Below are 72089 nucleotides of genomic sequence, written 5' to 3' on the forward strand. Positions count from 1 at the left end.
TTGAGCTTTTCAACTTCATGATTTTTGGTTTGTAGCCGCTGAGAAAAAGTAACAATAGAGGAAGAGTAGCAAGTCCCAAGACTCACCAAGTCATAAATAGCGTCAGAATCTGACTTATTAGTCAGATTATTATTTTCTTGCTGCAACATGGCACCAATGGCAGCTGCAGAAAGGACAGGAGGTTGAGATGCAGAATGCCTCATGGATGGATCTAGAGAAATGTTAGAAGAATGAGCCATTGAGAAAAGAATAGAAGGCTTAAAACGAGAATATTGAAGGAATGCAGATGAGTTATAGAGATGAGATGAAAACTTGATGCGGATTGGATGAACTTCAGGATTGATTTTATAGAGATAGCATAAAGAATAAGACAAACTATTGTCTCTTCAAATCTTATTTAGTCAAAAGAAATACAAGATATGCTGGACACACATTGTCAAAAGTTTTCTTACTAAGCTAGCGAGATTAACAGTAGATTGTCCCTATTTTTCTAGTAAACGATGAACCTCTGCTGTTATCTGCCGATGTTGACCTTGTATCTTAACCCTTTCTCGTTCCAGCTCCTCTATTCGTGGTTGCAGATCATGAGCATACCAATCTGTAAATTTTTTCAACTCTTGGTTTTCTTGCTTTAGCCTTTTATTCTCATTATCCTTATTAGCAAGCTTCTGTTGTAACTCAAATATTTGCATGTTAAGATGATCAATCTCACTCACCCTCGCCATTAACCTCCGAGACATGATCATAACAGAGGCAGCATATTGACTACTGAACATTCTTGATTCTGTAATAATCTCAGAATCAGCCTTACTAGAAAAACGGTTCTCTGCTCCTATCATGGTATTGACGGCTTCAGGAGAGAAGATTGATGATTGATGCGTCAAGGGTTCCTGATTTAAGTCTGGAATATTAGTGGAAGAGAATTGCTCAGTCATTCTATCGTTGTGGAAAAACAGAACTCAGGTCAAGAAGCGATTATTTTTTTGGCATCCGATAGATGAAAATGATCATTTTTTTATAGCAACTCAAAGCCTTCAATCACGTTTGTCAACAATATCAGGCGATTGTTTAAATCTCCAGCCTCACTAAATTCATAGAGTTAGGCCTCGAGACTTTGCAGAATTTGTCGGGTCACAGACGGCTCCTTTTTCAACTATCTACAGTGACTATTAAACGCATCGTTTTCTTCAGTCCATTTACTTGCTGCCGATCCTTTTTAATGATGCCAAAAGGGGGAGACGTTTTAAACTAGAACATTAACATTGTTTAAATTGCTAAATTTGTTATATATGCTTGGAATTATATTTATACTTTTGCTTGAAAAACTAACGCATATTTTCAGGGGGAGCTTAAGTATTAATACAGGTTTCAAATTCTATCAAGTATTTGTCATCATCAAAAAGGGGGAGATTGTTGAACCCAAGGTTTCAAGTTTCATGTGATTATAAATCTACACATGGATTTTGATGATAACAAATGAATTCAAAGAATAAAGGAGTTTCAAGCTCAAGTTGTTCACACAATGGAATCAAGCACATCAAAAAACCAAGCATGAGCAAAAAGGAAACAAGTTCACATTAAAGTCATAGAGTAATGTTGTAAATCTCTTAAAATTCGAAATTAGGATTAATGCTCAAAATTAATATTTTATCATAAAGCATTAAAATACATTTTCCACATGTGCATGAATATTTTTGAAAATTAAATTTGAAAATTTTGAAAGATGATTGATTGTCATCTGTTGCATGTGCATGCCTTGATTAAAGGGTTGAACTTTGAAAATATTAAAGATGATTGATTGTCATCTTTCACATGTGCATGTTTTATTTGAATATTTTCAAAAGTGATTGATACTTTTTTAGACTTATACAAAAGGTAGATGATTTTGTTTGAAAAATTTGAAAAGTAAAGTGTGCTCATTTTGTCATATGCCAAAAGTAAAAGATTAGGTTTGATTTTTTTGAAAAAGTGAATGATGTTGTCTTTGACAATTGAAAAAGAAGAACCTTTTATTTGAATTTTTTGAAAAAGTGAATGATGTTGTCTTTGACATGTGAATATTTTTAAATTTAAATATGAAGTCTCATATGCCTATAAATAGATCATTTGAGAGCTTCACATTCACAACATCAAGAGCATACAACATTCATTCAAAGCTTTCATTCTCTCTTCTCTAAGCATTGAGCCTTAATCCTTGTTCATTTTGAGAGATATAGTTTGCGCTGTATTATTCTTATTTCACTCATTGAGGAGTGTTTTCTGATAACTTACCCACTATCAGTTTTTATATCAGAAAAATTATGTGTATAACCCTTGTGCGTGTAGAAAGTATTCTACATGGGGAATAGTTGAATCACCACGTGTAAGGTGATTGCAAGTGTAGAGGGTGTTCTACACGGATCCTTTGTAGCGGTGTTGTTCAAAGGTGTAATAGGTTTCTATCTTCACCTGAAGGAGGTTGAATAGTGAATTTGGAAATCCTCAAGGGGTAGCTTGAGGCGAGGACATAGGCAGTGGGGCCGAACCTCGTTAACATACTGAGTTTGCTTCTCTCTTACCCTTACTCTTTATATTTATTGTTATTTCATATTTTGTTTAGATTTTATATTATATATTTAATTTATAATTGTTATTTTTTTAATACAACTCAATTCACCCTCCCTCTTGTGTTAGTCATCTGGGCAACACTTAAAATATAAACTCTGATGAGATCATAAGCTTGTAGTTGTAGACATCTTTATCAAGATTAGATCATTAAGATTAGTGTTGGGAAATGAGAATATAAATCCTAAAAGAAAAATAAGAAAGAAAATTAGAATTATGAGTAATATATACATATGTAAGAAACTATAAATAATTAAGAGACAAAGTTAACAAACCAATGACCATGGTGGATCAAAGTTATTTGCAGTCAATGTAGATTGACATGTAGCTTCATTTATCAAAGTTGTCCCTACAACAATTGAATTTAAAATTAAGTGTGGTCAAATAAATATAATACAATAGAGCCTTTTTACTCATCATCCATATACCACACACCACGCTTGATTTTTTATTTTTATTTTATTTTTTGTTTAATTCTTGCTAAACTAAAGGAGTTTTTCTACTTATCATCGATACACCATACATTTAGTAAGGGGAAAAAAAATTATGTGTGGTGTGTAGTAGGGATGATGAGTAAAATTTTTCAACACAATATATTATAAGTAAAAACAAAATAATGAATTAAAAGGCTGGGATTATCAGATCTAGTCAGATCACCACCCTCATTTGCCTCCTTAAATTCTACTACATACGAAATATGGATCGGTTTCCCTTTGACCCAATTGTGAGTGCAAATCAAAGGCTCTATAGAGTAGGAGATAATGAACTTCGGAATGTGTTCAATATATGCTCATTGGTGCTAAAGTCAGACTTTGAGACTACATTAATAATAGAGATAGTCAAAATACTACAATCTATCGCTCCAAGGGTGGGATACTTGACGACATAGACTTTTCCACCAAGTATCTATCCAACTCCGATTGGCTATATGAAGTCTTTTGAAACTTGGAAATGTCCTCATACCTCATAGCTCACCTATACTTTTTTGTTATCCTAACTTCAAGAGGAAGCGATATGGTAGGTGTAGGTGCCGGATATTACCACACCTGAACACGACAAATTCATCAAACAATTGTATTGAGGGTTTCCTAAACTCTTGCCACAATATGAACTGCCAATGTGCACTTCTAACTCTTGCATCAGAATCATGAAGATTTTTCAAACCGCTGGTCACAATAAGATTTAGGACATGTGCAACTCATCGAACATGTAAACAACACTCACCACTCATGATTGATTTATTGTCATCTCTAAACTTATTCTTAAGATACTAAGTGCGGTATCGTTAAACCAGGTATTATCAACCATTATTGTCACAACTCGCTCCAACGCCCAACTCCTTTATTGTGGTCTTGAAAGTATTTCCAATGGTCTAACCTTTGTAATTGGCAATTAAACAAAAAAACAATTAAACAAAACTTAAGAAGTTTTTTGTTTAATTGCCAATCACAATTTACAAAATGGATAGTTAAAGACGTATAGTTCAAATTTTTGACTGATGCCCATGTATTAGTGATGAGGCAAACTCTTTGACCCCTTAATTGGTTTCCAAATAAATCTTTTTATACACCGTATAATTAAATAACATCATTCACTACTGTGTGGCAAAAAAGAATGTCAGATCTAGGTTTTAAGAACTTAAAATATGCTTGGAACCTTCACCTTTTCAAACTGAAATGGTTTCTCGTCTATTATGACCATACGACCTAGGTAACTCCTATATCCATCAAAATCATACTTAGAATACCCCTTTAACGTTCCCCCACTACTCCAATCTGCCATTTTTTAAATCCAATTTTTAATGTAACTTTTCTTGTAAAGAACGTCTAATTAGACTCTTCTTGCATTGTTCTTTTAAGTGGACAATCAATTGGGATGCACCATGTCTTTTGTAGTGACATCTATATACCTTACCACAATGGTTACACTTGGCTTGTGGGTCATTGGGGTCATCACCCTCTAACTTGGTGAAGTGATTCCACACAACTGAAGCAAGTTTTTTCTTTAGTGGGCCCATGGGTGTAGAGTTAGGATCGGGGTAGTGGTATGGATAGTGGTAGGGGTAATGGAGCTAGCACTAATGCTAGGGGTGCTACCCGCACCGTATGGTGCGGGGTAGAACCACCCCCCCCCCCCCCCCCCCCCCGGCGCGCCCCTCACCCCCGCATGGGGGCGAATGGGGAAATGCTTCCCTGTCCCTCGCCCCTGGTGTGCGGGGGCGGGGTACCCTGTCCCGCATGACGGGTTACGGTGTGGGGGTGCAATCCGTCCGCCCCCCCGCACCCCCAGGCTCAGAAGCATTTTCTGGGCCGAAAATGACCAGAAGTAATTTCTGGGCCATTTTGGGCCCAGAAATCTCAGCAATGGGCCAAAAATGGCCCACAAGGTTGTATTTTTGGCCTAAAAAAAATATTGTAGGCCATTTTCATTTTTCAACCCATAAATTTATAAGTAAAAAAGAAAAAAAAATTTAAAAACCAGATTAAAAAAAAAAGTGTTATGAATGGTAATTGATTTTATGGCTAATAAAAGTTACTAGTCTAAGAGTTTAATACGTAACAAACTAATAATAATAATTAAGCTATTACAAAATTGAAAGGTTAAACAATTACAAAATTACAAACATAAAAGTGTCAAAGGGATATTGTATCAACATTACAAATCATTGAATACAAAATTTAAACAAATACTTAAAAATTGAATTTCTAAAGAGGCTTGTTAGCTGTGGCTTGTCTTTGAGTCAAGGGGTGTGACAGTTGGGGCGGTCCGGGCTTGAGCACATTTTTATGTTGCAGAGGTGCTAGACGTCTCATGTGTTATTACAAAAAATAATATTAAAATTAATAACAATGAAATGGAAATGAATATAATTAAATTAAAATAATAAAATAAAAAACAATTACCAGGTGGTCTAGATTCAGACTGATCACCACCCTCATCGATCTCCTTAAAATCTAAAATATCCAGAACATGAATATCATTTACTATCGTCAAATTCTGTGTACATATCAATGCCTCTACAATTGGAGACAATGAACTACGGAAAGGATCCAATATACGACCTCCGGTACTAAAGCCTGACTCTGAGGCAACGGTGCTAATAGGGATGACCAAAATACAGAGGGCAATCTCAGAAATGATGGGATATTTCTTTGAGGCATTCTTCCACCATCCTAATATATCGAAATTATCATCATCATCTTAGACCATATCCGTTGACAAATAGTTGTCTAACTCAGAAATGACCTCCGTAGATTGATGGACTAGTGTGAGATTCTGTGCGAGGGTCTTAGTCTATGACATTTTGCGCTTCTTTGTAGGAGGCCCGGTCACGGTGTCTGTAGAAGGCGTTGAGGTCGGTGTATGTGTCTTCGATGTAGCACTACCCTTAATTACATTAAACTCATCATACAATTTTTTCAGGGTATCTCGGGCCAATTCACCAATAAGTTTAGTCCATACTTGATCGTGAACAAGTTCCAACCCATATAACAAGCCTGGAACTTTCAGAAGGGGATCAAAAATAACAGCCACATATAAGAAAATATTCATTCTAGTCAAATCTCCCCAATACTTGTCATATTTTAGCATCATGGTCACTGCCATCCTCCTCATCCTTTCATTGGAACCCCTACGCATATCTTCTAATCATTCTTTTACCTTACATATTTGTTGACAAAACCCATGGGATGTAGGGTCCAAAGAACTAGATATATTCAATGTGACATCATAAAATAATCCAAGAAAATCAACAAAAGTAGAAACTACCACCCAATCATCATCATTAGGCTTTCGTGATCCCCCGTGTTCATCAAAATATTTGACATATTGGATGTCTTCATCACCCAATAATTGAAAGGCTGCCTTATATTTTTGGGCCGCCTCCAACATCAAGAAGGTTGAGTTCCATCTGGTAGAAATATCAGTACAAAGACCCTTATTCGATGTTATGCTCGCAGCCTTTGCAGCAACTTTGAATTTCTCCAATCTAGAAGGAGAAGACCTCACCCATTTCACAACCATTCTAACTCATGCAACCAAGTCATCAACATCTTTCAACCCCTCAGTCATAATTAAATTCAAAATATGTGCAGCACATCTAACATGCAAGTATTCACCACCCAAGAATGTCTTATTTGCATCTTTAAGATAATTTTTTAGATATCCCAAGGAGACATCATTAGACGACGCATTATCAACTGACACAGACAAAACCTTTTCCAACTCTCACTCCTTTATTGCGGCCTCCAAGGCCTTCCCAATCGTCTCACCGTTATGATCAGTTATTTGACAAAAATTTAATAATCTTTTTGTGCATAACCCAATCAGTATCAACAAAATGCACAGTCAACGACATGTAATTCATATTTTGGATAGAGGTCCAAGTATCGGTAGTGAGGCAAACTACCAAACCCGCTAATTGGCCCCTCAAAACATCTTTATCACGAATGTACATTTTCTTAATATCCTTTGCCACAGTGTGACGAGAAGGAAGTACAAATCTCGGTTCCAACTCTTGGATAAATTCTTGGAACCCTTTACCTTCCACAAACTGAAAAGGCAGCTCGTCCATGACAATCATACGAGTTAATTTCCTTCTACACTCATCGGGATTATACTTCGTATACCCCTTCAATGTTGGCCCCTCGGCCCCACTACTACCATCAGCCATTTTAAAATCTAGTCTAGATTGACCCTTCTCTACTAAGGATTTTAAAATTAGACTCTTCTTGCATTGTTCCTCTAGATGGACCTTCAGTTGGGATGTACCATGTTTCCTATAGTGACATCCATACATTTTTCCACAATGATTACATTTAACTTGTGAGTTGTTGGGGTCACCACCCTCTAGTTTGGTAAAATGTTGCCAAACTATGGATACAGGTTTCTTGCCTTGTGTCGGCTTCGGGGTAGGGCAAGGTGTACTCGTTATAGGGGTAGCAGTAGGGTTAGGTTCTGAGGTAGGGGTGTTGGTTAGGGAAGGCGAGCTATCACTGAAATCTGAAGACATTCCTGATTCTCCAACACAAAAAAAAAAAAAAAAAAAAAAAAAATTTCAAAGTGCAATCCAACACAATCATCAAAAACTGCATACATAAAAAAATAATTGGGTTTCGGATTGGAATCCCAATTTGGGATTCCAATTCCGAAACCTTAAATCAATTTAGGGGTTTCATTGATTGAAACCCCTAATTGATTGAAACCCCTAAAAAAAAAAATATTTTGGGTTCCAATCTGAAACCTTAAATTGAATTAGGGGTTTCATTGATTGAAACCCCTAATTCAATTTGGGGTTTCAATCAATGAAACCCCAATTTAATTTGGGGTTTCAATCCGAAACCCTAAATTGAATTAGGGGTTTCAATCAATGAAACCTCCAATTGAATTTGGGGGTTTCAATCAATGAAACCCCTAAAAAAAAATTAGGGTTTCGGATTGGGACCCTAATTTAATTTAGGGTCCCAATCTGAAACCCTAACCCCTAAATTGATTTCGGAGTTTCATGATTGAAACCCCGAAATCCAATGAATCCAAAAAAATTGAAATCCGAAACAAATCAACAATCACACAAGTCACGAATCCATAGCACACAATTCACAAATCCCATCCTCCATCTCCGATTCAACCCATCCTTCCTCCAATCTCCGATCAAAACTCAAAAAAATAAAAAAATAAAAAAATAAAAATGAACGAAGAAAATGAAAAGAGGAGGAGAACACGCTAACTTACCGTGTACCGTGCGGCGTGCGTCCGGCGTCGTGCGAGATAGAGGGAGGAGGGAACACGGCGTGCGGTGGACCGACTGGTTGCGAGAGGGAGGATGGAACACGGGGGCGACGGGAGGGAGAGAGAGCTTTTGAAAAGATTGGGTTTTGGCTGTGGGGAGAGGACGACGCGGGGGGGGGGGGGGACTGGGGACTTAGGGTTAACCCACTTAATGAAACGGTGCCGTTTTGTGATGGACAAAACGGTACCATTTCATTTAGTGGGTTAATAATAAACCCCCTAGATGAAAAGGCGTTGTTTTGTCAAGTACAAAACGACGTCGTTTCATATAAGCAGACTTATTAATATATATATATAATATAATATATATTATATATATAATAACCGGGGGAGGGCAGGGGAAAAATGGACCGGGCGGAGGCCATTTCCTTCCCCCGCCTCTGCTGGGATCCACCATACGGGCTGGGGGGCCCCGCCCCCGGCCCTAACGGTGTGGATGCCCCGCCCCCGCATAGACGGGGGCGGGGCGGGGCAGCGGGTTCCAGGGCCTCGCTACCCACCCCTAACTAATGCTAGTATTCATGCTTGACCCATTATCCATGTAGTTGACTCACAGATACACAAATACCTGACAAGATGCAAAAATTACGTAACAATTAAAATTATAGAATTATACAAATCACAATTAATTGGGGTTTTAGTTTTGAAATCTTAAAATTACTTGGAGTTTCAGTTTTAAAATCTTAAAATTACTTGAATCCCGAAATTATTTTCTAAACTAAAACCCAATTTGGGGTTTCAAAATATCATATTAAGTTAGAGGTTTCAGTATAAGCCCCTAACCTAATTTAGGGTTTCAATCCTAAATTAGTCCCAAATTGACAAATTACAATCAATCATTCAAATCAATACATATAATCCAATCTTCCACAATACACAAAACATAATCTTATCCTCAAAATTCATTGATCAATCCCATCCTCCATAGTTCGATCCATTGAATATATATATATTGAGAGAGGTTTTGGAATACTTATAGAGATGGAGAAATAATGAGGTTCAGTGCTCGAAGACTGCACCTTGTTTCATTATAAGTACATATAAACTCTTGCTAGGCTCACAGATACGAGCAGATACCTTGCTGCCCGCTGATGGATGGGGATAGGGGTGTACAGAAAATCGAGCAATCGACCGGAACCGACCTCAGGACGCGGGAACCGGCGAAGAACCGGTCGGTGGTTGGGAGAAAATTGTATGAACCAATATCGGTCGGTTCGGCGTACGGTTTGGCTCTTTAGAAACTGAAAAACCGGCCGATCGAACCTAATACATTTTTTTTCCTTTTTATATAAATAAAACGACGCCGTTTCACTTAAGTAAGTGAAACAACGTCGTTCTTTGATCTATATGTTTCAAATTCATAAAGTAAACGGCGCCGTTTGGCCTAATGCCAAACGGTGCTGTTTTGTATTAGGGCAAAACTGCCCCTTTGCCCTCTTGGCTCTCAGAATTTCAGTCCTCTCCTTCCCACGCCGTCTGACCTCTAGCCTCTCGGTCCTCTCCCTCTCTCCCGATTCTCTCCTTTGGACCTCTCGGCTCTCGGTTCTCCAACAGTCCAGCGGCCGTCTTCCCCCGCTGACCTCTCCCTCTCTCTCGATTCTCTCCTCTTGACTCTCTCCTGATTCTCTCCTCTCTAGGGTTTCGTCTACCAGAGTTTCGTCGCAAACGTTGCTCCTCCGTCCCAGACGACGCCGACGGCGAATCGAAGACCACGCCGACTCTAGTCGAGACCGATGGAATCGGTTCTCTCCCCCCTAGTCAATAGGTTTCGGCTGGTTGCAAACACCATTTTCCCACGTCGGTGGGGTTTCGGTTTGACGCCAAAACCGACGCCGACGCATCGGTTTACACCCCTAGATGGGGACCCCTCCCCTCCTACGCACGGGCCGGACAGTGGAGGGCAGGCCGATGGGGTGCACAGCTGCTCCCAGTGCCCACCCTGGTTGTGGGCTTGCATGCCCACTTCAACTTTATTCTTTACGACGGAATCATGATACTAATGAGTAATGAGACCCACATGCTATCGTGTACCTAGGCAAGCACATGGTGCCATACGCTGTTACGCAACAGTCGGTTTGTTGTAAAACACTTTTATGTCAACTCCAATAATCTCCAACGTCAGAGACTATTAGTAATACACCGTCAACATAGATTGCATGAGCTTCGGCACAACCATGTATGCGTGGTCCTTGCCTTCCAATCCAATCTTAGTTTTAGTTCACATATTTTTCTTTTATTTTTCACGCAGGAGATTAAGGTAAATTTCTCAAATTGATGTATTAATAATTGTTGTCTGTAATGAGGTCTCGTCTCCATTCCTGTGTGATCTCTCTTTTAAGATAATACGATATCTGTACTTGCTGAAAATAAAATAGAACTATATACTTGAATACCCCGAACGAAGATCAAGAAAAGAAGAACGGCCATCTTAGGAGTCTTTGAGTTGTTGACAATGGGGTCCTGGTTTAGTACTCTAGCTAGCTAGCAGGGTCATGATTTAGTGCTCTTGATTGTCTCTATGTATTGGTAGAATTCGGTATATATAGTTAAATTTATTAAAATAACATTATATGTAATTAAATATATATGCTTGAAGCCATTATAAAATAAATAATTTTTTTAAGAAGTGTCAATATTAAAACCTTAATTTCCAAAGTTTAATTGGGCATATTGATCTTTTCTCCTATTTGCTTTTATTCTAGCGATAACAAAATCTCACAAACTTTACTTAAGTGGAGAAAGAGACCAAGTGCTCTTTATATGATATGCCAACTTAGCTCTGCCCATCAATAATAATAACTTGCAGACTTCTTTAACTTCCTAAGAACTTAATATATTCATAAATTCTTTAATTACGAAAATCAATAAAATTAATAATAACTTCCTAAAAAACTTCTATGAATTATTTGGTATCTGGCGTTTGAAGATTCATCAGTTAATTGATTTTCCGTTTCATCGCATTGCCTTATAAATTTAGAGATTAATATAATTAACTCTCAATCATTACAATTTCAGGTTCAGATGCTATTCAGGATCAGTCACGTGATTTGAGTTGGCGTTATATAGAATATTGATCATCAAACTCTGTATCACTAGATTTTCATGTCAACTGTCATTTTTTCTTGCACCATTGCTCCAGACAATTAATTCAGAAATTCAATGAAAGCCCTTAGTACGTAAAGGACGCAATATTGAAAGAGGCATGCAGCAGCCAGCCAAGTTCAATATTTTTGCTGTAGTGTTTACCCAATCATGACTATGGAGGTGAATGCATGAGATCACTTTCAGGAAAGTCATAAGTTAGACTGAGATTAGATTCCTTTGCCCATCTCGTTCCTGTCCATCTGTATTTCCACTTTCCCCTCCATAACCAGACACATCAATTGCCACCACCTCAGGATTAAAATTTTCCTTTCCATTGCTATCTGCATTTATGATGATTTTCTTTTCTGGTGCTGTTTGCTCTTTGATGGATGGGGTAGAGGATAACTTGTAATCTTTGCTTTTACCCCACACTACAAGATATAAGCCTACCACTATGATAATGGCACCAAGTACCCTGCACAATTGATTAAAAAAAATGGTTAGTCCTTGATCTCTTTTCCCTATTGTTTGGTTGGCTGTGGTGATGGTGGAGTAAATTAAGCTCGATGGATACCTTCCAAGATACATTTGCTCTGCCAGAACGAAGGAGCCCATAAAAGCAACAATAACCATGCATAGGGGACTAAAAGCTGTAACAAAAACAGGACCTCTGTCTTTCATTATCACTCCTTGAATGTAATAAGCCAACGCCGAACAGATTACACCCTGCAGGAATGCATTCTCTGGTTAAAAAGAATATATAGTTATGCTACTCATAATCTACGTACCATTACGTGGGATCCATTATGTACCATTATTAAAAAAAAAAAAATAATTACTATTTTTTTTAATGTCAATTGACCTGAAAGGCTTCTATATCGATAATGTGTCTTGAGGGTATTTTGTTGATCCATATATATGACCAAAAAATGACCTCGAGGAAGTCATGCATTAAGGCAATGCCAATTTTTAAATTAATATATAAATTCTCATGGTCTTCTGTAGTCTTACGCTGTAGAGAGCTGCCAGTAATTTAACATCCCAATTTATAGACCAGACGGCAGTGTTTCCTTTCTCCATTACTAGTGCCACTACGGTGCCTTCGAGAGTCCCTAATAGGCACATCCAAGCTGTAAGAGAGAGCTCTGCAGGGTATGTTTCTAGTGTGATTGCCTGGACATCAAACAAACCATTAGGTTATTTATATTATATATATATATATATAAATAAATAAAATATAAATGTCGTAGATTATAAGATGAAACAGTAGTTTACTTGCAGAATCATGAAACAAGCACAGCTGAAGCATGCAATTGTGATCATTATGGAACCTTTGATTGAATGTTGAAGATTTGCTCCACCGCTTTGCTGTTGGTGGCCACTTCTTCCTTTTGTCCACATCAACTCGATAATGGGGCCTTTCACCAGTGTTATGACTATGGCTCCTGCAACTGTTGCTATGGTCCCTACTACCTTAGCTTGGCTACGGATACTTTAGAATTTTAGCACCTCAAGTCTAGGAAGAGTTGCAATTCAAAATAAAATAAGATTTTCATATTTACAAAGAAAGGCGTTCATGTCATCTTTGGGGAAAGTCAGCTTGTAAAGTTTATACTTGAACACAGCTACTTTACAACTTAATCTACCTTTTTACACAACTTCAATCGAAGAGTAGTACTTGTGTAAAAGTTACAGAATAATTGTGTCATTTATGCAGTAATCATGGAGATAAGTTTTTCCTTTACGGTTTTGATTACCTAAGGATGCAGGCCATTACAAAAGTAAGGGCAGGAAGAATATCGGCCATAGCAGCTGCAAAAGTTGCAGTTGTGTACTTCATCCCCAAAAAATACAAGGGGTCAATTGCTGGCCTGTCAATGGAAATTAGAAGATATAAGATATAATGCCATATCAGATAATATGAGATTATTAGAAGTAGTACTTGTTTATAAGTATAGTAGAAAATTTACCCCAGTAAGCTGAGCACTATTAGTTTGGTGAAGATTGGAAGTGTCATCTTTGGTCTTACTTTCCTGTAAACAAGTAGATCAGCAGAACACTCAATCCTTTACCCTTGTACACATATAATCTGAGCAATGGAGAGAGAGAGAGAGAGAGAGCTTGTCTAGAAACACTGCAAAAGGGGCAATGACAGCAAAGGCAACGACATGGCGGTAGACAACGAGTACATAATTGCTCATCCCCTGGTTCAGGGCAGCCTTAGAGAGAACATCCATCCCTGCAAAACTAAACTGCAAGAATATAACAGCAAGGAATGGTTTAATTCTCTCAAACGTGCTATGTGCTTGGATATTCATGATCCTTTAGGATCGATCGAGGGCTGGCTCCCACTCAATATATAATATGGACAACTGATGTAATTATTATTGCTTGACGGATTGTTTGTTCTGAAGCTAGGGAATCAAAATTTCCACGCGCGTCTTAATTGTTGATCAGGTCAAGGTAACTTTAGTCTTTACTCTACAGTCTTTACGTTCTAGTTCTGAATCTTCTGATCACTTGTCAATGAGCTTTCGTTCCAAGCTAGCAAGTAGAAAGACTTCCTGATTGACCTGTGAAAGACTCGATGAACATGGAGACTTTTCTCACCCAACCCTACGTTTGGGGCGAATGAGAAAGAGGCCAAAATTTATCACCCAACCCTACGATGGACGTGCGGAGACTTTCAGCCTTTTCCTCACTATTTTATTTATTTTTCTGTCTAAACAAGCAAGCATTTCCTCTATGAAAAGGAAAGTCAGTTGTATTAGGAGGGAGTAGTGTTAAGATAGTAAATAAAAGAAAATAACAAGGTTGAGGAGATCCTATCTGCTTCTTCGGAGACGATCTTATGAGCCGAGGAATCACTCTTATTTTATTGGATGATTGGGGAATGAAATGAGTTAAGAAATTGGTAAATAATAGTGAATTAATTTATGAATAGTAGTAAAATGGTTTGAATTACGATCTTTTATGGAATTTTAAAAAATGAGAGAGAAAAAATTAAATAAAAATATTATAAAATTAAAATATTGTTAGAATAAATTTTTTTAATATTATATTAGATTTAGGATTTGAAAAAGTTAATTTTTTTTAATATATAATTTTTTAAAATTTAAAAAAATTATAATAATTAATTTAAAAGTATTTGTGTTTGAGTAATATTTAGAAAAAAAATGAGATGAGATGAGATAGAAAACATTACCGAAGATCCCCCAAGTCATTCTCACATAAGGAGCCAACTATTAATGTATAAAGTTATACAATAGGCCAGAATGGGAGTAAAGAGCTATCTTGGCCCACGATGGTAGTTTGAGGCCTTGATGGTGCAATAAAAAAGTCCACGATGGTGGTTTGGGTGTCGATAAAGCGTTAAACGTTCATCCATGGGAAATAGATAGTAGCTAAATATATAAAATGTAATAAAAAGAAAAAGAAGAAGAAGAGAGAGAGAGATAGGAATTTATGTGGTTCGACATAAAGGCTTACGCCTACGGATTGTTTTGAAAGTGAAATCTACTAAACTTGATATTTATAGAATCTCTCATGACCTCGCATATCTCTTAATATAATAGATAAAATTAGAATTTCTAAAAGTTGAAGAAGATGTCATCCTCTTAAAAAGAGAAGATTTTAGGAATCTCTATGCATAGTTCAGTCTCTCTCAAATATGAGAAGCTGACATCTCTTTATAGATGCCTCTTTCCTTTTTTAGAGTAATTGAGATATATTTGCCATATCAAACACTTTCCTTTTAGTGATAGACTCCCAATGGGCTGGACCCAACTCATTTTATATCCAACACATAGCTTTGTCAATGTGTGGGACCATGCGCAATGGCTATTGGGGTGGGTTGGGTTAGATAAGAAGATATCGAGTTTTCTGGTACCGCACGTTTAGGTATGAGAGGTGTAGTTGTGCAGCAGTGTGATGTCCACACACGGACTAGGCCTCTCTTGAGGCACTTGCATTGGGTGTTTTGTAGCGACTCCTTTATCTTTAAGCAAATCATTTGTTGGGGAGAAGCATGGGGTAGCACGTATAAGACTTTGCTCACCAAAAGTTAGCAATTTAGAACGGACCAAAGCAATAGTGAAGAAAACAAAACCACTAAACAACCTATAAACATGAGGAGTGGAAGAAGAAAAGAAACCGGTAAGAGCACTTACATTGAATTTGACAAATGCTGGCATTTGCAAATTATATTTGCATTATTTATCTAAAAATTATCTGCATTAGATTAGCCTAATGCATAATTTTATGATTTTAAGCTATAGCGATCTCCTCCCATTGGTCATATTTGGCCTAATACTGTTCATAAACTAAATGAATATTTTATTCAAAAAAATACAATCCAACTGCCTCTCTCCTCTTTCCCTCGTATTGCCCGAGCCTCCCTCTTCTCTGTATCATTGTAGTCCACCATTTCTTTCCCTCTTCTATTTGATTTTCTCTCTATTTCTCTGTCTAAAAAACCCTATGTTTTCTCTCTAGCATCCCATAAAAATAGATTTAGGAGTTTTGGACAGAAAATTTTGAGGATTGAGAATGAAAAGAATGAAAGTTATTTTCATCCTGCTTAACATTCAGATTATCTAAGTCCTAAGAGATTGAAGCATTCATCCTCAATTTAGGGTTCTTGAACTACTAAATTCGAGAGGGTCGCAAGATGTCAATTCACTCTAGGAATACAACTGGTAAAATCTCTAATAATTTTAAAACATGGGTTTTTTTACTCCAACCTTCAATAGCTAAATTGTCTCACATCAAACGTATGGATCTTAATTGCCGTGTTTTGTGTGGTTTTTTTTTATTTTTTGAAAATATACTTCATTGCATTCATTCAGTAAACGAAGTTACAACTGTGACTTATAAATCAGGAAAACCAGACTATAAATCAACTAACGCAACTGTTCAGGAGCTTCTTCGCACACAAAGTGACGGACATTGTCTTAAACTTCTACAACTCTCAAAAGAGAGAGTAAACGCTCTGTATAACCAGAGATTGGATGACCCCTCCAACCTCCAAGGAGGCAGAATGCGGAGACAATTATTATGAACAAATAGTCTAATAGCATATACATATACTAAGATTATAAACAGACAACCAACAGAACAAAAATCAACAAAAACAAGCCAACCACGAGCACGACATAAGCTTCGATGGCACACCCTCCATAGGCAATTGGCATGATGAGCCCCAACGGCATGAGTACCCAGTTTGCATATGGACCACGGCAACCTCCATAGCGAAGGCTGGTTGTAGCATCGCCCGTCGCTCTCAACTTTTTGCCTCAGATTGCGACCGCTTAACAGCTCATCACCTCACTGTGGACTTCATATGAAACGAACAAAACACCAAAACAAACAAAAACCACGGCAACAGAGGTCGTGAAAATATAAATTAAGAACAAACACCAAAGCATCAACGAAATAGAGGGACGGAAGACAAAAAAATAGAGGCTGTGGTGCAAGAGTAGCTGGAGGAGAGCCGATGGTCAGATTATGCTTTCCCGGAGTCTGGCGTTCTAGAAAAGTCAAGTTTTAAATCGTCCGGTGGCTCCCCAGTGGCGCGTGGCAGCCACGCTCTAAAGCGTCTAAAATTTTGTCACGCGCGTGCAGCTTACGCGCCATTCCATTTGGCACTGCGTTCGGTGGTTCTTGGCAAACACTCCAAGAAAGATTTTTTCATATGAAAGCTAGAAAACTCCTTTCCTCTCATCGCGTACTCAAAATCAGGTCTCAATCTCTAATAGATGGCAACCCGTTTTGTGCGTCTTGAATGGTCCCTGAGTAAGATCAAACACTTTTTTAATTTTAAAATCACAATCATGAAAATCTGCAGATAGGCTGTCATTACTAGTTGCTGAAAGGTACAACTTCTACTTTAAAATTCCAAATAATGTGGTCTTCGTCCAATATTCAAATTCTAAAATCTTCAAATTTTCAGGGTTCATCCAATATTCTAATTTATATTCCTATAAAAAAAAATTCTAATTCATATGGTCAAATAGCACATTTGTGGATATATTTAATTTCTTATCAAATTTTACCCATATCCTTATAGATAAATCTTATATATTTTTCCAAATATCAACCAAACTCAAATAACAAACATAACTCATTTTGAAACCAAATTTAGCTAACACTAAAAACCCTAACAATATGAAATTATGGTCGGTAATATATGGCACAACCCGTGAATTTGACAAAACCACTACACAAAATAAACGTGTTTGATTTTGGTATAAATGGGTTTGAGTCAATACATGATGACTCAATAAGATATAATTAATAAACATGTTAATTGCAGGTCAACCCATGATACCCACAATCAATCCATGTAACACAAATAAATTCTATTTCAAAATTTATATATGTTTAGTCTTATAAAGTCTTTTTGTTGTTATTGAGAATATTTAATATTAATATTAGTATTTGACTGCATAATATCTCAAACTATAAAACTTCTTTTGTTAATATGTACTTTTATTTTATGAAAATGTTAATTTTCTTATATATTATTGCTTTTCATATTGATAATAAATTATTTTACCATAAATTCATTTATAATTGTGAATGATTTATATAGTTATCTTTGTATTTTTTTTTGAAACAGCAAAAGACTTCTTCTCATTCATTTATGAAAATGAACATTGCTCATCAATACAAGGTTTTTCTTTTTCTACCATAGGCATTATTACACATGCCCCTTCTTCAATCCAGTATGTTTCCCCATCCATTTGTAGTGCCTTATTTGCTAACTCGTGCCATACTATTCCCTTCTCTGTAGAGTTATCTTTGTATTTTATGAAATTAAATTACTTGGGTAAAAAAGTAAATAAAAAGGTTAATTGAGAACCCATTTATATGAAACGAGTTAAAAATGGTTAAATGGGTTGTCATCTTCAGTTTAACCTAATAAAACTTAATTACTAAATGGATTAAGCGGATGATATTGTGTCACCCATTATTTATATGAGTCGTGTTAGGATTTTAGGGTCTAATCCGTTTAAGTAACAAGTCGTGTTTAGTTTGACCTATATTGTACTCTAATACTCATGACTTAATACGACACAAACATGATCCGTAAACACGAATTATTGCCACCTCTAATAATGAAACTTCCTCTCGGCACAGTTTCTTCCTGTATGTTTTGGGATAGCATTTTGCAGGTAAATGATAAATTAAAGATGATATGCATGCATCAAGTAAACAACTGGTGGATTTGGAAAATCGTGAAAAAGATTACTTCCCAATTTTCCGAGCTAATAAAAAATGAACCTCTGCCTCAAGAATTGCAGTTCGTTAAAAAATGGTATGGAAAACAATGCAACTAAAAACGATATGGTTAATTTCTTCTCAAGCTCAAAAAGATTGTTCTCTTCATTTCTTCTCTCCAAAATTGTTTAATTCCACTTAAGTGGACGGAAATGGAATCATTTGGAAGAGAGTGAGATATGCAATTCGATCGGAAATTAATATATGTGAAATATTTGGTTAAGTTCGCGCGCATGGCCTCAGATAAAGAAACTTTGATATCTGAAACTTTTGCTGAACTTGATTCTAGAAGAAGTGGAATTCCATCTTCCTAATTAAGTAGTGCTTTCATGAAAATACTTGATTTGTCTGTATCAGAACTAGGTACGTACGTAGTAGGATATTTTCGGTAAATATACAAAGAGACAGGAAAAAATTAAGCGCACAAGCAAACTTTTTTGATGGTATACCTCTTTTGTCGTAACGAATTTTTATGACGGATTATTTTCGATCAACTTTTACAAATTTGAATAAGAAAAAATATAATTACAAGTATAATTATATATTAATTTGTATATTAATACGATGTAATTAGTTAAAAAATAAATTTTATTAAAAACAGTATTAATTTAAATTTTAAATATAAATAAATTAATATTGATATACAGATTAATATGTGACTGTACTTATATATAATAAAACTCTTTTAATAATAATGCGGGTATAACCAAATCTATTTAATTATATAAAAGTCAAGTTTTGACTTCCTGACTGGCATCCGTACCATGTTATTCCGTCAAAAATGTGCCCACATCGCATACCGCTTCACACATAAGCACCTTATTAGTTGCCCCCCAGCTTCACACGTAACGCTTTGACGTCTTTTCCTTCCTTCAGAGTCTCAGACTTTCTCATTAGTCTATAAGGTATTTAACACGTGGAAGGGATGCCACGATTCCCAAAGCAGCAGTTCGGTCCCAGGCTCTCGAAACCAAACTGCTTCTACGTCTAAAATGTTTCAGTATCTTACGCGAATGTTGGAGTAATTGTTGGAGAAAGGAGGGTTCGAGGTTCCCATGACAGATTTTATACCTTCCTTAAGTTTTCAGGTCTCTTCTTCTTCTTCTTCTTCTTCTTCTTCTTCTTCTCTCTCTCTCTCTCTCTCTCTCTCTCTCTCGATTAAACCTTCCGAAAGCTTTTCTTTCTCTCTTTCCAAGTTCCATTTTTTTCCTTGCGTCACGCCTCTCTACGCACCCACTTGGTTTTACAGAATCGTGTCTTTCTTTAGCATGTCGTTTCACTTTCAGTGATCTCTGGGTGCTGCGATTTTGGAAGCTTTCAGATTTTAGTTTTGTCTTCCACTCCACTCGCTAGTAATCTCTTTCTAGTCTCTTCTCTCTCTCGCCCTCTCTTTTATTCTCTGGTTGTTAATTTCACATTTGTGTTGTGTTGGGTTAGATTGGAATTAACCCTAGGTTTCACCATTACAGCGGATTGCGCCGTGCATTATAAGTTTGCATCGCGACATCGCTACTGCTACAAGTGAAACCACTCACAAAATGCTGCACAGAAAACAGAGAGGGAGAGGGGAAGAGAATCTGCTGAGAGGAAAAGAAATGTGAGTTGAGTAACTGTATGGAAACGAAAAAGGAAGTGAGTGGGGATGATGTGATTCGGTTAAGAGAAAATTTGGGGGAAGAAGAAACTGTAGGCAGTTTTGAGAGGGAAAAATGAGAATAGATTGATTGAGGAGGTGTTTGGAGAAGAAATCGGGGTTCTCGATGAGAAAAAGCCAATCTTTGGAGACAGACCTGAATCGGATCAAGGATGTTAGAGGCAGACATGAGAGAATTCTCACCACCACGTCCTCGGGCAGATAGGTTGAAATTCTTCCGAGTTTTGCAATGCTCTGCTTCATCTCTGTCTCAAACTTCGGCACCAAAAATACAAGCCTATAACCCGCTTTCTTCCTCGGTTCCTTCACGATCGAAACGGCGTAGTCTTTATACACGGGCACACCATTTCCATCACTCCACAAAATCACGTCGGCTGCTACATTGGCGGTTTGATTTGCTATGAAAATATTAAAAACACGAAGAGACAACCGAATGGCCAAGCTCCATTAATATAACTAAGTTATTTCAACTATTAATATATCTGTGGTTAGGGCTGTATACGAGCCGAGTTTGAGCGAGTTTGGGTTGTGCAAACTCGGCTCGTTCACAACTCGAGTCGAGCCCAAGCTCGGATCGTTTATGGGATGAGCCGAAGTTGATGCTCGAGCTCGCCTTGTTTACATGTAACCAAAACTCGAGCTCGGTTTGTTAATGAGCCGAGCCCAAGCTCGACTCGAGCTCGGCTTGAGTACATAAATGTTATTTGCAGAATATACAATATACAAATAATATTCTGCATCAGAATAATAACAAATTTTTTTTTTTTTTGATGGAGAATAATAGCAATGGCAACTTAAATTTAAATTTACATAATGAAGCATTCTAGAGACTATTTATTGACTTTTACTTCCTAAATAGAACTAGTGAATGAAAACATAGTTTCTTTATAATGGTAAGAAATGAAACTTAGTACATTAAACTCCAAAACAAAAAATGGGCTCTAAAATTGAAATAAGTGAAGTCCTCAATCTTCACGAATGCAGCCCAGAAGTCAGAACTATATACATTATTGCCCTGCTGTTTGCATACACTAATACACAAAAAAATTTGTTAATAGATTTTTAATCCTTTGCTCAAGTACTATTAACTTAGTATACTGTCAAGGGACTTCTAACAGGAATGCAAAACTTAATTTGCAAGAAAAATAAATGGCATATCTCTACAGATATTAGATACACAGTACACCAATACCAAAATCATATTTCAAACAGGTTACCAAAACAGGTTGAAGCAAGTAGTAGCATTAGAATTAGCAAACTGCAATAAAATGGAATCAAATGGCAAGCTCGCATAACAACTAACAAACCCAATAAAGTATAAAAAAACATGAATTTCACGAGCAGTAGAAGAAAATGGCAAGCTCACTAATTTTACAAAGCACATTAGCATCTTAAATTACATATAGAGTGAAATGGCAAGCTAGATTGAATAAATTACATAGCAATTATACAAAACAGAAATCAAACAAGCAGTACAATCAACATGGCAAGGTAACTAACAGTGAAACAAAACACATTAGAGTTGCACGTGAAATTCTTCATAGAAACAAGTTCTCAAGAAACAAAAGGCATACACTAATCAAAGTCCTCATGCAGTTACCAAAACAAAGTCAACATGACAGAAGATATATAAAGCAGCAGGCTGCAGTAGCAATAGGCATACAAAAACAAAAGTTCATACTTTAAGTTAAACAAATATGCCAACTAGTTACCAACAAAATCACAATGACTAGAAGGGTCCAAACTTATACAAAATCTGAGTTCACCATGATAGAAGTAAACAATTTCCCAAACTTGAACAGAATCACCATAGGACAACCTGCACACACTAATACATGTAAAAAACATTAATATAATATTTATTCCCTTGCAAAATTACTCAAGTACTTTTAACTTAGTAATATTGTCAAGGGATGTTTGCAATGCAAAATTTAATCTGCCATTTAAAGAAATTTAGAAAATCTAGATGGTGAAGAGTTAGAACTTAGAAATTACCTGAACTGTCATGTGATCATATTAGATAGAAAAGCCAAACTGTCCAAATATTACAAAGTAAACTATCCAAATATCAGATAGCAAATCATATAGATTAACCAAAACTGACTAGATAAAACTAGAAAACTGCCCAAATGCTCCATAGATTAAACATGCTAAGTTAAACAGAATCTGAGTCTGTATGAGCCTATGGCTATGGCAAGAGGATCTGAGTTTCTAATGGAACATCCTTCTATTGACAAGAAAAAAACAGTAGTTAGTATTGTTGTAAATAAATTAATAATAGTAAGTATAAAATAATAAAATAGCAATAGACAGTTAAAATAGATATATTACACTTACAGAATTTGCTGATGATCTTTTAAGCCCATATAATGCTCTAACCCAATCAGACCCACATAACAACATCTGGACTGTTTCAGTTGACAATGACGCTCGATGAGGATCAATGACTCTGCCTCCTGTGTTGAATGTTGATTCTGAGCTAACTGTGGTAATTGGGGTAACTAATATATCTCGGGCCAATTTGGACAAAGTCCGAAACTTGAGACTATTTGTTTTCCACAAATCCAAGGCATCGAAACTTGCATCTGAAGCCTCTTCACAGATATATATACTCTCTTCTAAATAATTGTCCAGTTCTAATTTACTAGGCTGCACGGTATCAACACTTTTAACAAAAGATTTAAATAATGACTGGCCACTCTGCATGCTTCTCCCAGTCCCGACACTTGAGGAAGAACCAGATATATTCATTCGAGCATTATCCTTCTCTCTTTATGCCTCAAGAGTTGAATTGTATTCATGAATATACTCATCATATAACTCATGCAACACTTGAGAGACATGATCAATATTCTTAGCAGCATCCAGCACGTGATAAATTAAAGGAAAATAGAACTGGATCAGGACCATTTTGAATCTAGGGTCTAAGACTGTAGCAATTGATATCAACAGATTACACTCCCCCCAATATTTGTTAAACTAGCACTCATTTTCCTTACCATTGATTTCATATACTCATTCTCATCTCTACTCTTCTTACCTAAGATGTCATTCATTCTCCAAACTTCAGAAAGAAATAAGTTTGTTGTTAGGTAATCACTTCCGGATACAATATTGGTAACTTCATTGAAAATAGCTAGTAGTTGACAAACATTTTCAACTTACCCCCACTCTTCAACAGTTGGAACCCATTCAAAACATCTATCTCTATCACCATATCTATTTTTTTTTTTTTTTTTTTTGAGAAAAACCCTTGGGCCATTTCATTGAACTAGATCAGAAAGACAAGAAGGAAGTTCCTCCATAGTAATAATAACATCAGAAATGGTAAGAGCACTTTTTGCTAGTAAGTGGGCTACTGTGTTGCCATTTCTCCTAACATGAGAAACAATCCACTTTGCAAAAAGATTAAGATAGGTTCGAGCTTCACACAGGAACATGCTAGAACTACTCCAATCCTCTACTTCTCCTTGAAGCGATCTGGTAACTTGTAAGGAGTCCCCCTCCAAAATGACCTCTGTTAACCCCAAGTCTCTAGCAAATTGGGTTGCAACTAATGCCCCAAAAGATTCAGCTAGAAGAGAATCCGGGAAGAGGCTTTTACTTTGCCTCATTGTTGCTATTGTCTGGCCTTTGTCATCTCTTACAACTACCCCTATTCCAACAAGTCCCTTCACCCTGTCGACTGCTGCATCCCAATTTACTTTGAACCAAGCCGTTGGTGGTGCTTGCCACACTTCTGCTGAGAGGCACTGCTGCTGAACATTGATTTGTCTCTGTGATTGGGTCTCCTCAAATAGCAAATCCAACCTCAGTTTTGATTCTCTTATCAATATGTTAGGAGGCATGAAAGGTTTGTTGAAAATGAATGAATTCCTTCTCAACCATAGTTGTCTTGCTACCACCACGAACTCTTGCATCTCATCTGCATTGAGAGCTTCAGTCATAGCCTCAAAAAATTCTAACGTAGGCATGTAAGAGCTTCTGCTTTTCTGCAGTTTTTTGGAGCACGGGCTCCAGACATCCTTTGCAGCCTCACAGTTCCATAGTACATGCATGGTACTTTCTTCCTCTCTACAGCATAGGGGGCATAGAGGATCACTTGCTATCTTTCTCTTGAAAAGGTTGAGTTGAGTAGGGAGGGAGTCTTGACATGCTCTCCACAAAAACATCTTTTCACTTGGTGCAGTACGAATATGCCATAACTTGTTCCACACACCTTTGAGGCATTTACTGGTTGATGCTTGACCTTTGTCTGCCATCTCTCTGTCCTTCTCCATATGGTATGCACTCCTCACTGAGAAAGATCCTCCCTTTGTACCATGCCAAATGAGTCTGTCCCTCGAATTCATAGAGCTGACAGGTGTTTGAAGAATCACTTCAGCTTCCCCTTCTTCAAAGATTTCTTTTACAAGTTCTGTTTTCCAACTCCTTGTTGTAGGGTCAATGAGTTCTGCCACCGTTGCCAAACCATCAAGCACCCTAACTGGACTTGTTACCTTTGTTGGTTTAGTTTTAGCTAGCCATTTGTCTGTCCAGATGTGTATTTTGTCTCCTGAACCCACTCTCCAGAAAGAACCTGCTTCTATTGTTTTCCTTGCAGCCAACAGGCTTCTCCACACAAAGGAAGGCTTTGATCCCACCTTAGCTGATTGGAAGCTTGATTGAGGGAAGTACTTGGCTTTTAAGACTTTTGCTGCTAGGGAGGAGGGATCTTGGATTAATCTCCAACATTGCTTGGAAAGCAAAGCTTTGTTGAAAATTTCAAGGTCCCTAAAACCCAAGCCCCCCTCAGCTTTTGATTGCCCTAGCCTTTTCCATGAAAGCCAATGTATTTTTTGTTCTTTATCTTACTGTCCCCACCAGTACCTTTGAATGACACTGTTTATAGCTTGAATGAGGGTGAGAGGGAGCTTGAACACACTCATTGTGAAAGTTGGAAGAGCTTGAATCACTGCCTTTAGGTAAATTTTTTTTCCTGCCTGAGAGAGAGTCTTGATTCTTTGACTATTAAGCTTTAGAGTGATACTGTCTAGTAGAGTCTTGAAGGTTTTCAATCTGTCCTTTCCAACCACTAGGGGTAGACCCAGATATCTCTCGTATGGCATGGTGGTCCTCATTCCTGCTATTGACAGTATGAATCTTTGAGTAATTCTGTTGGTATTCTTGCTGAACACTACAGAAGTTTTCTCCACATTCAATCTTTGGCCCGAGTCCATTTCATAAGCTCTTAGTAGACTTACCATCCTGCCCCACTCTTCTGCATTGGCCTTGCAGAACAATAAACTATCATCTGCAAAGAAAAGATGGGATACCCTCACCTGTCCACGAGCCACTGGTACCCCATGTATTAACTCCTTCTCTTCAGCTTTGCAAATCAAATTACTCAATGCCTCTGCGCACAATATGAAAAGTTAAGGTGAAAGGGGATCACCTTGCCTTATGCCTCGAGTGAGGGAAAAGGATTTCTGAGTTTCACCATTCACCAATAAGGAGTAGTTGACTGTTTCAACACAGTGCATCACCAAATCCACCCATTTTTTGCCAAAACCCAGCTTGATAAGAACTGCTCTTAGGAAACACCACTCCACACGGTCGTAGGCTTTACTCATGTCTAGCTTCAAAGCCATATATCCTTCTCTACCTGCCATTCTACATTTCATAGTGTGCAATGCCTCAAAGGCAACAATAATATTATCTGAGATAAGTCTGTTAGGTACAAAGGCTGATTGAGAAACAGAAATTACACTAGGGAGCACTTTTTTCAATCTATTTGCTATAACTTTTGATATAAGTTTATAAAGGACATTACATAGGGATATAGGTCTGAATTCTGTCACCTTTGTTGGTGCCCTCTTCTTTGGAATCAAAGCAATGAGAGTGTTGTTGATGCTCCCCATGCTCTCTTTCCCATTCAGCACATTTAGTACAGCTTCACACACTTTAGGGCCCACTATAGACCAGTGTTTCTGATAGAAAAAGGCTGGAAAACCATATGGTCCTGGCGAACTTAGCCCATTCATGTTGAAAAGAGCTTCTTCCACTTCCTGAGTGCAGTAGGGTCTGTTAAGAGATTCATTCTGGGACTCAGACACTCGGGCCTCTAGTGAAGAGATGCAATTGAAAGGTTGAGAAGGGTTTGAGGAAGTGAAAAGGTCAGTGAAGTAGCTTTGGAACATTTCAGAAATCCCCTTACTCGAGGTTACAGGTTGGTCATTGCTATCCACCAGCTTCTTGACCATGTTTGTTTTCCTTCTTTGTGATGCAGCTTGGTGGAAGAACTTAGTATTCCTATCTCCCTCCCTCAGCCACCTCTGTTTGGCCCTTTGCTTCCACCTCATGTTATCCGAATCTAAGATCACACCCACCTCTCTTTGTACTTTCTTAATTTCATCAATGAGGTGGCCTGAGTTTCTGTCCTGAAGATAGGATAGATGAGCCAACTGATCTTGGATTCTTTTTTTTGAATAGCCAAACTTTTGTTTGCTCCACTGAGTAAGTTTTTGTTGGCAGTGCTGCAGGTTTTTTGAGGTGAGGTTTACTATGTTACCAGCCACTGGTGGGACCTTCCATGCCTCCTCCACTACTTTGTAGCAATCTTCACTATAGGTCCAGCTAGCTTCAAACCTGAAAGGTCTCTTGCTTCTGTTGGGTGCAGCATTTATTTGATCCATAGCAATCCAAATTGGGTTGTGATCTGAGCTTAATGAGGGGAGTGTAAGAACCTTTGGGTCTGTGTACAGTTCAAGCCACTTCCCATTGCAGAAGGCCCTATCTAATCTCTCTTTCATAAAGGCCAAACCTTGCCTTCCATTTGTCCAGGTGAACTTACTTCCTGAATACCCCATATCAGACAGGCCACATTTGTCTATGGCCTCCCTAAATTGCTCCATTTGTTTAATAGGTCTCAGGGGACCTCCACACTTTTCTCCATAGTGTAGGATTTCATTGAAATCTCCTACACATAGCCATCCAGAATTTGTGGTTGGCTTAAGGGCCTCAAGTAGTGACCAACTCTCGTGCCTTTTTTCTGTTTTTGGGTGGCCATAGAAGCCAGTGAGAGTCCAGGTGGTTCCCTCTATCATGCCAGTGATTGACAGAGATATGTGGGACTGAGTATAGGACAAAACCTCAGCCTCAATTTCTTCCTTCCAGAAAACAGCTAGACCTCATCTAGTTCCAATTGGGTTGACTATAAAACCATGATCATAATTCAGCAACCTCTTTACTGATTCCACCTTGCTTCTCCTACTCTTTATTTCCATTAGGAAAACAAAGGATGGGGACTTATTTTGCACCATAAGGAGCAAATTATTAACTGACCGAGGGTTCCCAAGCCCTCGGCAGTTCCAGCTTAAGCAACTCATCTCAAATGGTGGGGCTGGAAACCAGCCACCACCATGTCCTCCTTGTTTAAAGACAAGGCATGTCTTTGCTCATTCTTCACCTTCTTAAGAGACCTTGTTGTAACTGCACTGGTAATGTGATTCCCATCTCTCTTAGAGCCACAGTGCCTATTCTCTTTGTCATGTTCTAACTCTGTGACCAGCTCCTCATTACTTCTGTCTCTTGCCTTCCTCTTCCAGGTTGCTTGCTTCTTCATCTTCTGCAGGACTTGGACTTGGTCTGAAACAAAATGGGCCAGAGATGTGGTCTGGGCCTTCAGGTCACTGCTGATCTCGTGGCCTAATTTTGTGTTGTGGATCTTTGCTTGGCTCGTGTTATTTGGTTTACAGCTAATAGGTTCAGATACCTCAACACCTTGCATCAGACAAACTTCTGCATCCAGAAAAGGCTTCTCTGGTTTGTCCCTGATTAGATGTCCATCTGTTGCTTTTATTGGTATCTGCTCACACTGCACTTTCTGGTCCTTAGAAAGTTCTGATTTAGTTACCATTTTGGCTGCTGAGATGTCCCCATCCTGCAGACCTGCTTCCTGACCTCCTGAGCAAGTCCCATCTTTCTTGAAAAGAGAGTCATCCCTGACCTCTCTTTCCTCCTCCCACGACTGCTTCTCTGGTTCTTCAGTGGAGCCTTCTGAGCCATATTTCTTTGTTAAGAAGTCACCCTCCCTAGCTGCTGGGGCTCGGAGCCAAGTCCCATATTGCAGCTTATGATTGTCTGAAAGTATAACAGAACAGCCCTTCTGTGCATGCTTAATCACACCACATTTAAAACAAAAGGAAGGCAAACGCTCATATTTGAGGGGGATCCAGGTTCTTTTACCTTCAAAAGACAGAAAAAGGCCTCTTTGAAGAGCTTGGGAGATGTCCAACTCCACCTTTATCCTCAAGAACTTTCCCCATCCGATACCCCTCTCATTTGCTTGGACCATTATAAACTTTCCAATGGCATTCCCAATCCTAGTTCCAACTTCCTCAGTCATGCTTGCTAAAGGCATGTTAAAAGCCTGCACCCAGAACTCCTCTGTGGAAAAAGGGACTTCATTTATGGAGCTATTCCCTTCATATACATTCAGACATAGTAGCCACCTATCAAAGGACCATGGTCTTCCACGTAAGACCTGTTGGAGATCCCTCTGAAGGTGAAACTCTACTAAGTATTTGTTTGATCCCACTTCTGTAAACTGAATCCAACTCTTGCATCTCCACACCTTGGACATTGTAGTTTTGAAAGCTTCTCTATTCACTGGTCTTTCAGCGATAATCATAACAAGAACACAGAACTGGCCCTTTGTCTTGACTTTGTCTGCCAAATTTGGCGGCAGAACCACCTCTCCTTTTTCCTTCTCAGTTAGACTGAGACCTTCCCATTGTCTAGCTAAATCTTCCTCCATGTTTCCTCTTCAAACCAGCTAAAAAAACTAGTTTAAGAGACTAAGCTCTCCTAGAGAGAAAAAAACCTCCACCTTCACGGAGAGGACACTAAGAACAAGTTCGTATTAATTTTGGCTCTCTTAAAAACTCATGTCTAGCCGTGAAACCCCACACAAACACTTACCCTTTAATTAATTAACCTGTTCATGTCATGCACCATCCATTTTTAATGGAATAGGTACAAAGACAGACTCAGAGCCATGAAGCAGTACTCTTTATCTGTAAGACGCAGCACATGCATGGGGAAGTTGGATGGGGGAAGCTGGTTGACATGAAAACTCGATCTGGTTGGCTTGAGCCTTATCTAGGAAAAACTTCTTTGAACTGAATTGCAGCATCCAACATTAAATAAGTGTTGTTCCATCTTGTAGGCACATCTAAAATCAGTTTCTTTGAAGGCAATTGCAACTGTTTTGCAATTTCACTAAACTGTTTTAGCCTATTCTCTGATGCTACCAAATATTTTATACCATCTCTTACACAATCAACAATATCCCTAATCTCCCCCAGTCCATATTGTACAAGTAAATTTGTTATATGTGCACAACAACGTACATGAAATAGTTTCCCACCTACAGTCAATGTTCTCTTCAACCTAAAATCATCTTTCAAGATCCGAATGGCAACATCATTAGAACTAGCATTGTCAACAGTAATTGAACTAATTTTATTTTCAATCCCCCAAGTTTGGAAACACTTTTCTAAAGCATCAGCAATAAGAAGGCTAGTATGTGGAGGTGGCACATTATAAAAGTTCAACACACGCCTTTGAAGATGCCAATCAGCATTTATAAAATGAACTGTCACTACCATATATGAAAGTTTTTAACAGGAAGTCCACATGTCAGTTGTGATATGAACTTTATTCACATGTTTAAGCAAAGTCCTTATCTTAGCCTTTTCATTCGCATAAGTTCTCATGCATTCTTTCTTTGCAAGAGCTCGTGATATTTTTTTCCAATATGGAGTGTTTTCACTCATGAATTTATTAAATACCACATGCTCCATTATAGAGAATGGATATTCATGGTAAAGTATCATATGAGCGGCAAGCTCTCGGACTCTACTACGATCATAGGTAAAGTTTGAGACAGTGAAGTTTCCATCTGCCTCCTTAGACTTAACTGCTAAGACTTTTTGTTTTTTCTTAGACCCCATGTATGGCAAACAGGTTAGTAAGTGCCTACGTAGAGTAGTCGTAGAACTTGATCGAGAATCTTTAAACAATGTTTTACACCACTTACATTGAGGCTGTTTAACCCCATCCCTATCAATCTCGACAAAATCATTCCATACATCAGAAGTCCTCTTTTTTTTTTTTTTTTTTTTCTTTTTCTTTCATAGGTTACTATTTGCAATTCTATGGAAGGGCCCTCAGTAGACATAGTATTAGGGGCCTGAGTATTTGCAGTGTCTCCATCATTATCAGATATGGCCTCTACTAAACTAATCCCAATCGAGTTTTCATTTTCATACTCTTCTACTAGATGAACTTCATTCACCAGATCACCCATTTGCTAGGGTCTAAAATTTTGTAAATACAAAACCAAAAACATACAATAAGCATAACGACATTGACCAAAAATCAAATTAACCTTTTCTTGGTGGCTCAAGGTGCCTCTAGAAGCAAGGATACTAAAAGATGTTAAAGTCAAAATAATATGACTCCAACAGTTTTGTTATACAGCCTTGCCTTGATGGCTCAATGTGCCTCCAAAATGAAAGGTTGATATAGTTGATTAATATCAACTAAAATAGATGTTAAAGTCAAACTAATTTGACTCGAACAGTTTTAGTATACAATCTTGCCTTAGTGGCTCGATGTGCCTCCAGAAGCCTCAACAACATAAACATAGAACAAATTGGATAAAATTAATCAACCAAAACATATTAAACACTAGTACATTTCATAGTTGAAGCAAGAACATAAATACAAGACAGATTGGATAAGATTAAGCAACCAAGACATATTAAAGATGACATAATTAAATAGTTGAAGAAAGACCCATATATGATCATTTAAAATAAACCAAAACAGATTCAAGCAAGCATACTTTAAGTCTTGAAGCATGTACATAAACAGAGGACATGTTGAATATGATTAATCAACCAAATCATGTTAAAAATAGCATAATTAAATAGTTGAAGCAAGAACCATAAATAATAATTTAAAATCAACCAAAACAAATTGAAGAAAGCATACTTTAAGTCTTGAAGCAAGAACATAAACAAAGAACATGTTGAATAAGATTAGACAGAACATATTGGATAAACACATAATAGAACAAAACATATTCAAGAAAGCATTGAGAAATACTTGAAGCAAGAGCATAAACAGAGGACAGGTTGAATAAGTTTAATCAACCAAGACAGAACATATTGGATAAACACATAACAGAACAAAACAGATTCAAGAAAGCATATTTAAATACTTGAAGCAATAACATAAACAGAGGACAGGTTGAATAAGATTAATCAACCAAGACAGAACATATTGGATAAACACATAACAGAACAAAACAGATTCAAGAAAGCATATTTAAATACTTGAAGCAAGAACATAAACAGAGGACAGGTTGAATAAGATTAATCAACCAAGACAGAACATATTGGATAAATACATAACAGAAGAAAACAGATTCAAGAAAGCATATTTAAATACTTGAAGCAAGAACATAAACAGAGGACAGGTTGAATAAGATTAATCAACCAAGACAGAACATATTGGATAAACACATAACAGAACAAAAACACATCAACATAGAACAATTTATAAACACAGAACAGAACAGATTATAAACACATAATTAGATAAACATGTTAAAGAAAGCATGTTTACATATTTTCAGCAGACATAAACCAAGAACCAAATCAAGCAAGAATAAGTATTACTCACTGTGTTGTGGACTGCAAGTTTTGCTTTAACTTTCAAAAGCAAAGTTCTTTCTTCAAAAGGTTTTTCTCTCAACACTTGAGAGAATTTCCAGTATAACAGCTATAATTCTCAAAACAAATAGTATAGTGCAAGTGCAGTAAGCAAACAATAGCAAGATCAAGATAGATGAAAGGCTTGAAGTCATAAATAGAGACAAAGTCACACTCACAGAGACAGTCAAAAATCAAGATGTCACACCATGCAAGCGTACTAGGGCTTACAAATACAATTACAATTTACAAACATGAAAAAAATGATTAGATCTATACAATACATAGATATCAAATATTTAACTCAAAAATAGAGACAGAGTCACAGAGACAGTGAAGATGTCACGAGTCACACCATTTCAGTGTAGGGTTTACAAAATTACAAATACAATTACAAACATGAAAAAACATGATTAGATCTACAATACTACAATTGTGAAATTGTCACGAGAGAACTAGAGGTTAAAAAATGGGTTAATAATTTAAAAAAATGAACAGGAACAGGAAAATACGAAAATCTTCAAACATGCAAAGGATTAAAGGAGTCAATGACCAAATATCCAAATAGATCCAACAAAATCGTTAGAAACAAAAAAATAACCTAATTAATCGACTGATAGACAAACCAAACATCGAACCAGAGAAGCATGAACCACGAAATTAGAGATATAGTTGGTTGGGAGTCATAAATGCTAGCATTTAATGACCCCTCTGTCGAGGCCTGACTGCCATCTCTGAGATTGAGATTGTAGTCAACAAAACTGGCCGATGCCTGTGATTTCGAGGGTTTTGTGCAATCGCAGACTCCGAGTCCCATACACAGAACCTTCAAGAATCAAGCCTTGATTCAAGGCTTCATTGAATCGTATCAACGAATCGGGACTAAGAGGAGTGAGGAAATCGCAAATCGCGATGAGTCTGAGGGCTGAGAGGAAGTGAGATGTGAGTGAAAGTGTGAAACAGTGAAAGTAAAAGTGAAACGGCAGAACAGATACGTGAAGGACAAAGTGAAAGGGGGCGGCTAGGGTTACAAACTTAGAACTACGGCTGTAAAAAGCCTCTTATATACTAAGCAAGTTAACGGCTACGATTAATTCAAAGAGATCCAACGACTCCAAAAATATAAATAATAATACAACAACTTAGTGTTAGTTGTATTATTATATTTTGTAATACTAACACTATATAATATAATAAGTTATTAATTTATTATATTATATATTTATTATATTATTAATACAAGTTATACAACACCATATGTATTATGTATATAAGTATATTATGTAAATATATAATGTTGTATATTATGTTAATAATATTATTATATTAGTATATTAGTATATGTTATCTAATATATCACCATACATTAGTAATGGTATATGTAATTCTGAATGTAAATTAGTTATAAAATGACCATTTGAGTGATTTTCTTTCTTTTTATATATTATATATAAAATATTTTGTTTAATATTATTTTTGTATAAAGCTAATGTATTCATCGTAACTTGTAAACTTATAGGGTTTTGTATTTTGGTTATATTTATTCTATATAACTTCTAGTTGGTATTATAAATTAAGGGCTAGTTCTATAAGACTAGAAGTTAATATTATAAATTTATATATAGTATATGTAGTGGGCTATAAGTGAGACTAAGTCTATATACATAATTATGAAAATTCTAAATTATATTTATAGTATATATATATATATATCTAACTTTTGGCTATTATATATATTGTATTATATATGTATAAATATATACGAGTCGAGCTTCATACGAGTTTGTTCATGAACATTAATCGAGTCGGTCGAGTTTTATACAAGTTTGTATCGTTTAATAATCGAGCCTAATTCTATGTTTATGAACGACCCATTTAATATTAAATTCGAGTTTAATCTAGCCGAACTCGAGTTGCCTATCGAGTAGCCTGTTCATTTTACAGCCCTAACTATGGTAGGGTTTCTCCATCCATGGATGGTATAGAACTCATAGCTTACGAAGGAAAAAGATGTATTTAGGGTTAAGATTTGGCTTGACTTCGTGCCCTTTGAATTGTGTCTTATTCTAGGGTGTATGGAGATTGATGCGGCAAGATTGATATCTTCAGCCATTGGCAGATCCAAAGAGAGGATTCGGCTGAGAAAGATAAGCTCCGCATGAAGAGAAAGACCTTGCAGGCCAAATTGCTTCATACTACTAGCGGTGCCAATGACGATATTGGTGACGTTGAAGGTGCAAATGTCGATGAGGAGCAACATGGCAAAAATTTGGGATCTTTGCAGGGTAACCGAGAGGCCGATAAGGTATGAAACTTTCCTTATTCATGTGTGTGCGTTCGTGCCTCACCAAAGAAATAAAATGTGACTCATTTTACCGAAACATGAGAAAATTATTCATAATTTTCCATGGATTCAAAATTAAACCGGTGAGTCTAACTATGTTTATGGTATATACAAATTATCTATGCATTACACATGTTTGATATATATTTTTTTTAATAGTTGTGGTAGTGATTATGTGTAATGAACTATTTAGATTTATAAAATTCAGCACAACTAACGGTCTGCGCATTGTGCAGGTTATAGGCTTGTTTTAAATTAAGGCCGGGTATTATTGAAAAAATTTTACTTTTATAAGTTATTTTACAAAAATATTATTCATTTAAAAAAATTGTGCAAACCATTAAAAACAAAAATTGTGCAAAGACTAAGGTGCTGTTTGGATAGTGAGTTGAATTGAGATAAAAGTTGAATAAAATATTATTATAATTTTATTTTTTAATTATATTATTGTTCTGAGATTTTAAAAAGTTGAATTGTTTATTATATTTTATGTGAAAATTTGAAAAAATTATAATAGTGAAATGAGATGAAAAACTGTCACTATCCAAATAGGGCTTAAAAGAGATGTCTATATATCATTTTCCTTTCTATATATTTTATATACTTCACAATTGGAAAAAAGTTGATCAAAGCATTACAATATTATTATCCTCCATTTTAAATAAAATTATAAATTAATTATAAAAGTGTTATAAATAAATCGTTTTCCTAACCGTGTAAATGTGTATATATATATATATATATATACTAGGTGGGAGTAACGTGCAAAGCACATTTGTCTAATTTTATGAAATGATTATTTGTAAAAAATAATATATATTTTATAAAAATTATTGATGTCACTTAATAATTTAAGGCATATTGGAGAAAATAAAAAAATTAGTTCAAAATATCATATAATCTAATACATGTTTATAACATCTATAATTTTAGCAAAGATGTATGCGAAAAATTTAATAAAAGTCTAACACAAATGGTAGTTCAAAATATGTGTCGTTTGATGTTTATATTATAATTAATCAATTTATGTCATCCTGTAGACAATCAATAGAGATAACATTGAAATTCTTATTTTGCTGTTGGTTGAGTCGATCAGGGACAACACAAAGTTAAAACATAATCTTTTTATAAAATTTGTGGTATAATATTTTCTATATATAGCATATATATAAATCATAAAATATATTTTGAAATTGTTGGCCGAATTTACTCTTTCTTGATTAGCTCAATAATCACGGCCTTTGTCACGTGCCTATCATAGCAAGCCTACGTATGGAATATGACTTAGCGGAAGTTACGTCCTACTACCATGGGAAAAAAAACACTTGATTAAACACACTTGTATTATATATTATATGAGATTTTTAAATTTGGAATGCTCAATAATCTGAATTAATGAAACGTATAATATATGTATATTATACTTAGGGATTCACGTCTTATGCACCTAATACACGTGTATATGTTAAGGAGAAAGAGAAAAATATAATAACTAATCTTTAATTACTTATTATTATATAAACTATTAAGTATTATAATTATTGAGATTAATAAATCATATAACAACATTGAATGTTATCTCTCTCAATATTTATGTCTTCATTTTATGTGTCAAACCGTTAAAACAAACGGTGTTAACTTTAACGGAAAAACAAGAAAAACCGTTAAAACAAGATTTTCCGTTTCATACACATTTTTTATATATAGAAGATATATATTGCATATGACAAGTGAAAGGACGCATAACACAATTAATGTTAACGTTGATGTCATTTGAGAGGATATTAATGTTGAGACACTTCTTTTATAAGCACGACCCAACCATATGCTCCACCGCATGCTACGTGCGATATAATGAGAAGAAGACACCGGGTGATTTCAGTGGGCTGAGGTTGCATTTGATGCCTAAACCTGAAATCAGGTTTGTTCAACCGACTCATAATGGTGGCGTTTAACTACTTCATGAAATGGGTCGAGGCAGAGGCCCTTGCGAGTATCACCTCCCAAACTATCATGAAATTTCTATGGAAGTCAATGGTGTGCAGGTTTGGCATACCTCAAGCCTTTGTGTCGGATAATGGGAAATAGTTTGATTGCTTGCATTACCGAAAATGGTGCGCAAAACTTGGGATCAAAGTAAAATACTCATTACCACCCTTAAGAAGAAGCACAGAGCGCATATGGGAACATGGGCTGAGGAGCTACCAGGAGTTCTGTGGGCATACCGAACGACCGTCCAGACCCCCACCGGAGAGATGCCTTTCGCCCTTACTTACAAGAGCGAGGCAGTAATCCCAGTAGAGGTCAAGATGCCTATGTACTACATGCAACACTTTTACCCTGCCTCCAACAATGAGAGATTGGCAGAAGAACTAGACCTCCTAGAAGAAATGAGGAAAATGGTGTCCATACAAACAACAAGCAACAAGCGAAAGGTGGAACAATATTTTAACAAACGGGTCAGACCACGCTTCTTTAGAGTGGGGGATATGTTGCTAAAGCAGATGGGAGTCACTACCCACAAGGAAGGGAAGCTGGGGTTGCAATGGGAAGGGCCATACATGGTTACAACAAGCAACCAACCAGGCTCCTACCATCTCAAGAGTAGCAAGGGAGTCAAGCTCCTCCACCCATGGAATGCCGAGCACTTGACGAAATATTTTGTGTAAATAGCAGTACCTTGTATGCCGAACCCAAGTTTATGAATGAGAATGTGCGAACAGTTGTTCGAAACCCCCTGTCAACTGAACTAGGAAAAGAAGCCGAGTCCTTAGACTCGCATTGAAGTCAAGTCTCTAGACTCACTGCGGGGTAAGGCCTTTCCAACCCCCATTCCAATAAAGTCGAGTCCTTGGACTTGCATCAAAGTTGAGTCCTAAGACTCACTATTGGATAAGGCCTTGCCGACCTCCCATCCAACAAATCTGAGTCCCTAGACTCGTATCAAAGTCTAGTCGCTAGACTTACCACAGGGTAAAGCCTTGCCAACCCCCCATCCAACAAAACTGAGTCCCTAGACTCGCAACGAAGTCGGGTCGCCAAACTCGCATCTGGGTAAGGCCTTGCCGACCCCTTGTCCAACAAAGTCGAGTCCTTAGAATCACATCGAAGTTGAGTCGCTAGACACGCTACAGGGTAAGGCCTTGCTGACCCTCCATCCAATAAATCCGAATCCCTAGACTAGCATCGAAGTGGAGTCCCTAGACTCGCTACGGCCAAGGCCTTGTCGACTTTCCGTCCAACAAAGTCGAGTCCCTAGACTTACATCGAAGTCAAGTCCCTAGACTCACTACGGGGTAAGGCCTTGCTGACCCCCTATCCAACAAAATCGAGTCCTTAGACTCACATTGAAGTCGAGTCTCTAGACTCATTACGGGGTAAGGCCTTGCTGACCTCCCATCCCAAAAGTAAAGAAACAAAAGGGGAGAAGGGAAAATGATAAGAAGGGTGAGAAGTAAAATGCATTCGTAAGGCGAAAGGAATTCTTATTAATTACGTGCACAATGCACATTATTTACAACGTAAAAAAAATAAAAAATAAATATACAACAAATAAGAGGCTTGAAGGCCTCAAGCCAATCATTGGGGAGGTGGGTCAGAAATGTCTGCTGGCAATGGGGTACCATAGCTGTTTGAACTTCTTACAATAAGTGTTCACAAGTTTAAGATTTCACAAGTTTAGCATCCACGGATCCAACTCGGGATGCGCCAACAAGTGTTCTCATAGCCGGTCGAGGCCCTCTCGATAACCGTATGACCAAGCTGTGTATCGAATGGAGTTGCAATACTTAATCTGGGTCCTAATCTCCACAACATTCTGACCTAAACCCTCGAGGTTCAACCTCAAACCTGTGATCATAAGGTCTTGCCCCCAGAAGGCCCATGTTCTTCTCAAACACCTCCTATTTTAGTTCCTTAACTTTCTTCTTGGCCCGAAGAAGCCCTCCCTTTAGGTTTTGCACCTCTGTTATGCTTTTAGATCAAGGATAGCAGCCTTGAGTGCTGTTTGCGAGCCTTGATGTGGTCTTGCCAAAACTACTTCAATGATGCTTGGGCTCAAGCCAGTTCAACTTCTTGAGTAGCCAAGTTCCACTGGGCCTTGTCATGGTCTGCCTCAAGCCACTAGTTGTAGGTAGCTAGCTTATACCTGTCATCCTTGACAGAGTTGAGATATTTCTTCAGATCTTCCTTTTGACACTCACTCCTAGTAGTCTCCCTCTCCAAGTTTTCGATGTGCTTTCACATGTCCTCTACCTCCTGTATCCACCCCTGATACTCCAAATTGAACTCATTGTTTCACTGAACTGCCTGCTTCAAATTATAATGTCCGTAATGGACTAAGGAGGTGAGCTGACGGTTGGCCTCGGACAAATCCCAGAGCTCCTCACCAACCATAGCAGCTAACTGATCAGCAGCCTGCAAAGAAAAACAGTATATATATATAAGTAGAAAGAATGAGCGAGAATGGGACACTCAGGCATTCAAAAGCAAAGTAAAGGAGTAGTGCATGGGATTGTACCTGAGCAAAGGCGGGTCATAGCTTTTGAGCTATCCGTTCAGTAGCTGCTGTGCAAGCCTGCTCAAGATCCGACTGGGGGCTCTAGCCCCCCTCGACCTCAGCTATACAAGAAGTGCTGGCAGGGCCTAAGGGTAAGGAAGGGCTCGACCTTGACACCCATGCTTCCTTCTCCCTAATATCCCTCCCGAGTGGCTTGGACGACCTAGCGACAGAGCTTGGGGAAGTAGCCCCCCTTGGGAGTCACGACATGTGTCCAACTAGGTTCTCACCATCCCAATTGACATCGGTGGAAGGAGAAGAGTCAGAGTGGTTTCTCAACGCTTCTCCTTGGTCACAAATCATTGGAGTGGTGGAGGGATCAACGAGCCCGATCTCACAATCCTCGCCCCCCCTCAAGGACCCTCTCTTCTTCTATTCTCTCTTCCTCTTCCTCTTCTTCATCATGCTCCTCGTCTTCTTCCTTTTCTTCTTCGTCCTCCTCATCTTCTTCCTCCTTGTCTCCTTCCTCTTCTTCTACATCTTCATCTCCTTCATTTCCTTCTTCTCCTTCTTTCGCTTCTCCTACTTCTGCCTCTTACCCTGCAAGATTCAGAGAATCGCCAGGAGATACGTGCATCTCCCGAACTGCCTCCAAGTCTCCATGGGTAGCTTCCTTGGCACTGTCCGCGGGGCGGGGGGGGGGGGGTGAAAAGGAACCAAAGAATGCAACCTCAAAAATTGAATTGTCCTCCTCTTCAAAAAGTGGGAATGGTAGCGCGACAGAGGCATAACAAGGGCTTGTGGAAGAGGAGGGCCTGATGGTCGGCAGCTCCAAGAGGATCTTGGGGAGGGGGGAGGAGGGGGGCTCTTGAAGAAGAAGTCTATGCGGTCGCACTCAACAAGCTTGGATACGACATCGCCCTTCCCCATGTGGGGGGAGTGGGGGGAGCGACAACCCTGACTGTCTTTGTTCTTTGGCTGCTTTACCCAAGGGCCAGCACTCCCTGAGGACCCGTAGAGTGGGTTGTGACGTGCCGTCGTTTTCCTGGCTTTATCCCCAGAAGGATCCGTCGTCCTCTTCCTCTCATGAGGAGATGGTGCCTTGAATCGTCCTCCTCGCATGACACCACACCGTAATGGCAGGGAGGTGGTAAGTCTGACCTGGGCATGGCCTGACACCCCATGATCTCTCTTAACAACAGAGCCCAAGCCGAGTATAAATACCTCGATCTCACCCACGGGAAAAGATTTGATTGACTTTTCACTTCTACATACTCATTCACCTAAGAGCTATCGACTAACTTTAGCATTGGAGAATTCATGGACTCCGCCAGAGTCCACTCTTCGCTCTTCTTGCAGGTGCCAGAAGCGTGGGCCTCCATGGAGGTTTTTGGGCTGCGAAACATGACATCAGCAATGGGCTAGCTAGGATGTAAGAGAAGAAGAATTTTTCTCATCTTTCAATTTTTTTTTTCTATACCAAATTTTTAATGGGCAAGGGGAAAACTCATTTGTAAACCAACTTGGTTGCAGTAGCATGGAGGTGGTGTGGTGGACGATGTTCAATCAACGATGATGCGAATTGTTATGGGTGCCAATATCTCCATATGCCTTTTTTTATTTTGGAAGGAGTTAGTTGGATAATGAGGGACGGAAGTTGGGTACAGTTATGGAGTGGTAGACAATGTGGTCGATTTGTTTGCTTGGATTTGGAAGGAGTAGTGTGAAGGGATCTAAGAAGTTCACCGATTTCAAAAGTTTGGTTGCTTTTCATGATTAGGAAGTTTGATTTCTTTCCTTGTAGTTATTGGCATGATTACTTTTTATGATTTTTGGCTTGGATTTGGAATGGCAGTGCAAAGGGATCTCAGAAGTAGCTTGGTTGATTTTCCTAAGCTTGGCTGCTTTCCTTGGATTGCTTTTCACTTTGCTAATGTGGGAGGCACGTCCCATGTCCACATCGAGGGGCACATTTCAGAGGTAATATCTAGGAGGTTGGGTAGAACTACCCTTTCTAAAAATTAAAAATCAGTATTTTTGATTCGATTTTATTGTTTATTTTATTTTTATATTTACTTTTATTTTAATCAAAGCTTAACAACATTGTTCAACACATATTTCAAGTAATGTAGGTAGATAATCTGCTTGGTTCAAATCAGCTAGCCCAATAACTTTTGAAATATAACTGAATTTTCTAATCCTAAACACGTTTCCTATCAGTTTGGTTATTTTCAGGTCGGGTCTGAATTTTGAATGTCTGGTCGGGTAGCGGCTTTTTGTGCACTCTAACTAGAACTGATAGAAAAAAAAACTATTTATCATCATATTTCTCGTCATTCTCTTATCATCATATGATGTGGTATTAAATTATAGGTTCATGACAAGTGAAATATAATAAATAATTTCTAATTATCTAATGTCATATCATGGGATGGTGAGAGGATGATGAGAATTAGGATTATGAGTAGCATTACTCTAACTTATATTATGAATTTTGGAGAATGTGTAGTTTAAGAGAGGTCACGTGTTGCATGGAAGTGTATTTATACAAAAGGATATGTGAACTCAAGGTTTCAAGTTTCGCGTAATTATATATCTATACATTGATTTTAATGATAACAAATTAATTCAAAAAATAAAGGAGTCTCAAGCTCAAATTGTCTACATAATGGAGTTAAACACATCAAGAAACCAAGCATGAATAAGAAGGGAGCAAGTTTACATTAAAACTCAAAGAGTAATTTTGTACATTTCTTGAAAAATTTGAAAATAGGATTAAGACTCAAAATTAATATTTTATCATAAAACATTAAAATCTATTTTCCACATGTGCATGAATATTTTGAAAATTAAATTTGAAAATTTTGAAAGATAATTAATTGTCATCTTTTATATGTGCATGACATGATTAAAGGTTTGAATTTTGAAAATATTAAATATGATTGATTGTCATCTTTCACATGTGCATGCTTATTTGAATATTTTCAAAATTGATTGATGCTCTTTTCGACTTATGAAAAAGGTAGATGACTTTGTTTGAAAAGTAAATAGTACTCATTTTGTCATATGCAAAAAGTAAAAAGATTAGGTTTGAAACTTTTGAAAAGTGAATAACTTACCCACTATTAGCTCTTGTATCAGCAAAAGGGTGTGTATAACCCTTGTGTATGTAGAAAGTGTTCTACACAGGAAATAGTTGAATCATCATGTGTAAGGTGATTGCAAGTGTAAAGGGTGTTTTACATGGATCCTTTATAGCGGTATTATTCAAAAGTATAATAGGTTTCTATCTCCACCTGAAAGTGGTTGAATAGTAAATTTTGAGATTCTCAAGGGGTAACTTGAGGCGAGGATGTAGGCAGTGGGGCCAAACCTCGTTAACATACTGAGTTTACTTCTCTCTTACCCTTACTCTTTATATTTTTCACTACTTTGTATTTTGTTTATGTTTTATATTGTGTATTTGATTTATAATTATTAATTTTTAAATACAACTCAATTCAACCCCCCATTGTGTTAGTCATCTGGACAACAATTGGTATCAGAGCAATGACTTTATTATAAGATTAACTATCTTTTGAGTTAAGATCTTATAGCTAACATTGCAGTTTCATTTGGTCAATGTCAATCTATCAGTCGACCTCCACTCTTTTGTGGAGACTGTTGCCCAGATGACTAACACAAGAGGGGGGGTGAATTGAGTTGTATTAAAAAAAATAACAATTATAAATCAAATATATAATATAAAATATAAGCAAAATATGAAATAACAATAAATATAATGAGTAAGGGTAAGAGAGAAGCAAACTCAGTATGTTAACGAGGTTCGGCCCCACTGCCTACGTCCTCGCCTCAAGCTACCCCTTGAGGATTCCCAAATTCACTATTCAACCTCTTTCAGGTGGAGATAGAAACCTATTACACCTTTGAACAACACCGCTACAAAGGATCCGTGTAGAACACCATCTACACTTGCAATCACCTTACACGTGATTCAACTATTCCCCGTGTAGAATACTTTCTACACGCATAAGGGTTATACATACCCTTTTTTTTATACAAAAGCTGATAGTGGGTAGGTTATCAGAAAACACTCCTTAATGAGTGAAATAAGAACAATACAGCTCAAACTATATCTCTCAAAATGAACAAGGATTAAGACTCAATGCTTAGAGAAGAGAGAATGAAAGTTTTGAATGAATGTTGTATGCTCTTGGTGTTGTAAATGTGAAGCTCTCAAATGATCTATTTATAGGCATATGAGACTTCATATTCAAATTTAAAAAGATTCACATGTTAAAGACAACATCATTCACTTTTTCAAAAAATTCAAATAAAAGGTTCTTCTTTTTCAATTGTTAAAGACAACATCATTCACTTTTAAAAAAAAAAATCAAACCTAATCTTTTACTTTTGGCATATGACAAAATGAACACACTTTCATTTTCAAAAAATTCAAACCTAATTTTTTACTTTTTGCATATGACAAAATGAGCACACTTTACTTTTCAAATTTTTCAAACAAAATCATCTACCTCTTGTATAAGTCTAAAAAAGTATCAATCACTTTTGAAAATATTCAAATAAAACATGCACATGTGAAAGATGACAATCAATCATCTTTAATATTTTCAAAGTTCAACCCTTTAATCAAGGCATGCATATGTAAAAGATGACAATCAATCATCTTTCAAAATTTTAAAAAATATTCATGCACATGTGAAAAATATATTTTAATGCTTTATGATAAAATATTAATTTTGAGCATTAATCCTAATTTCGAATTTTGAAGAGATTTACAACATTACTCTATAATTTTAATGTGAACTTGTTCCCTTCTTGCTCATACTTGTTTCCTTGATGTGCTTGACTCTATTGTTTAGACAACTTGAGTTTGAAACTTTTTTATTCTTTGAATTCATTTGTTATCATCAAAATCCATGTGTAAATATATAATTACACAAAACTTGAAATCTTGGGTTCAACAGAGACAATTACTCATTCTGGAAAGTTAGAATGAGAATATTCCTTCAGACTCAAGGTCGAGAAATCTGAAAATATATTGTGAATGGATCTTATATTTCAACAAAAGTGGTTGATGGAGTAAAGGTCAAAAAAGAAGAAGAAGAGTTTGATCGTGAAGATGATAGAGTTTATACATTCAATTTAACTGCTATGAATTTATTATATAATGTTCTCAATAGAAATGAGTTTAATAGAATAATGACTTGCACTACGAAAAAAGAAATTTGGGATTTGGGATAATTTGGAAGTTACTTATAAAAGAACTTCACAAGTAAAGGAATAAAAAATTTATATTCTTATTCATGAATATGAAATATTTAAGATGAATGATGATGAATCTATTTTTAGTATATATACTCATTTTACTAACATCATAAACAGCTGGGAATCAAAAGTAACAGCGATTTTTTAAACTAGAGACCTCAAGAAACTCAAGTGAATGAACTCATAGGGCCACTTATCACCCATAAGTACACATTGAAAAGAGGAGAAAAATAAGGAAAGCCAAAAAAGAGCTTGACACTTAAAGTTGTTCCTCATGAAAGTGAAAGTAATGAAGATGAGGAAAATGACGACAAAGACGAAGAAGTTGCAATGATAACAAGAAGAATTAAGAGGTTCTTAAAGAAAAATATAGCTCGTCTGAGGAAATCTTTCAAAACAATTTTCAAGAAAAATTCAGGTAAAAATGACACTTTAATTTATTATAAATGTAATAAGTCTAGACATATTAAACCAGATTGTTCTATACTAAAGAAAGATCGAAATAAGGGCAAGAAAACAATAAAAGTTACATGTGATGATGATTCAAGCAGCTCAGATAGTGAAGCAAGTATGGAAAATCAGCAAATCTTTGTCTTATAGCTAAAGATGACCTTGGGGTAACAAATCTTGATAATATTGAAGATCCTTCATATGAAGAATTGCAAAATGTTTTAGAAGAGGTATATGAGAAACTTGAAAAATTGGGTATCAAGTATACTGCTTTGAAAAGGAAAAATTCTTTTTTAACAAACGAAATTGATATTTTAATAAAAGAAAACATCATTTTGAAAAACGGAAATCCTAAGTTGAAGAAGAAAAATACTTATTTAGAAAATATTGTTAAAAAAATTACGAATGGAAAAAGAAATTTTGAAAAACTCTTGGTGGTCAAATATGTGTTTTTGACTAAACAGACTTGGAATACATGCCAAAACAAAAATACAAACCTTATAAAAACTTTTTTGATAATCCTTCTACACCAAGTATTCAAAATTCTTTTCATAAAAATAATTTTGTCAAATAAAGATACTATTATAATCACTCACGATCTTCATATATGCCACAAGCTATTTGTAATTTTTATAATAAAAATTGTCATAATTATCATGCTTGTTCTATTAGAAGAAAGCATACAATGACTATTAGGGTTATATAGGTACTTAAAAATCTTATTTTTTCTAATACTAATAAATAAAGGACTCAAAGAACTTGGGTACAAAAAAAAATCATTATAATCGTTTTTATAGGTATGCATGAAGTCTTCCACAAGCAAAAGTAAATTGTTTTTAGATAGTAAATATTCAAGACACATGACGGGAGACAAGACTAAGTTTTTTTATTTTAGATCTAAAGAAGGATACATGACATTTGGAGACAACTCGAAATAGAAGATTGAGAATAGGTAAAATTGGTAATAAATTTTCTCTCATAATCAAAGATGTTCTACTTGTTGAAAGTGTAAAACATAATCTTTTGAGTATAAGTCAATTATATGATAAATGATTTACAGTTACTTTCAAAATGGATAAGTGCATTATTTTGAATGATCATGATTGTAATGTTTGTTTTATTACTTTTAGAAGCAACAATGTTTATACAATCGATTTTGAAAAAATTACTTCACAAGATACTATTTATTTTTCAGCTCAAAATAAAACTAGTTGGCTATAGCATAGAAGACTAGGTCATGCTAACATGGAACTTATTTCCAAACTTTTAAAAAATGATCTTGTGAAAGGTTTACCAAAGGAAAATTTTTTTAAAGACAATTTGTGATGCATGTCAATTTGGTAAACAAACAAAAACTTATTTTAAAATTAAGAAATATATTTCTACTACTAGACCATTGCAACTAATACACATGGATATTTTTGGACCAAATAGAGTTGCAAGTTTAGGAAGAAAATATTATGCATTTGTTATTGTTGATGATTTCTCTAGATATATTTGGGTTATCTTTCTTACTCATAAAGATGAGACACATTATGCCTTTACCAAGTTATGAAAGAGAATTCAAAATGAAAATGACTATACTATTTCAAGTATCCGAAGTGATATGAGAAAAGAGTTTGTTAATAAAAATATTAAAACTTTTTGTGATGAGAATGATTTTGTGCATAATTTCTCTGCTCCTCAAACTCCTCAACAAAATGGGATAGTAGAGAGGAAAAATATCTCTTTAAGAAATGACAAGAACAATATTCAATGAGAACAACTTGCCTAATTATTTTTAGGTCGAAGTCGTAAGTACTGCATGTTATGTTATAAATAAAGTTATGTTAAGGTCTAAGTTAGATAAAACCTCCTATTAGTTTTGGAATGAGAAAAGACCCAACATTGATTACTTTCATGTATTTGGATGCAAATTTTTTATTTTGAATGATATGGATAATTTAGGCAAGTTTGATGCAAAATCTGATGAATGTATATTTCTCAAGTATTCTACTAATAGTAAATCTTATAGAGTATTCAATAAAAAGATTTTGATTGTATAACTATGCGTGTAGTATTTGATGAATCTAATTTTCTACTCTCCAAGAAATTCGTTGATGAAGAAATATGAGGTATAAATATTACGAAAAGTCTTAATCTCAACAAAGAGAACACAAAAGATGAAGTCCAACATGGAGACATGGGGAAAGATCATCAAAATTTAATGCAAGATGCAATCAAATAGTGAAAATTTATGAAAGATCATCCAATGGAACAAATTTTGGCAAAACCTTCACGAGGTACTATGCAGGAAGAATTTGAAATAAGCATGATAAGAGAACTAACATTCTTTCTTGGATTGCAAATCAAGCAAGAAAAAAGTGAAATATTGATCAATCAGTCAAAATATATTAAGGAATTACTCAAAAATTTTGGGATGGAAGGTGCTAAGGAAATTGGAACACCAATGAGCCCATCCACTAAACTTGATAAAAATGAATCCGGTAAGCCAGTTGACTCGAAGGTAGATCGAGGTATGACTGGTAGCTTATTATATTTAACAACTAGTAGACCAGATATTATGTTCAGTGTGTGCTTATGTGCACGCTTTCAATCATCTTCAAAAAAATCTCATTTGATTGCAGTTAAAAGTATTCTTAAATATCTTAATGATACAATTAACCTAGTGTTATGGTACCCTAAGTACACATCTTTTAATCTAATCAGCTACATAGATGCAAATTATGTTGGTTGCAAAATTGATTGAAAATGCACTAGTAGAGCATGTTATTTCTTAGATCATGCACTAGTTTATTAGTTTAGTAAAAAGTAAAATTATGTTGTATTATCTACTACTGAGGCAGAATATGTTGCTGCGGGTTGTTGTTGTGCTCAAGTTCTTTACATGAAGCAACAATTTAAAGATTTTAAAATTATGTATAATCACATTCCAATCAAATGTGATAATACAAGTACTATAAATCTTTCAAAGAACCCAATACAACATTCTAGAACTAAGCATATTGAAATTAAATATCGTTTTTTTCGAGATCATGTGTAGAAGGGCGATATTGTCCTAGAGTTCACAAACACACACGATCAGTTAGTAAATATTTTCACCCAGAAGATAGATTATGTATGATTAGAAAAGAAATAGATATGATATTTGTTATAAATATATCTTAAAATATATACTAGAGTCAATAAAAATAGAAAGATGATTTTTTATAAATACTTTTATATAAACTTGAGGTTCTTACCCTCATGTTTGAGACGCTCATTATCTTCATACAATATCATGTGATCTGTATCGATGGGAACTGGCAAGCAGATAAAGAATCTAATAGGGATTTCAACTGTTTATTCTTCTGCCGAAGGATTCCTTCCCTTGTGTGAGACTTTTAAACAATTCGCTGAAACACAACAATTTGTTCTTTAAACTTTTCAACCTCATGGTTTATGGCTTGTAGCCACTGGAAAAAAGCAACTATAGAGGAGTAGCAAGTCCCAAGACTCACCTAGTCATAGATAGCATCGGAGTCTGACTTATTTGCCAAATTATTATTTTCTTACTGCAGCATGGCACCAATCGCAGCTGCAGAAATGACAGGAGATTGAAGTATAGAATACCTTATAGATGGATCTAGATGAATGTTAGAAGAATGAGCCATTAAGAAAAGAATTGAAAGCTTAAAGAAAGAATGTTAAATTAATGCAGATGAGTTATAGATATGAGAATGGTATCAGATGAATGAAAATTATCATTTTTTTTTATAGAAACTCAGAACCCTCAATCTTATTTGTCAACAACATCATGCGATTGTTCAAATTTTCAGCCACACTAAATTCATAGAGTTAAATTTCAGGGCTTTGCAGCACTTGTTGGGTCATAGGCGGCTCCAATTTTTCAACTATCTACAGTTTCTACTAACACATCATTTTTTTCAATCCATTTACTTGTTGCGGATCATTTTTAATGATGCCAAAAGGAGGAGAAGTTTTAGACTAGAACATTAACATTGTTTGAATTGCTAAACGTGTTATATATGTTTGGAATTATATTTATACTTTTGTTTGAAAAACTCACGCACATCTTTTGCTTGAAAAACTAACGCACATTCTCAGGGGGAGTTTAAGTATTAATACAGGTTTTACGTTCCACCAAGTATTTTTCATCATCAAAAAGGGGGAGATTGTTGAACTCAAGGGTTTAAGTTTCGTGTAATTATATATCTACACATTGATTTTGATGATAACAAATAAATTCAAATAATAAATGAGTATCAAACTCAAATTATCTACACAATGGAATCAACCATATTAAAGAACCAAGATTGAGCAAGAATTGAATAAATTCACATTAAAGCTCATAAAGTAATTTTGTATATCTCTTAAAAAATTTGAAATTAGGATTAAGGCTCAAAATTAATATTTTATTATAAAGCATTAAAATACATTTTCCACGTGCATGAATATTTTAAAAATTAAATTTAAAAATTTTAAAAGATGATTGATTGTCATCTTTCACATGTGAATGACATGATTAAATGTTTGAATTTTGAAAATATTAAAGATGATTGATTGTCATCTTTTACATGTGCATGCTTTATTTGAATATTTCAAAAGTGATTGATACTCTTTTTGACTTATACAAAAGGTAGATGATTTTGTTTGAAAAGTAAATAGTACTCATTTTGTTATATGCAAAAAATAAAAAGATTAGGTTTGAAATTTTTGAAAAGTGAATGATGTTGTCTTTAACAAATGAAAAAGATGAAACTTTTATTTGAATTTTTTGAAAAATGAATGATGTTGTCTTTGACAATTGAAATAGAAGAATCTTTTATTTGAATTTTTTGAAAAAGTAAATGATGTTGTCTATGACATGTGAATCTTTTTAAATTTGAATATGAAGTCTCATATGCCTATAAATAGATCATTTAAGAGTTTCAGATTTATAACCCCAAGAGCATACAACATTCATTCAAAACTTTCATTCTCTTTTCTCTAAGCATTAAGCCTTAACCCTTGTTCATTTTGAGAGAGATATAGTTTGCACTGTATTGTTTTTATTTCACTCATTGATGAGTGTTTTTTGATAACCTACCAACTATTAGCTCTTGTATCAGTAAAAGGATGTGTATAACCATTATGTGCGTAGAAAGTGTTCTACATAGGGAATAGTTGAATCATCATGTGTAAGGTGATTGCAAGTGTATAGGGTCTTCTACATAGATCCTTTGTGGCGGTATTGTTCAAAGGTGTAATAGGTTTCTATCTCCACCTGAAAGAGGTTGAATAGTGAATTTGGAGATCCTCAAGGGATAGCTTGAGGCGATGACATAGGCAGTGGGGCCAAACCTCCTTAACATACTGAGTTTGCTTCTCTTACCCTTACTCTTTATATTTATTATTGCTTCATATTTTGTTTATATTTTATATTGTGTATTTGATTTATAATTATTAATTTTTAAATACAACTCAATTCACCCCTATCTTGTGTTAGTCATCTGGGCAACAATATGCATATTTAATTCTTCTAATTTGATATAAAATGATTGTCATATAAATGAATTATTAACAATAAGATTCTTAATCAGTTGATATCACATAATAGAATTATGAAGAGATGATCGTTAAAAGATGATTAATAGAATTCTTATGAACCATTAAAATACAGACTAGGTTACTAAGAAAATGATAATCGAATGGTCCTGATCATGCTTCTCCTTGTCATCTTGTGTTAGTAGTGAAATGAAGTGGAACAAAGCAGAAGATATAAATGGAAACATTGGTCGTTATTGAAGAGGAGAAATGGGATAGAAGTTGATGGAACGGTGCGTTCCAAATTAATGATAAGGGGAGTTTTTATACAAGAGGCGAATAAGAAGAAGGGTCATTAGTGATATGGCGCGTTCAGGTATTTTAGTAGTATAGGGCATTTTTATACTAGTGTTTGTATTAGGCTTGTGCTCCGACTTCGACGGAGTCAGAATCGAAGTTCCGACTTCCAACTTTTGTCGGAGTCGAAATCGATCTTTGATTCTGACTCCGAAAAGAATCGGAGTTCGATTCCGATCGGAATTCTGAATTCCAATCGAAATTCTGAATTCCAAAATTCGATCAGAATTCGGAGTTTCGATCGATGCTGGAATTCCAACTTCCGACTTGTAAAATAAACATCTTGTTTTAAATTTATTTATCCTTGTTTCATAAAAACTCACTTTATATAGATTTTATTCTTGTGTAGTATTTCTCAATTAAACAAATAGGAATTATTTTATTGAATGGAGGTTGAATATGTATTTTCTACTCTATTAATATTTCTCTTTTTTGTTTTTGTATGTGATGCTAGCTTGGTACTTGGTACTTGAAAGGTGAAACTTTAGTTTTTATTAATTTGAGGTATTTTTGTATAGATTTCATTCTTATTTTCAATTTTCTTGAAATATATAAAATCTTGTTTTGACTAAAAATTATTAAATATATATTTTGGTTTAGGTACAACGAGTATTAGGGATAATATTTTCATCCCAAAAGGTCAAATCTGTTTGAACACGTTAGACTGTATAATTAATTATTATACATAATTCAAAAAGTCCTAAACAATTAATAATAGAAATAATAGCCTATTTCAAAGTTTGATTAAACAGTCCATAAGAATAAACATATTGATTCAACAAAAAAAAAAAAAAAACATCATTTACAACATCGTACTTGGTCATTCGAAGTACCTTAAATTAAGATAAAAAATGTATTCAATCAATAAATGTAACCAAAATTGATCCAGAAAATTGAACACAATAAAACTAAAATTTAATTACCATTAATATCAATAAAGATTAAGTTAATTCTGATATCGACTTATCTTTATCCATACTCCATCAGTCATCGGCAACTATACTGGGGTTCACAATTACATTGTGAAATGATCAAAAAATATAAATTAAATAGATTTATGAAATCATAAAAACAATTAAAATAATCAATAATAAAAAAACAAGTAAAATAAGGTTACCCTCTTCAAGCCTATAGCTCTTATCATCAATGCCAATGCTATCTAGTCCAATGGGTGTATCATTGATCCAGTTCTATGTGCAAACGAGGGCCTCCCGGTTGACTGTGACAAAGAACTCTGGAAAGCATCCAACACTCGACCTCCAGTGCTAAACGCCGACTCAGATGCAATCGTTGTAATAGGAATGGCTAGCACATCTCGGGCAATACAGGAAAGGATTTGATACTTAGTGGAATTAGCCTTCCACCAAATGCATATCTCAAATGCAGGACTAGGTGCTTCGACCTCTTCCATAAAATACCGTTCAACCTCTGAAGTACACCCTATAATATTCTTCGATGCAACGAGCTGATGATACTCATTCATAATGTTGTAATTCTGACGGCGTCGAGGCAATGCACCTATTGGGCTAAGGTCATTAAAGGGAGGTGTCGGAGTCAAGTATGAGGTACCAGCTGAAGATGAAAGCTATCTACTATTTTTGTAGTGGTTGTATAAGTCATCGAGATCAATTTTAAGCACTGTAATAAATGATGCAGCCTTCATTACCCCAAGGACGAAATTTGCCCAATATTAAATCATGGCCAACTTGATTCGGGGGTCAAGGATTACAGTAACAAAGAGTAATCTATTTATCTTCTCAACTTACCCCCTATATTTATTATATTTGGATAGTATCCTCTAAGCCATATCAAATAACAGTCCACCAGGGTTATCACAACCATCTTCCAAGTGGTGGTGTAGTGTCGAGATCTAACTGAACCACAAGTTTGCAGTCGTGTATGCGGATCTAGATATTTTCATTGTAATATCATAAAAAATCTACAAAAATGTGACAAAGAATCCTACACTCGTCCAATCATGTGTGTCTGGCGGACTGAGCCCCTTTCCTGCAGGCTCCAGCAAAGCATACTTAAGGCCCCCATCCTCCACCTCCATCAGCTCAAACACTTTTGGTACTTTTGTGCCACATCCAACATCATATATGTAGAGTTCCATGAGTGGGAACGTCCAAGCACAACGTTCGTGAATGTTTTATCCCAAGTTGTTCTTCTATTACCCTGAATTTTTTAAGCCTTTGGGGGCAAGCCCTCACATACCGCACAATGTTGCGGACTTTTGTAATGGAACCGTCAACCTCTTTTAACCCCTCAGTAACAATCAGGTTGATTATGTGAGCACAACAATGAATATGGATAAACTCATGGTCCCAGATGACATCATCTTTCACTCTTGTATTCCGCTTGAACCATTCAATTGCAGTATCATTGGCACTGGCATTGTCAACTGTAATGCATAAAACTTTCTGAATTCCCCAATCTTTCAAGCAATCATCCATCTCCACCCTAATTGATGCACCCTTATGATTATTGATTTATTTGAATCCAATAATTTGTTTTCTTAAAGTCCATGAGCTATCAATGTAGTGTGTTGTAATACACATGTAGGAAACATTTTGTATAAACGTCCATGTGTCAGTAGTAAATGAGACTCTCTAGCCAATTGTCACAAACATTTTTCTCATCTCAGCCTTGTCTTTTAAATGCCTTTTCATACAATCTCGCATCACTATTTACCATGATGGCAATGGGAATCGTGGCTCAATGAGCTTGATAAACTTTTAGAACCCTCTTTTCTCAACTGTAGTAAAAGGCATCTCATCTTCAATTATCATCTTGGCAAGCACATCTCTCAATATCTTCTCATTGTATTGAGGGATGACCATTTTCTTAAGTTGCGTACCATCAGTCGCAATAGAAGTTTCATAACTTAGTGTTGTCTAATCTTTGGCTGCCAATCCCTTCGCTATCTTATACCTCTGGCAATCATTTAGATGTGATATCAAAAAAGCGGTGCCTTGTTTCTTTGAATGACATGCAACTTCTTGGCCACAATGGTTGCAAGCCGCGTGCGGTTCCTCGGGATCACCGCCAACTTTGGTGAAATGTTCCCATATCCACGACCTTTTTTTTTTTTTTTTTATCATGGACGTGGTGGCCTGGCCTTCGTGGATGGAGGTGGTACATCCGGCTCATCCCTAATACCCATCTCATCCTCCTCATTAAATGTATTCTCATCTTCTATGTCTACCGGGAGTGGGAATTGACTACTTGCACACGAAGTTTGTGTTCTGAAAGTGGGTCTGGATCTCGGTGCTGGGGACGGAATTGTGGCATCCTGATCTTGTTCTGGGGTCCCATATGGTTGCAACTCCATAGCTTAAAATCTGACACACACACACACACACATATATATATATATATATATATATAAATTAAGAAGTTTATTAAAAAAAATTAAAAAATATAATTTTTAATCTGACACATATTAAGAAGTTTCTCAATTAAATAAGCCATACATAGTAAATAAGAAGGCCATAAATGCTTTTACAACATCAGAGTACACCCCATGAGGCAGAGTACTTCACTCTCTCATCACATGGGGAACAATGACTTTGAGGTGGGAAAATTTATGTGTCTGTATTGTCATTTGATTTGGCAGTTATGTGAACCTATTTACTTTTGAAATCCATATTTCAAAAGTATTTTATTAAGATTTTCTATTCAGTGCATCGCTTTCTAATTAGCTCTTTAACTGTATTCCTTAAGAGTTAGTCTTACAAATATATTTGAATATATTTGTTTGATTTGGTAACTCTCTGTCTACATTTGCTGTGTGCCTACACTTAGGATGTTAGAACCCTAGTATTCCAGAAATAATTACAATTCTCTGTCTACCCATTTTGGTTTAACCTCTGAAACTTTGACCCGGTGCAACTGGACATAATATAAAGTGTCAGTGTCTGTTACCTCTCCATAAAATATCTCCAATAACTTTATAGAAGACAAAATTATCCTTTATTCCATTGAATTTTTTTTTTTTAGTATAATGGCTTTTGTCTCTTAATATATGTTTCCATTAAAGTTAATGATGATTATTGATGGGGTATATTTCTGTTAAAGTTAGGGTCTGAGTTACAATGAATTGAAGTTTAGTTGGCAAGTGGCAGTGGGGTGGTCATTCCTTGGGGAAAATGTTATTAATTCTGCAAAAAAATTATTACAATGGGAGGGGAGTAGGGAAACAAAAACACTAATTGTGTAGGTATGACAACTCTATGACAACCCTTTAATTAATATGCCGGTGGGAAAAATTGTATTAGTGTTAGAGCCTAGCCTATCCTGATTAGGAAAAGAAACTTATTTCACTTGAAGTGGTGAGATCAAGGATTTTTCAGTTCATATTTTGTTGTTTGGGATTTGTATTGGCAGCATAGCATATAAAACTGGTTTGGGTGTTATGTAGTTCCTGAGGGTATAAGTGTTTTGTGAATTGTTTTGAGTGGGGGAAATTGAAAAAAATTGGACAAATCTTTTTTACATGTAAATGGAGAAAGAACATACACACATACATTTCTAACGTGTATTATATATATAAGCCAATATGCAACTTCAATTTTTTGATAAATGCTCATATATATATATGGTATTAAAAAATACTCCATAAACCTAATATTCGACTACTGCACAAATTTATAACATATTATAGTCACAATGTCAACTTAATTATTATTATCATATATGAAAAATAGAGGGAGGTATAAATTTAGGTAGGAGAAAACGTGCTTGGAATTTAGAGTCAATGGCATATTGCCATATACGTGCTTGTCAAATTAAATGACTTATAAATAAGCTGATCAATTGCACACAAAACCAGCCTAGCTACTTGAATTAATGGCCTTGAGCATACCAATAATAATCTGATCATAATTATAAAATTAGTTCAGGCATTTTCACAAACACTTTGCATGCAACCCCATTTACATTCCTATAACAACCATGCTGTTAAAATGCAGCCATCGTAATACACTAACAAATTAAATTGAAGAACAACTGAATAAGGGACCATTACATTACATTACATTATTTAACCTAAAATTACCAATTGGGAACTGGGAATGGCACTGACCAGTGGGCACTACACTCGGCAGGATGCAGGAAGGCGGCAAGTCAAAGCGGCACTACAGCGGCGTGAAGATCTAAGACAGAGAATGAGAGGCTGTGCTGATGAGACTGAGGGCCGTCGTGTGAGGCTGTGAGCTGAGTTAGACTCTGAGGTCTCGGGGCGAGGGGGCGAGGGCGAGGAGGAGGGGTAAATGAAGAGAAATGAAGAACTGAAGGCCAAAGGGCGAAGAGAAATGGCTTAATGCAACGGGCCATAGCGAAACGACGTCGTTCCTAGTTAAATGGAACGGTGCCGTTTAATAAAGCAGGTAAACTAAAAAAAAAAAAATCAGATGCAAAACGACGTCGTTTTACAAAACATTCTCATGGTATCAGTCGGGTCTTTGGATTAACATCCATTTCTTTTCTAGTCTATTGCTTTCCTCTTCCTCCATAGCTATCAAGCCTCTCTCTTTCAACACCATGGTTCACATGGTCACCATTAAACTCTCAGCCACCAATTACTTGCTTTAGAAGAGCCAACTTATCCCTCTCTTTGACTGTCAAAATTATCTTGGCTTTTTTGATGGCTCCCTGCCGAAACCTATTGCCACCATTGAAGGTTCTTCAACCATAAACCCAAAATTTCTAGAATGGAAGGCTAAAGACCAATGCATCCTAAGCCTCAGTCTTTCTTCCCCCTCTGAAGAAGCCATGGCTACCGCAATTGGCCTTCCCACCTCCAGTGATGTTTGGCTTGCTTTTGAGCGTGCTTTCAATCATGGATCCAAAACTCATGAGATCAGTCTCAAAGATGAGTTGTAGCTGATGAAGAAAGGTTCTCAGTCTGTTGTTGATTTTTCCCAAGATTTCAAATCTCTTTGTGATCAGTTGCTAGCCATTGGACATCCCATGGATGAAGTTGATAAATCTCAATGGTTTCTCTGTGGCCTTGGCATCGACTTTGCTGGTTTCTCCTCCACGTAGCTGGCTCTCTCATTGTTGCCTTTGTTTGATGATCTGGTTCCTCTGGCCGAAAGCTATGATCTCTTTCAAAAATATTTAGAATTGAACTCCCTCTCTTCTATAGCTTTTATAGCCACCCGCTCCTCATTTGGATGTGGAAACCAGTCCCACAACCGTTGCTCTCGCGGTGGTTCTCATGGGAACTCAGGCCACTCTTCTTTTAGCAACACCAGTAGCCACTCTAATGGCTTTGGTCGCAATCAACGTCCTTATAATCCAAGATGCCAAATCTGTAAAACTGAGGGCCATACCGCTGATAAGTGCAGGAAACACTATGACCACTCGGATTTTTTGGCGCAGCTAGCTAAAGCTTTTCAGAGTTCTTGTTCTCTGTTCGATGGTCCCTCCTCTGATTGGTACCTTGACATTGGCACCTCCGCTCACATGACACCAAATTTGACATCCCTAGACTCCTCTGAGCAATTGTTGGTAAGGACAATGTTGTTGTGGGCAATGGAGCTTCTTTACCCATCACCCGCGTTAGTACCTCTCACTCTTTTCCCGACTTGCCTTCGCTTGATGTTTTAGTTGTTCCCCACCTTACCAAAAATCTCTTCCATTAGTAAGTTAACCTCTGATTTTTTTTACAAGTTATCTTTACTGATTCTTCCTTTGTTGTTCAAAACCGCAACACAAGAAAGGTGGTGGCAACCGGAAAACGTGATGGTGGTCTCTACATACTGGAGCGCGGCAATGCTGCTTTATTTATGTCCTCAATAAATCTACTCTTAAAGCATAGTATGATTTATGGCATGCACATCTTGGGCATGTTAACCCTTCTGTTATTTCTTTATTGAATAAAAAAGGACAACTTTCTCTTACATCAATATTGCCTAATCCTTCTCTTTGTTCTACGTGTCAACTTGCCAAGAGCCACAAGCTCCCATTTTCCACGAATGATACTCGATCTAATGTTATTTCAGGCCTTGTTCACTATGATATATGGGGCCCTACCCCGGTAAAATCGATAATGGGTTTTCATATTATGTTATTTTTATTGATGACCATTCTTGTTTTACTTAGCTTTATCCTATAAAGTTGAAGTCTAATTTCTATGAAATTTTTCTTCAATTTCAAAAATTTGTGCAAAATTAACTCTCTTGCAAAATTAAAATTTTTCAGAGTGAAGGTGGTGCTGAATTTCTTAGTCTACATTTTCAGTCTCATCTTCGCTCTACCGGGATTCATCACCAAATGTCCTGTCCTTATACACCATCCCAAAATGGTCATGTTGAACATAAGCACCATCACGTGACTGAGATGAGCCTTGCTCTCTTATTTCATTCATGTGCTCCCACTTCTTATTGGGTTGACACTTTCAGTATTGCGACATACATCATTAACTAGTTGCCTGCACCGCTTCTTGGAAGCATTTCTCCATTTGAACTCTTGCATGGTAAGGCCCCTCATTACATAAATTTTCATCCATTTGGTTGTCAAGTTTTTCCTTGCTTACGTGAATATGCTTCCCATAAATTCCCTAAGCATTTCTTGTACTTTTTTAGGGTATAGTCCTTCCTACGAAGGTTTCCGTTGCTTAGATCCAACCACCACGATAATTTATGTTACTCACCATGCCCGCTTTGATGAAACCCATTTTTCCCTTATTCCGAACTCTCCTGTCTGGCCCATAACTACCTTGGATTATTCCTCCTTTAGTGAGCCCAGCTGAGCCCAAACCCCATCTATGCCCACTGCCTCACTTCCATACTACACTCTATCCAGCACTGTTTCTCAGACCGAATCCACTCCCTATGGTTTCTATGTTGATCATTTTGTTGAGCCCCTGCAGGTTTCCCAAGTTGACTCCACTCCTGCCCATGAGTCTCCAACCCAACAAGATCTTGTTGTTCTACCTTGTCAGCCCGCGAGCCCAGAGCGTCATGCCCCTACCAATCCAGCCCCCTCTGCCCCTCTTTCCTTTCATCCAATGGTCACTCGTGCCAAATGAGGTGATTTCCGGCCACACCATCCTGCCTATCTTAGCCAACATGTTTCTGAACTTATTTATGCCTTGCTCTCCTCCTTAAAGCCTCGTGGTTTCAAATCTATTGCCAAGAATCCTACCTGGCTTGCCACCATGGATGATGAGATTAAAGCTCTCCATGCCAATCATACTTGGGACCTGGTGCCATGTCCCTCCTCCAACAAGAATATTGTGGGCTCCAAGTGGGTTTTCCAAACCATCTCTCCGATGGATCCATTGATCGTCTCAAGGCTCGTCTTGTAGCGAAGGGTTATACTTAGCTCCCTGGACTTAACTATACCGATACTTTTAGTCTAATGGTCAAGGCGTCCACCATTCATGTTGTTCTCTCTCTTACTAATACTCATGGTTAGCCTCTCTGCCAACTTGATGTAGAAGATGACTTTCTTAATAGTATTTTGCAGAAAATTGTCTATATGGAGTAGCCCCTGGTTATGTTGATCCTCACTTTCTTGGTCATGTTTGCAAGCTCAAGAAAGCTCTCTATGGTTTAAAATAGGCTCCTTGTGCTTTGTTTCAGCGCTTCAGCTCCTTTTTACTGAAGTTTGGGTTTTCTTGCAGCTATGCTGACACTTCTCTGTTTGTTCTTCATCACCAGTAGCATCTCATTTATCTTCTCTTATATGTAGATGATATTATTGTCACTAGCAGTGATCACTCTCTTCTTAGTGCCTTTATTTGCAAGCTTCATGCCGAGTTTGCCACCAAGGACTTGGGCCTTCTCAACTACTTTCTGAGTCTTGAGGTAACCTTTGCTTCAGATAGCCTCTTTTTTAGTCAAACCAAGTACGCCCGTGACATTCTTGTTTGAGCTCAACTCTTGGATTGCAAACCTATCACCATTCCCATGGTTGTTGGATAGAGCCTCTCCTCTAATGGTCCTCCCTTCTCTGACGTTACTCTTTATCGCTCTCTTGTTAGTGCCTTGCAATATCTGACTATCATTAGGCCTGATCTCGCTCACTCTGTCAACTCTATCAGTCAATTTTTGAATGCTCCCACCAAGGATCATTTTTAGGCTGTCAAACGCATTATTCATTACGTCAAAGGCACTCTTCACTTTGGTCTCACCTTTTCAGCCTCTGCTTCTATCACTTTCACTGCTTATTCTAATGCTGATTGGGTTAGTTGTCCATATACTTGCCACTCCACATCAAGTTATTCCATTTACGTTGGTGACAATCTTGTCTCTTGGAGTGCTAAAAAACAACCCACTATCTCTCAGTTCAGCTGTGAATCTGAGTATCGTGCCCTTGCTGCCACTACTGTTAAGGTTCTTTGGTTGCAACATCTCCTTTGTGATCTGCATATCACTCCGGTCTCTCACAAGTGCTCAAAGCACATTGATTTGGATTATCATTTTCTTCGTGAACTTGTGGTTGCCGGCAGTATCCGCACTCAGCATGTTCCCTCTTCCTTGCAGATTGCTAACGATTTCACCAAGAGTGTCTCCCAATCACTCTTTGTTCTCTTTCGTTCCGAGCTTCGTGTATGCTCTAATCCCACACTTAGCTTGGGGGAGGGGGGGAGGGGATGTTGAGGATACTCCAGAATCCTCTCCCGATATTCAACAATCCTCTCCATGATTGTAGAGATGTATTCTTCATTATATGATTTATTTTCATTTGTGTTTTGTTTCCATGTATAGCCATACGTTTACTCCTCTATAAATACAAATATTTCTCTACCTCTCAAAGTGTGGTGGTTTACAAAACATTCTCAGAGCTGCACTGCCCACCCCAGGTTGTGGGCTTGCGTGCCCACTTCAACTTTATTTTTTACGACCGAATCATGATACAAATGAGTAATGAGACCCACATGCTATTGTACCTGAGCAAGCACATGGTGCCATACGCTGTTACGCAACAGTCGGTTTGTTGTAAAACACTTATGTCAACTCCAATAATCTCCAACATCAGAGACTATTAGTAACACACCGGCAACATAGATTGCATGAGCTTCGGCACAACCATGCATGCGCGGTCCCTGCCTTCCAATCCAATCTTAGTTTTAGTTCACATATTTTTCTTTTATTTTTCACGCAGGAGATTAAGGTAAATTTCTCAAATTGATGTATTAATAATTGTTGTCTGTAATGAGGTCTCGTCTCCATTCCTGTGTAATCTCTCTTTTAAGATAATACGATATCTGAACTTGCTGAAAATAAAATAGAACTATATACTTGAATACCCCGAAAGAAGATCAAGAAAAGACCGGCCATCTTAGGAGTCTTTGAGTTGTTGACAATGGGGTACTGGTTTGGTACTCTAGGGAGCTAGCAGGGTCATGATTTAGTGCTTTTGATTGTCTCTGTCTTGGTAGAATTCGGTACTAGTCATAAACCGGCCGATCATGTATATATAGTTAAATTTATTAAAATAACATTATATGTAATTAAATATATATACTTGGAGCCATTATAAAATAAATAATTTTTTTAAGAAGCGTCAATATTAAAACCTTAATTTCCAAAGTTTAATTGGGCATATTGATCTTTTCTCCCATTTGCTTTTATTCTAGTGATAAAAAAATCTCACAAACTTTACCTAAGTGGAGAAAGAGACCAAGAGCTCTTAATAGGATATGCCCCCATCAAAAGTAATAACTTGCAGGCCTCTTTAACTTCTTAAGAATTTAATATATTCATAAAATATTCTTTAATTAAGAGAATCAATAAAATTAATATAACTTCCTAAAAAACTTTTAAGAATTATTTGGTATCCAGCGTTTGACGATTCATCAGTTAATTAATTTTTCGTTCCATCGCATTGCTTTATAAATTTGTAGATTGATATAATTAACTCTCCATCATTTCAATTTCAAGCTCAAATTAATGCTATTTATTCATGATCAGTCACATGATTTTAGTTGGCGATATATAGAATATTGATCATCAAACTCTGTATCATTAGATTTTCATGTCAATTGTCGTTTTTTCTTGCATCATTGATAGAGACAATTAATTCAGAAATTCAATGAAAGCCACTAGTTCGTAATCTACGCAATATTGAAAGAGGCATGCAGCAGCCAGCCAAGTTCAATATTTTTGCTGTAGTGTTTACCCTATCATGACTATGGAGGTGAATGCATGAGATCGTTTTCAGGAAAGTCATAAGTTAGACTGAGATTAGATTCCTTTGCCCATCTCGTTCGTGTCCATCTGTATTTCCAGTTTCCCCTCCATAACCAGACACATCAATTGCCACCACCTCAGGATTAAAATTTTCCTTTCCATTGCTATCTGCATTTATGATGATTTTCTTTTCTGGTGCTGTTTGCTCTTTGGTGGATGGGGTAGAGGATAACTTGTAATCTTTGCTTTTACCCCACACTACAAGATATAAGCCGACCACTATGATAATGGCACCAAGTACCCTGCACAATTGATTACAAAAAAATGGTTAGTCCTTGATCTCTTTTCCCTATTGTTTGGTTGGCTGTGGTGATGGTGGAGTAAATTAAGCTCGATGGATACCTTCCAAGATACATTTGCTCTGCCAGAACGAAGGAGCCCATAACAGCAACAATAACCATGCATAGGGGATTAAAAGCTGTAACAAAAACAGGACCTCTGTCTTTCATTATCACTCCTTGAATGTAATAAGCCAACCCCGAGCAGATTACACCCTGCAGGAATGTATTAATTCTCTGGTTAAAAAGAATATTTAGTTATGCTATTCATAATCTTGGATCCATTACGTACCATTATTAAAAAGAATAATTTTTTTTTTTTAATGTCTATTGACCTGAAAGGCTTCTATATCGATAATGTGTCTTGAGGGTATTTTGATGATCCATATATATGACCAAAAAATGACCTCGAGGAAGTCATGCATTAAGGCGATGCAAATTTTTAAATTAATATATAAATTATCTTGGTCTTCGTGTAGTCTTACGCTGTAGAGAGCTGCCAGTAATTTAACATCCCAATTTATAGACCAGATGGCAGTGTTCCCTTTCTCCATTACTAGTGCCACTACGGTGCCTTCGAGAGTCCCTAATAGGCATATCCAAGCTGTAAGAGAGAGCTCTGCAGGGTATGTTTTTAGTGTGATTGCCTGGAGATCAAACAAACCATTAGGTGATTTATATTTTATATATATATAAATATATATATATATATATAAATAAATAAAATATAGATTATAAGATGAAACAGTAGTTTACTTGCAGAATCATGAAACAAGCCCAGCTGAAGCATCCAATTGTTATCATTATGGAACCTTTGATTGAATGTTGGAGATTTGCTCCACCGCTTTGCTGTTGGTGGCCACTTCTTCCTTTTGTCCACATCAACTCGATAATGGGGCCTTTCACCAGTGTTATGACCATGGCTCCTGCAACTGTTGCCATGGTCCCTACTACCTTAGCTTGGCTACGGATACTTTTGAATTTTAGCACCTCAAGCCTAGGAAGAGATGCAATTCAAAATAAAATAAGATTTTCACATTTACAAAGAAAGGCGTTCATGTCATCTTTGGGAAAGTCAGCTTGTAAAATTTATACTTGAACACAGCTATTTTACAACTTAATCTACACTTTTTACACAACTTTAATCGAAGAGTAGTACTTTTGTAAAAGTTACAGAATAATTGTGTCATTTTTGTTGCATGTAGTAATCATGGTGATAAGTTTTTCCTTTATGGTTTTGGTTACCTAAGGATGCAGGCCATTACAAAAGTAAGGGCAGGAAGAATATTGGTCATAGCAGCTGCAAAAGTTGCAGTTGTATACTTCATCCCCAAAAAATAAAAGTTCTGGTCAATTACTGGCCTGTCAATGGAAATTAGAAGATATAAGATATAATGCCATATCAGAAAGTATGAGATTATTAGAGTAGTACTTATTTATAAGTATAGTAGAAAATTTACTCCAGTAAGCTGAGCACTATTAGTTTGGTGAAGATTGGAAGTGTCATCTTTGGTCTTACTTTCCTGTAAACAAGTAGATCAGAAAAACACTCAATCCCTTACTCCTTGTACACATATAATCCGAGCAATGGAGAGAGAGAGAGAGAGAGAGAGAGAGAGAGAGAGAGAGAGAGAGAGAGAGAGAGAGAGAACTTGTCTAGAAACACTGCAAAAGGGGCAATGACAACAAAGGCAACGACATGGCGGTAGACAACGAGTACATAATTGCTCATCCCCTGGTTCAGTGCAGCCTTAGAGAGAACATCCATCCCTGCAAAACCAAACTGCAAGAATATAACAGCAAGGAATGGTTTAAGTCTCTCGAACGTGCTATGTGCTTGGATATTCATGATCCTTTAGGATCGATCGAGGGCTGGCTTCCACTCAATATATAAAAAGGAACAACAGATGTAATTATTTTCAGCTGCTCGAGGGGGTGTACAATGGCTGCAATTGTGATGGTTATATATAGAAGGCTGTCGATGCAGTAAAGTAATTATTTTTCACAAAATCCAAGGGACTCCACTACTGATTTAGAACTCAATTATTACTCACCATTATAGTGACTTCAAATGAGTTTAATCAGTCTCCCAATACTAGTACGTACTCGCTAATTAATCGGTATAAATTCATGGTTAGCAAAAGCTTTGAATCCTAGTGCGCTTACTTATTTAAAGCCAGGGTGGTTTGACACTCATTTGCTGGTGGAGTTGCTTTGGGATCCATTTGCTTTAATTTCAATGTTTCGGTTTTAATTTTCATATTTAATGAATACTTTCCACAAACTTAAAAATATAATTTTTTTAATAAGTAATATTAGATACAGTCTTATAATATGCAAGTCTTACATATTCTTTATAAAAAAAAGTAAGGCAACCTATAATTAAAAAATAATTTTTTTAAAAAATAGTGCATATAATTTATACACCTAAAACTATATAAATCATTTCTCTTTTTCAATTATCCTTGATTTTATATTGAAGGTGACACGACTTGCATGAGATTGGCCGGTGGTTGCTTTGCATGTCCATCACAAAATAATTTTATATTCTAAAACAGTGTACAAGATTGGTCTCTAAGCTTAAAACTTAATTTATTTTTACTCGTTACACTTATAGTATTTCCGAATAAGATAACGTTTGATTAGTGAAAATGATTTATCTCATCTCATTATTATAATTTTTTTAAATTTTCATATAAAATATAATAAACAATTCAACTTTTTCAAAGCTCAAAATAATAATAATATTAAAAAATAATATTTTATTTAACTTTTATCTAAAACATCTATCTCATATCACTGTTCAAACCGCACGTAAATCAGTCAAATATTCTTTACTACTTCTCACCTAATATTACTAAATCTATGAGGATTAATGTCATGTCCGTACGAATAATTAGCTGGAGGAAATTAAAGTCGATCCCATGCTGTAGATCAAATTGCTAAACATATATGACATGTGAATATTTGAATGCGAAAAAATTGCTGCTTAATTTACTATTTAAAAACTGATAAAGAGCTTCCTATCAAACAAAAATACTGATAAGAGGACTTTGAAAAGGTCCATGTCCAATATATGGAAGACATGGTTGTAGCAATATTATTTTCAGCTGGAACAATCATCATGTCCAGCCGTTGCTCCCAATTCGTGTTTAAAACGTGCTGAGCATTAATGATCACGGTAAGTATTTTGGTTGTTAATATTCTTTTCGTTGCTATAAATTGGTCATAAAAGTCTGTTTTTCTTGTAGTAACGTTAATATTTCATCATATATAATTTACTATACATCAATATATTATTTATCATTTTTATTATTCTATTTAAACATGCATATTGATGTATATTTTAATGTGTATTTAGAATTGTGCTACACATCATCCCTACATCACATGACATGTTTTAATTTTTTTTTCTATTAAACTAATTGAATTATTATACTCATCATAATCTAGATCATATATTTGTTAAAGAAAAAAATAAAAGATAGAAAATTATTTATGGTATAAGCTGGATAATGAGTAGAATTATTCTATATTATATATATATTGTTCGATTAACAAATATTGTTTGCAGTCTATATATAATATATACGCTGCAATGTAATGCATCACGTGAAATCACTTTGCATTCATGTGTTAATTTGTCATTATAAGAAAAATAGAGTTTTGCAATTAAGATTTTGCAATCATAAGGATTATTTTCGATACGCATTTTCGTCGGATATAATTCTTTTAATTATAAAATTTTAATTACAAAAATTCGTGTAGATGGATTTTGGTTGTTAATTTAATAACTTCGAAATACTTTGTCACCTGAGAAATAGTTATTTCATGCCACAGATATTAATGTTCGGCGACAATTAATTCAAACCTTTTCAATGGCTGCCTGGAGTTGGGACTTTGGAGAGTTATAATTAAGAACGTCCATGATCTTGTGCCCGACGCCGGCGATCGATGAAAATGCAAGTTGTCATTTCCAGCGATTGTCCTATATGGAAAATGTTTGGTGTCTGGATGAAATGTTCTGACAATAAATCTCGATATTTTTTTTTTAAAGAAGTTACTTTTAATAATATTATGATTTTTTTTTTCATACATTCTTTTAAGAATTTAAAAAAATGTATGAAAAAAAAAAAAAAAAAAATGGGTCAATTGGCCTTCTCGGCGCGAAACAAATTTTCAGTAGAATTTATCGATGACTAGAGCAGCGCCCTATATATAGAATATCGCTTGTTGTCTCGAGGATCCTTACCTAACAATATTATGTTTTTATATAATTTTTTTTTAGTGATTATCGAAATATTTTAAAAATATATTTTGAAATTGTTTTAAATATTTAAAAATATGAATGAATAAAAAAAATTCCAAATAACCTTATGGGAGAATTTGTCGGACAAGAACCCTAGATGGGTCTAGTAGTACTCATATATGAAATGCTCTTTAACTAGAGGTAGTTAACTGGCCGAGTAATGTCACGTATAATTTTTATTTAGAGATACTAATGCAGATCTAGATAATTTTATTTTTGAAATTTTATAAAATGATAAAAATATCTCTTCTAAAATAATATTTTTTCTTATTTAATAAAGAGCATGTACATGTAGTCTCTACATAAAAACTATAAATACAATTTCTCTAACTGGCCTTATCACGACATACATGCTAAGTACTTGTTATATTTTATAATAATATGAACATGAATATTATTAAAATTAGTATTTAATTCTTGGCATTTATATGAGGCGGCATTTTGTTAATTAATAAATTAGGTAAGGGTTATTTATTATTTGTGAGTATGTATTAATACCAAAATTTGCACAACAGATTGAAATGGAAAAAAGAGTTATTTTCGCCCCACTATGACAATCTGGAACTTGATCGATGTGGTCTAGAGCTCTTTATGTGGTCCGATATGGCTGTGCGTATATCCATAAAAGTGAATGAAAAATAAATACTGAAAATATAAAAGATATGGATATATACAAATTTACATGATTCAGCATAAAATCTACGTGCACGGAGTTTTTGGGAAGGAATATACATTATCATAAACTTATTTACAGTCCTCCTGAGTCTCTCGTCCTCACTATAGAATGAATATTGGAGGTTTATCTTCTGATGGAGAAATCATCGTTGGAGTTCATATGTTCTCCTTGAAGAAGCCAAAGTCGAGATTAAAGAAGAGATCGAAGTCCCTTGAGAATCGTCTAGTCATTTCCTTTCATCTGTCCCCTATTTTCACATGCTTCTAGGAAGCAGTGAGAATTGACAACCTTTCCTTTACATGTCTGACTACCAGTACTCTTTTCTCCATTTCCTCCTTTACCTTCCCAACCTTTCGGCCTCCCAACACATTTTGTCACTTGTCCTCTCTTTAATTTGTCCCCTCTTTAATTTGTCCCCTCTCTCTCTCTTCTTTTGTTCTCTAATAAAGGCTCTTTCGTAGGCCAGGTCTATTGATATGGGTTTGAGATATTTGATCCCATATGAATGTCATAACAATTTTAATATTTCTATATGTACTTATGTAGGAAATTATAAATATGAAAAAGTCTATATGCAGTCTATGTGTGCAGTCGACACACAATCGCCTGACAGATTAATCCCACTTTTTTCTTTTTTAACTCTCACTTTCTCTCTCTTTTTTCCCTAGTAGATGGCTTGCTCTTTCTCTCACCCATCTCTTTATCTTTGCTCTTTAATTGCATTTTTTTGGTGGACCTTAATCCAAACCTTCTGCATATTTTAAAGAAGCAAAGCCATTACCAAAAAGCTCCCTATGCTCCTCACTGAACACCATTTTCTCAGTGAATTTAGCCGACCCAAATTCTGAAACTACTAAAGAGTTAAAGGAGATTGCCTGGCATATCATGATTGAAGTAGGAAAACCAAACTTGGCAAATTATTTTCCTATGCTCAAGAAGATCGACCCCAAAGGCATCAGATAGCCCTTGACAATTCATATTGGGAAGCTAATAGAACTCTTTGACCGCATGATCAGCCAACGGTTACAGTTGAGAAAAATGTCTTTTAAAAAAAAAATAAGAAAAATGCCTGGTTATATCACCAATAATAACATGTTAGATACCCTTCTCAACATCAGTGAAGAGAACAACTATGAGATGGACAAAACTAAGATACGAAGGTTGTTCCTGGAAACTATTTTAGTCTATGTTCTTGTGGGGGGAGAGAGGTGTCGGTCTTGGAACTTGATCTTGTTAGGGTGGAAGATGAGCCAAATCATGACTTTTGCTCCCATGGCCGACTCAGACTTAAAAGAGAAAAGGCTCTGTGTGTGTGTGTGTGAGTGAGAGAGGGAGAGAAGAGTTAAGAAGAAGGAAAAAAAATTAAAAATAAATAAAATAAAAAGTAAACGATGCGTCGACTCCCTTCGTAAAGCTCCTGAATTTACACATTGTCGATGTCAAGCAAGTGGATCCTCGTATGGATCATCTTCCTCGTGTGGATCTTCAGCTTCGTATCAGTGTAAAGTCTCATAAAACCGAACTTTGTTCCTTTCGTACAAAGTTCTTTTTTATATTTTTTTTATTCCTCTCATACATTTGTTTATATCCTGCTTGCATATGCCGACTGCACCTAACAGTTCTGTATAAATATTGCCTGTATTTCATAAATATCGATTATGTATAATTAACAGGTAATTAGAGCATGCAAGCATGTAGTTTATGCACAGCCTGTTGAATATTATAATTTTATTATAATATAATTAATTTTATTACTATGTACGTACGTACGTACCTTATGCCGGCCATGATCAGACTAGCGAATTAGCTAGCTAGGGCTCGAAGAATTAAAAGTTGCAAGTTGCGCAACCGGAATCCATACGTACGTCCGGAAAAGATCGATGCGAGAACAGGTGCACCATGGCATTGGTTGAGTAGTCCCATTGCATTAAGGAGATGTCTTTATATTTTCTTTCTTTTTACTTTTGTATTTTTTGTGTTGCAAACAATATATAAACTTTATTAATGTGATTACGATCAGCTATATGTGTGTGTATCTTGTTTAATTGGGTACGTTTTATTTTCAATATTAATATAATAAACTTTAAATAGTGTTCGAATGGCAAATTCAGACCGATATTAAACATCGATCGAACATTGTTAGACAAGAATATTAATTGCACACTGTTTGAACAAATAACGAATGATCGCACTTTCGATACTTGGTTTGAAAAATGAGGCAGCTTGCGATCGATCGAAAGACTTCCAACTGTAATTCCCTATTAAGAGAAAATGCTCAAACATTTCATCGCTTGATAACTCATTATATTTAAGCGTTTGCATGCACACGAGTAAGCCTAGCTTTAAATAAAACCTGCGTCCAAAATTCTATGTATTAGTAATTAATGAAACCTACGTCTATTTTAATAATATTGATGATGATGATGATTGTTGTCGCTGTTATTATTATTGGGGCCAGGCCGCCAGGACAGAGAATATATATATATATATATATATATATATATATATATATATATTTTCTAAAATAAAGAACTTTAAACAATAAGTTTATTTATTCAATCTGATCAAATGTGGCCATCTAAATATAGAAATACTCTAACTACAATAAGATTATATAAAAATAATTCTATAAATTGATATGGTTTAATGTGATTCGTCAGATTATAAAATTATTTTTATTATAAAACAGATATAATGGATCAAATGAAGGCACATCAATTTGTGGGATCACGATTGTTTTTGTGTGATTCTTTTATAGATGTAACAGTAGTCATATAAATAATAGAGTTCTCTAGTCTTGAGTTTGCAAGATGAGACTAGTTTTTGGCGTGGTCCAACATATATACATTATTCAGATGATCAGGAGATAGAGAAAAATGTACGTACATTATTAAAGTTGCCACCATGGTTTGTTTAACATATCAGTCCAAACAAAAAAGAGTACTAGGGCAACATCAGAATCTTCTTTTTATCATCTTTCTATACATGCACGCACTACTTTTGCTAGCTTTTTCAGATCCTTTGGTTAAAACATGACCTTTGTTCACGCTCAAGATCGGTTATGATCCTGAGCATCTAAAATATCCCACCATTCATGTAGACTTACACCATAATGTTTTGTTTCCTGATGCTTTCGATCTGCACTATTTCTACACGTACCCTACGTCCCATCTCCAATCTGGAATCCATTTTGTGGGCCTTGAATTTGGTTCCTTGCTAGTACGTACGTAAGTGGCTCTGCCAATTGTATCAAAGCTATATAGAACAGTGTTTTACATCGGCACTCATGTTTGGCCAAACCAATCAAAGAACATCGTGACGCTGCTGATTTGGAAGATGCTCTCTTCATAATTCGAAGATGTACGTAAAAGAATCTTGGGCTATTATATATATATAGCTTAGTTGGTGACGACAATATATATATTATTCGTTACAATATAATTAAGTTGCTTGAGGAATTGAAATTATAAAGGTGCATGGATCCATGATCTACTTGCTTCCCTAACTCTTGGATCAAGAGAAAAAGAAAATCCTCTCTAATTTTATTTCTCAAAGCAGTATGTTGAAAAGTTATATAATGCTCAAAAGATCAAATGTTTTGCCCTAAATAGACATTAATTATCTCTATTATATATACTTGAAATGGAAAATATTCTTATCTAATGATCTAGAACTAGAGGGGGAGAAATATTATAGTGTAAGTATAAATGATACAATATTTATTGAGTATTTGATATTGTTTAGTGATCCATGTTGACAAAGATAATTATTGATGTTGTAAAGCTCAAACCTTATCTACCTTTATCTTTTAAGCCTTGAAATTTTAATAATAAGAAGAGTTATACTAATTACTTGCAATTCAATGAGGAGGATACACTTTCTATGCAGCTTATACATGACAGGATTTGATTGAAAAGATTCAAACTTTTTAAATTTCTTACAAATCAAATCATGTCGTTTAGTCGCTAGCAATTTGAAAGGTTGGTAATTCACCAGATCAACGTGCAAATATAATTTTTCTGATGATGAATCTCGTGTCATGCTGTCTAAGAAAAAAGCATATGTGGGGTTTCTTTTTGCTGTGCAAATACATGAGAATAGAAATCAGTGTGCTGTGATTTAAATTTGGAAATGAATAATGCTGGAAATTAAAAAGGATTATGTTTTGACCCAATTGGTAAGGAGCTTTTATTGTCAATATTGATGCCTATACATGATATACATATGTATGTGTGTGTATATATATAGAGATAATATATATGGTTTCTATAGACAAAAATTCGATGTAATGTCACTTTTGTGTATTGATTTTTACATATTTTATTAATATGATTGACTGCATTATTTAAATTTTTTAATATAAAATAATTATTTTGATCAATTATATTAATAAAATACGTAAAAAATACAACTACTATGTAGCATAACTCTTCTATAAATATATAGTTGCAAAGTCCGGTTTAACCCACATGGTATGTCGAAATTTCAAATATTTGGTCCCCTTATTGGCAGGCCGGCTCGATCTGCGCACGCGCGAGTGGATGTCCAATGCATAATCCACTTCTTCAGAGTATATATATATATATATATAACTTTTAATTAAGCTTTGATGTTTTCCAACATGATCATCAGAAAATTATAGTCCTTTTCCAGCCAGCCTTGACACTTATAATTAGCTAATTTATATATGTTGCATGTGCATCCAATAAGAACAAAATTATTCACTGTTTCACTACCAAGATTTTGTCTTTCATGAGAGCACTCTTAATGGATTAGCTAAAGCTATGGAACAAAATTATTTTTTTTTATTATATAAATAATAAAATAATATGAGATGAATTTGACTTTAATTATTTCATTCACATCAAATCTCTGCATTAAATTATCTATTAATTTATTATATAGTAATAAAATAATATTAATTTTAAAAATTCTTTAATTTTTTTAATTATTAATTTATTTAATTTTATCATATTTTACCAT

The 72089-nt window shown here is 35.9% G+C and overlaps 3 protein-coding genes across 3 annotated transcripts; all 3 read right to left on the reverse strand.

Annotated features, from left to right (window-relative positions):
• Positions 1-11461: 11461 nt before the first annotated feature.
• On the reverse strand, positions 11462-14131 carry LOC122275143 (WAT1-related protein At2g37460-like). Its single transcript, XM_043084103.1, has 7 exons — positions 13597-14131; positions 13446-13508; positions 13233-13346; positions 12751-12958; positions 12487-12648; positions 12050-12201; positions 11462-11950 (listed from the first exon to the last, which is right to left on the reverse strand). Exons 1-7 carry the CDS (start codon positions 13791-13793, stop codon positions 11692-11694), a joined length of 1155 nt encoding a protein of 384 aa, XP_042940037.1. The 5' UTR covers positions 13794-14131; the 3' UTR covers positions 11462-11691.
• Positions 14132-23673: 9542 nt separating this feature from the next.
• LOC122277065 lies at positions 23674-27495 on the reverse strand. Its single transcript, XM_043086949.1, has 3 exons — positions 25890-27495; positions 25280-25805; positions 23674-25222 (listed from the first exon to the last, which is right to left on the reverse strand). The coding sequence occupies exons 1-3, from the start codon at positions 27493-27495 to the stop codon at positions 23674-23676; spliced, it is 3681 nt and encodes a 1226-aa protein (XP_042942883.1).
• Positions 27496-61596: 34101 nt separating this feature from the next.
• LOC122275142 (WAT1-related protein At2g37460) lies at positions 61597-64057 on the reverse strand. Its single transcript, XM_043084102.1, has 7 exons — positions 63774-64057; positions 63582-63644; positions 63367-63483; positions 62878-63118; positions 62607-62768; positions 62186-62337; positions 61597-62085 (listed from the first exon to the last, which is right to left on the reverse strand). The coding sequence occupies exons 1-7, from the start codon at positions 63968-63970 to the stop codon at positions 61827-61829; spliced, it is 1191 nt and encodes a 396-aa protein (XP_042940036.1). The 5' UTR covers positions 63971-64057; the 3' UTR covers positions 61597-61826.
• Between the last annotated feature and the right edge of the window lie 8032 nt (positions 64058-72089).

This window comes from Carya illinoinensis, chromosome 9, assembly GCF_018687715.1.
Source record: "Carya illinoinensis cultivar Pawnee chromosome 9, C.illinoinensisPawnee_v1, whole genome shotgun sequence".
Taxonomy (NCBI): Eukaryota; Viridiplantae; Streptophyta; class Magnoliopsida; order Fagales; family Juglandaceae; genus Carya; species Carya illinoinensis.

What these genes read in the sequence shown, in the direction of transcription:
- LOC122275143 (XM_043084103.1), bottom strand. Translation starts at nt 13,793, where the DNA reads ATGAATATCCAAGCACATAGCACGTTTGAGAGAATTAAACCATTCCTT. An exon ending in GTAATGGCCTGCATCCTTAG is followed by an intron (nt 12,959 to 13,232) that starts GTAATCAAAACC and finishes AAGTATCCGTAG; the next exon opens with CCAAGCTAAGGTAGTAGGGA. An exon ending in TACTGGCAGCTCTCTACAGC is followed by an intron (nt 12,202 to 12,486) that starts GTAAGACTACAG and finishes GCATTCCTGCAG; the next exon opens with GGTGTAATCTGTTCGGCGTT.
- LOC122277065 (XM_043086949.1), bottom strand. Translation starts at nt 27,495, where the DNA reads ATGATAGAGGGAACCACCTGGACTCTCACTGGCTTCTATGGCCACCCA. An exon ending in CTACTCCTTATTGGTGAATG is followed by an intron (nt 25,806 to 25,889) that starts GTGAAACTCAGA and finishes TATTGTGCGCAG; the next exon opens with AGGCATTGAGTAATTTGATT. An exon ending in ATAAACAGTGTCATTCAAAG is followed by an intron (nt 25,223 to 25,279) that starts GTACTGGTGGGG and finishes TTCATGGAAAAG; the next exon opens with GCTAGGGCAATCAAAAGCTG.
- LOC122275142 (XM_043084102.1), bottom strand. Translation starts at nt 63,970, where the DNA reads ATGAATATCCAAGCACATAGCACGTTCGAGAGACTTAAACCATTCCTT. An exon ending in TTTGCAGTGTTTCTAGACAA is followed by an intron (nt 63,645 to 63,773) that starts GTTCTCTCTCTC and finishes ACTTGTTTACAG; the next exon opens with GAAAGTAAGACCAAAGATGA. An exon ending in TACTGGCAGCTCTCTACAGC is followed by an intron (nt 62,338 to 62,606) that starts GTAAGACTACAC and finishes ACATTCCTGCAG; the next exon opens with GGTGTAATCTGCTCGGGGTT.